Source organism: Aegilops tauschii, unplaced genomic scaffold (genome assembly GCF_002575655.3).
Source record: "Aegilops tauschii subsp. strangulata cultivar AL8/78 unplaced genomic scaffold, Aet v6.0 Super-Scaffold_285, whole genome shotgun sequence".
NCBI lineage: Eukaryota > Viridiplantae > Streptophyta > Magnoliopsida > Poales > Poaceae > Aegilops > Aegilops tauschii.
In genome coordinates, this window is record NW_027332466.1 from 180,066 (window position 1) to 252,154 (window position 72,089).

At 47.3% G+C, this 72,089-nt stretch overlaps 1 protein-coding gene across 1 annotated transcript; it reads right to left on the reverse strand.

Moving 5' to 3' along the window:
- Positions 1 to 37,238: 37,238 nt before the first annotated feature.
- Positions 37,239 to 41,439, reverse strand: LOC109776528 (uncharacterized). Its single transcript, XM_020335169.2, has 4 exons — positions 40,674 to 41,439; positions 40,388 to 40,570; positions 39,811 to 40,108; positions 37,239 to 38,220 (listed from the first exon to the last, which is right to left on the reverse strand). The coding sequence occupies exons 1-4, from the start codon at positions 41,437 to 41,439 to the stop codon at positions 37,239 to 37,241; spliced, it is 2,229 nt and encodes a 742-aa protein (XP_020190758.2).
- Positions 41,440 to 72,089: the final 30,650 nt, after the last annotated feature.

Genomic DNA, 72,089 nt, shown 5'->3' on the forward strand with positions numbered 1-72,089 from the left:
CAACGACCACTTTTGTCATCGCTAATAATGTTATTATGGTGTCCAAAGTATCATTACCGACCACACTTTACACAATTTGGTATCCTTTAGAACCACTTATATTTAGTATAAGTTTTCGTTCAGCGATGATCACTTTATGCAGCATCTAACATTTCAATATTAACATCCACATTAATATAGAAACAAAAGAATCTGAATTGAAAGGATCAAAGTCTCATTTATTAATAGAAATACCAATATTCCGACATACAATTCTGAAACAGAAATATCATTCAAGAAATTTGAGTCAAAAGCACTCCTTATATGACCAATGTACTTGATCATCTCTATCTCGGAAATGAGACAACTAGAAAAGATAATATTTATTAATCTTCAATGCGGGAACGCCATTAGGAACACCATCTTTGTTTCAATGGGTATCATTCTTCATCAACAATTAAAATGCCTTCTTATGCTTCTATATATTATGGTGGACCATGAGTCCTACAAAATGTGGAGTAGTTTATGAAAGTCCGTCCATGTAAATAAATGGTCTCAAAGTATAATGACATATAAAATCAATGTATGAGAACAACTTACTTGATCATGTTAGCTTTCATGAGAACTATTACTTAGAGATCTACCAAACAGAAGACACTTAATTTTTGACACTTCTTGCACCATGCCATGCATGGACCTCTTCGTTCGAGTACTTGTTTCGCTTGCTCAGAAGCTTGAAGTTTAGAAACCAATTCAGCTGAACTATGGTCTTAATTTGTGCTTGAAGTTCCAATAGTAAGTTATTTGCATCAACTTCTATCTCTAAGTAGGAATTGTACACTTGTTGTTCAATATGGAAGTTATCACAGTTAAATTAAGTCTTACATGTTTGGCGGAGGTTGTAGAATCAGCAAAGGATGCACCCTTCTTGTCTGTCTATGAAGATAGTTTATCCATACTCGATGGCTTGTTATCCTTTCCTCCCTGTTCCAACATGGGCAAGCGGCAATTATTATAGTAGAAATAAAATGGCAAGACAAGTCACACTGATCTTATATTATTGGAAATGAAAAACAAGAGAAGTTAAAGCCATGTCCTAGATTATCCATCTAAAGGGTTTACTGCCAGGTCGATGCAGCATTTTGAGGTTCGCTCTGTTTTGGGTGTTTCTCTTGCTCTTTTTCTGTAGTTAGAGGATTATATTGTCAACTGCACAATGGTTGAAAGTTGAGAGGCAACATGAGAACTTACCAAAAACTCCTTGCTGAAGAAATGCTCCTTCACAAGCCATTCCCAATCATCCTTTGGAATATCTTTACGTACCTTTTTCAAAGCCTCCTGCATAGTCTTGTTGGGTTTCACAAAATGCCAATGCAAGTCTCCACACCAGTTGATCCAAAGTTTCTTGACATGGTCTAATATCTCATCTTTGTACACATCTTTTGCAATGTTCTCATCAATACTTTCGAACTAGTGATAAATAGTTGTTCATAAAACAGAGTATCATAAATACAACAACACAGAAATTCAGGTTATAATGTTAGAACTTTTAACCAGACATACCTTAATTGCGTCAAATATATGTTTCTGAGCTGCATCAGTAATATTGGACCATGCCTTTACCCTCATTGCACTGCTCTATTAGTGGCTCAATGTACAAGGGCAGGCTATGTAAATGTAGAATAAATTACAACTGATCATTCACTTCACACTACACTATGCATATAGTCTATATCGATGAACGACTGCATCAAGATAAACAGAGCAAGCTAGTCATAACTGAAATTACAGACGAAAACCAAAGCAATCGTGTAGAGGAGCTACCAAATGTTTACTGAGGAACGCCAAAGCAATGAGTGATTTAAACGCAATGAAGTGATTACCATGAATTTAGCAATCTGTTGTAGGAGGAGCTGCCGACAATGGCAGAACTGAAGTGCGCCGATGTTGAACTGGTGCCCCGATCGCTTTTCTCCATGCTTCGGTCATGGGGGCATGAGAGGGCACCGGGACGGGAGGTGGGGGTTGGTGACAGCGGCACCGGTGGCGTTTGGCGCATCCCCAACAGCGCGCCCGTGACAGTGCAGTCGGTGTCGCTAGCCCGCTCCAGCTCCTCCCATGGGGCGTCCCGGCTGCGAACGGCGTCACTTGCTCGCTAGCCCGCTGTAGCTCCTCCCATGGCGAGTCCCGTCGGCGAACGGTGATGGTGCTCGGTGGTGGATGTCGCGTCTCTCCTCGGCATCTCCTCCCACAGCGAGTCCCGGCGGTGGGTGGTGTCTCTTCCCCACTATAATTCGTCCCATGGCAGTGCTCGGCGGTGGATGCCGTGTCTCCCTTCGCTCCCATCTCGGCGGATTCCTGGATGGCGTCACCACCTACGCACAAAGATCGGATTGGGACGAGGGAGAAAACAAGGGAGGACGAGAGGATAAAGAGGTCCATACATGGAACCGTAACAAACTTATTTATTCCTTCGCATGGTTATCTGATGGACAATCCGCTCTTTTAGTTTTTTTTGAGACACCATCCGCTCTTTTAGATGAGATCGGAAGACAATAGCATAGAGGGCTCAGCAACGTGCAATTTGGTGGTTGTTAAAAGGTAAACCCCGATGTGTGATTCCATCCCGTGGAGTCTTGCCAAGATTTTAACGACCAAAATTTTTTAGCCACCGTCGTTGCAGATAGATTTCGTAGTAGTGATAGTAGTAGCACGGGTTATAAACCCACGCTGCTACCAAGTTGATAGTAGTAGCGCAGGTTATAAACCCCACGCTACTACTAAGTGGTCTCCACCGTGCACCCCGGGACATGCCATAGTAGTAGCGTGGGTATAAACCCAGCGCTACTATTATCAACCTACCGACACATGTATAAACATAGCGCACGGAGGCCCACCCAGACCCACACACTCTCTCAATTTCACTTCTCCCTCCCACCCGCGACGCCCTTCCTCGCCCACCGCAACTGCCGGCCTCACACCTCGACGTCTCCCTCAAATCCGGTGACTTCCTCTTCCACCGTAGCCCCTCCCTCCTCCTCCTCCTCCTCCGCTGCTAGAAGGAGAGGAAGATCCAACAGAGCGCCGCCCATGACCATGGCCGGATCTCTGATGGACACAACCCATGGCGTCATCTAGGGTTTCGGCTCCAACTCCGGCGGCCACCGGTGAGTTGCTGCACCTACTCCTTTCTATCTCTCTCTTCCTCTTCTAATCCTTGTCTGTTTTTTGTAGCAGCAGCAAAGGAGAGGTGTGGAGAAGAGTTGGATGGGGAAGCACCATCACCATGGGCGACTTCATCCCCTCCAAGATCAACATTGACCATGGATGAAGAGGACGATGACGCCTATCTAGCAGCAGCAGCCATGGCTGGAATTTTTTTTAATTCCTAATTAGTTAGCAGTAGCGAGGGTCTAGACCCACGCTACTACTAGTTAGTAGTAGCGCGGTGGTATCCACGCTACTACTAACGGACGAAGTAGTAGCGCGAGTGGCACCCGCGCTACTACTACCAGTTAGTTGTAGCGCCGTATCAATAGCGCGGGCACCCGCGCTACTGATATACCTAAAACCCGCGCTGCTGCTAGGCTTTTCCCTAGTGTGAGTGTATGACCGTAGAAGGTTTTATTCATGTAAATAGAACAACAATTATTCTTTGATTTAAATGAATAACCGTTTTGCAATAAACATGATCCAATCATATTCATGCTGAACGCAAACACCAAATAACATTTATTTCAGGTTCAACACTAATCCTGAAGGTAAAGGGAGTGTGCGATGGTGATCTTATCAACATTGGAATCACTTCCAACACACATCATCACCTCGCCCTTAACTAGTCTCTGTTTATTTTTGCAATTCCCGTTTCGAGTTACTACTCTTAGCAACTGAACCAGTATCAAATACCGAGGGGTTGCTATAAACACTAGTAAAGTACACATCAATAACATGTATATCCAATATACCTTTTGTTCACTTTGCCATCCTTCTTATCCGCCAAGTATCTAGGGCAGTTCCACTTCAAGGGACCATTTCCTTTGCAGTAGAAGCACTCAGTTTCAGGCTTGGGTCTAGCTTTGGGCTTCTTCATGGGAGTGGCAACTATCTTGCCACTCTTCTTGAAGTTCCCTTTCTTTCCCTTGACCTTTTACTTGGAACTAGTGGTCTTGTCAACCATCAACACTTGATGCTTTTCTTGATTTCTACCTTCGTCAATTTCAGCATCACGAAGAGCTCGGGAATCATTTTCGTCATCCCTTGCATAATATAGTTCATCATGAAGTTCCAGTAACTTGGTGATAGTGACTAGAGAACTCTGTCAATCACTATTTTATCTGGAAGATTAACTCCCACTTGATTCAAGCGATTGTAGTACTCAGACAATCCGAGCACATGCTCACTGGTTGAGCTATTCTCCTCCATCTTATAGGGAAAATACTTGTCAGAGGTCTCATACCTCTCGACTAGGGCATGAGTCTGAAATACAAATTTCAACTCTTAGAACATGTTATAAGTTCTGTGGCGCTCAAAACATTTTTGAAGTGTCGGTTCTAAGCCGTAAAGCATGGTGCACTAAACTTTCAAGTAGTCATCATATCAAGCTTTGCCAAACGTTCATAACGTCTGCATCTGCTCCTGCAACAGGTCCGTCACCTAGCGGTGCATCAAGGACATAATTCTTCTGTCCAACAATGAGGATAATCCTCAAATCACGGAGCTAGTCCGCATCATTGCTACTAACATCTTTCATTTTATTTTTCTCCAGGAACATATCAACAATAAAACAGGGGAGCTATACGCGAGCTATTGATCTACAACATAGACATGCAAAATACTATCAGGTACTAAGTTCATGATAAATTAAAGTTTAATTAATCATATTACTTAAGAACTCCCACTTAGATAGACATCTCTCTAATCATCTAAGTGATCATGTGATCCATATCAACTAAACCATGTCCGATCATCACGTGAGATGGAGTAGTTTTCAATGGTGAACATCACTATGTTGATCATATCTACTATATGATTCACGCCCGACCTTTCGGTCTCAGTGTTCCGTGGCCATATCTGCATATGCTAGGCTCGTCAATTATAACCCGAGTATTCCACGTGTGCAAAACTGGCTTGCACCCGTTGTATGTGAACATAGAGCTTATCACACCCGAGCATCACGTGGTGTCTCGGCACGATGAACTGTCACAACGGTGCATACTCAGGGAGAACACTTGTACCTTGAAATTGAGTGAGAGATCATCTTATAATGTTACCGCCGAACTAAGCAAAATGAGATGCATAAAGGATAAACATCACATGCGATCAATATAAGTGATATGATATGGCCATCATCATCTTGTGCCTTTGATCTCCATCTCCAAAACACCGTCATGATCACCATCGTCACCGGCTTGACACCTTGATCTCCATTGAAGCATCGTTGTTGTCTCGCCAACTATTGCTTCTACGACTATCGCTACCGCTTAGTGATAAAGTAAATCAATTACATGGCGATTGCATTTCATATAATAAAGCGACAACCATATGGCTCCTGCCAGTTGCCGATAACTGTTACAAAACATGATCATCTCATACAACAAATTATATATCATCACGTCTTGACCATATCACATCACTGCAAGCCCTGCAAAAACAAGTTAGACGTCCTCTACTTTGTTGTTGCAAATTTTACATGGCTGCTACGAGCTTAGCAAGAACCGTTCTTACCTACGCATCAAAACCACAACGATTTTTCGTCAAGTGTGCTGTTTTAACATTCAACAAGGACCGGGCGTAGTCACACTCGATTCAACTAAAGTAGGAGAAACAGACACCCACTAGCCACCTGTGTGCGAAGCACGTCGGTAGAACCAGTCTCGCGTAAGCGTACGCATAATGTCGGTCTGAGCCGCTTCATCCAACAATACCGCCGAATCAAAGTATGACATGCTGGTAAGCAGTATGACTATTATCGCCCACAACTCTTTGTTTTCTACTCGTGCATATAACATCTACACATAGACCTGGCTCGGATGCCACTGTTGGGGAACGCAGTATTTCAAAAAAATTCCGACGATCACGCAAGATCTATCTAGGAGATACATAGCAACGAGCGGGGAGAGTGTGTCCACGTACCCTCGTAGACCGAAAGCGGAAGCGTTAAGTAACGCGGTTGATGTAGTCGATCGTCTTCGCGATCCAACCGATCAAGTACCGAACGCACGACACCTCCGCGATCTGCACACGTTCAGCTCGGTGACATCCCTTGTACTCTTGATCCAGTTGAGGCCAAGGGAGAGTTTCGTCAGCACGATGGCGTGGTGACGGTGATGATGAAGTTACCGGCGTAGGGCTTCGCCTAAGCACTACGACGATATGACTAAGGTGTAAAACTGTGGAGGGGGGCACCGCACACGGCTAAAGATCAACTTATGTGTCTTTGGGGTGGCCCCCTCCCACGTATATAAAGGAGGGAGGGAGGAGGAGGCCGGCCAAGGGGTGGCGCGCCCGAAGGGGGGAGTCCTACTCCAAGTAGGTTTGGCTCCCCCCCTTTCCTATTCCTATTAGGAGAAGGAGGAAGGAGGAGGAGAGAAGAAGGAAAGGGGGGCGGCCCCCAAACCCTAAACCAATTCGGTTTGGGCCTAGGGGGCGCGCCCCAGCACTTGCCCGCTGCCCCTATCTCCACTAGGCCCATTAAGGCCCACTGACTCCCCGGGGGGTTCCGGTAACCTCCCGGTACTCCGAAAAATATCCGATACACTTCGGAACCCTTCCGGTAAAAGTAGTATTTTCTTGATCCTCTTTTGACACGGGTATTTGAGAGAAACCAGAATAACCATCTAGAAAGAAAAAATGTGTATGTTTGGATAGTCTTTCTAGCATTTGATCAATAAAAGGAAGAGGGTAATGATCTTTTTTAGTAGCTTTATTCAATTTGCGAAAATCTATTACCATTCTATAACCTGTAACAATTCTTTGTGGGATCAATTCATTCTTATCATTTGGAACAACGGTAGTGCCTCCCTTCTTAGGGACACAATGAACAGGACTTACCCACTGACTATCAGCAATAGGATAAATAATACATGCCTCCAGAAGCTTTAGTATTTCATTTCTTACCACCTCTTTCATCTTTGGATTTAATCAACGTTGGTGATCAACAACTGGTTTAGTGTCACGCTCCAACTTAATTTTGTGTTGGCATAAAGTGGGACTAATGCCCTTAAGATCATCAAGAGTATATCCAATAGCAGCATGGTGCTTCTTCAGAGTTTTCAATAATTTTTCTTTTCTTCATGCTCTGAAAGGTTAGCACTAATAATAACAGGATATATCTTCCTTCATCAAGATAAGCATATTTCAAAGTATCGGGAAACGGTTTAAGCTCAAACACAGGATCACCCTTAGGTGGAGGAGGATCCCCAAGGATTTCAACGGGCAAATTGTTTTTCAGAATAGGCCCTTGTTTAAAGAATATTTCATCTATTTCCCTTCTTTCATTCATAAACATATCATTCTCATGGTCTAGCAAATATTGTTCTAAAGGTTCAGTAGGAGGCACGACAATAGAAGCAAGACCAATAATTTCATCCTTACTAGGCAATTCTTTATCACGGGGTTGTCTACAAAATTTAGAGAAATTAAAGTCATGAGACATATCTCCTAGAGCAACAACAATAATATCTTTCTCGCAGTCTATCCTAGCATTAACAGTGTTCAAGAAAGGTCTACCAAATATAATGGGACAAAAGTCATCTTGTGGGGAACCAAAAACAAGAAAATCAGTAGGGTATTTTATTTTCCCACACAAGACTTCAACATCTCTAACAATCCCAAATGGTGATATAGTATCTAGCAAGTTTAATAGTAACATCAATTTCTTCTAACTCAGTAGGTGCAATTTCATTCATAATTTCTTCATATAAAGTAAAAGGAATTGCACTCACACTAGCACCCACATCACATAAGCCATGATAACAATGATCTCCTATTTTAACAAATACAACAGGCATGCCAACAACTAGTCTATTTTTATCTTTAGTATCGGGTTTGGCAATTCTAGCAGCTTCATCGCAGAAATAAATAACATGCCGATCAATTTTATCAGCCAAGAGATCTTTAACCATAGCAATACTAGGTTCCACTTTAATTTGTTCAGGTGGTCTAGGTGCTATAATATTACTTTATTAACCGTAGTTAAAGCTTTAGCATGATCCTTTATTCTAACACAAAAAGGTGGTTTCTCAATATAAGCAGTAGGAATAATAGGATCAACATCATAAGTAATAGTTTCTTCTTCAACTTTAATCGGTTCAACTACTTTAACTTCAATGGGAGGATGACATTTAAACCACTTCTCCTTAGGGAGATCAACATGAGTAGGAAATGATTCACAGAAAGAATCTACTATCTCAGAGTCAAGTCCATATTTAGCGCTAAATTCATGAAAATCATCGGTATCCATAAAAGATTTAACACAATCAAACTTCAGTTTTATACCTGACCCATTACCTTTGTCGAGATCCCAATCTTCAGAATTGCATTTAATTCTTTCCAATAAATCCCATTTGAATTCAATAGTCTTATTCATATAAGAACCAGCACAAGAAGTATCGAGCATGGATCGATCATTATGAGAAAGTCGAGCATAAAAAATTTGAATAATAATTTCTCTTGGGAGCTCATCATTGGGGCATGAATATAACATTGACTTAAGCCTACCCAAGCTTGAGCGATACTTTCTCCTTCACGAGGCCAAAAATTATATATATAATTCCGATCACGATGAACTAGATGCATAGGATAAAACTTCTGGTGAAATTCCAATTTCAATTGGTTGTAGTTCCATGATCCAATATCATCACATAGCCTATACCATGTCAATGCCTTTCCCTTCAAAGATAAAGGGAAGACCTTATTCTTGACAACATTCTCTGGGATACCTGCAAGTTTAAATAATCCACAAACTTCATCCACATAGATTAGGTGTAAATCGGGATGCAATGTTCCATCTGCTGCATAAGGATTAGCTAGCAGTTCCTCTACCATACCCAAAGGAATTTCAAAGTAAATATTTTCAGTATGTGCAGTAGGTTGAGGAGCAACTCTTTGCTCTTCCGGTCAGGGTGAAAATACCCCGAACAAACCCCTCAAAGGATTATTTTCCATAGTAATAAGTGACAGTAAATTTCAGCACACTATATAAATGTTTCCTTACCAAATTCCACTTACCAAAGGCACATCACTCCCTGGCAACGGCGCCAGAAAAGAGTCTTGATGACCCACAAGTGTAGGGGGTCTATCGTTATCCTTTCAATAAGTAAGAGTGTCGAACCCAACGAGGAGCAGAAGGAAATGACAAGCGGTTTTCAGCAAGGTAATCTCTGCAAGCACTAAAATTATCGGTAACAAATAGTTGTGTGATAGTATAATTCATAACGGGTAACAAGTAAAAAAAGTAAACAAGGTGCAGCAAGGTGGCCCAATCCTTTTTGTAGCAAAGGACAAGCCTGGACGTACTCTTATATAAAGCAAAGCGCTCCCGAGGAGACATGGGAATTGTTGTCAAGTTAGTTTTCATCATGCTCATATGATTCGCGTTCGTTACTTTGATAATTTGATATGTGGGTGGACCGGTGCTTGGGTGTTGTCCTTCCTTGGACAAGCCTCCCACTTATGATTAACCACTCTGCCGGAGGGGGAATCAACCACGGAGGGCATCTACATCAACACCAATGCCCCGATGAAGTGTGAGTAGTTTACCACAGACCTATGGGTCCATAGCTAGTAGCTAGATGGCTTCTTCTCTCTCGTTGTTCTTCAATACCATGTTATCCCCGTTGTTCTTGGAGATATATCCGATGTAATTTTCTTTTGCGGTGTGTTTGTCAAGATCCGATGAATTGTGGGTTTATGATCAGATTATCTATGACTAATATTTGAGTTTTCTCTGAAGTCTTATATGCATGATTTGATATCTTAGTTACTCACTTTGAACTATCGGTTTGGTTTGGCAAACTAGATTGGTTTTTCTTGCAATGGAGAAGTGCTTTGCTTTGGGTTCAATCTTGCGATGCTCAATCCCAGTGACAGAAAGGGACATGACACGTATTGTATTGTTGCCATCGAAGATAAAAAAAAGGGGTTTTCATCATATTGCTTGATTTAATTCCTCTACATCATGTCATCTTACTTAATCTGTTTATATGAACTTAATACACTAGATGCATGCTCGACAGCGGTCGATGTGTGGAGTAATAGTAGTAGATGCAGGCAGGAGTCGGTCTGTTTGTCACAGACGTGATGCCTATATTCATGATCATTGCCATAGATATTGTTATAATTATTCGCTTTTCTATCAATTGCTTGACAGTTATTTGTTCACCCACCGTAATACTTGCTATCATGAGAGAAGCCTCTAGTGAAACCTATGGCCCCCGGGTCTCTTTTACATCTTATAAGTTTCCGATCTACTATTCAGCAATCTTTTACTTTTCAATCTATAAACCAAAAACCGAAAAATATTTACTTTACTTGTTTATCTATCTCTATCAGATCTCACTTTTTGCAAATAACCTAGAAGGGATTGACAACCCCTTTATAGTGTTGGGTGCAAGTTGTTTGATTGTTTTGTGCAGGTATTTGGCGACTTGTCTGTGTTCTCCTACTGGATTAATTGATACATTGGTTCTCAAAACTGAGGGAAATACTTACTTCACTCTTGCTGCATCCCCTTTCCTCTTTAAGGGAAAACACCAATACACCTCGGGAAAGTAGCGAGGAAGCATGGACACAACGAGTGTGCGCCATTTGCACGACGGTTAATGGGTTTGATGTACATACGTGTATAGGTCTGGGTTTTGTACGTTGCACCTATCGCGTCTCTCCCCTCTGTAACTAGTTGTATCTTGGGAGACAAGATACCAGGCGCACCCCTTTACCTATATATGTGCCTAGTGCATGATCAATGAGAATTATCGATGCACACAATTGCTTTCTTCCAAACTTAGATGGTATCAGATACCGTATCGATCCCTGCCTAACCTGCTTCCGCAACCCTAGCCGCCGCCCCGGGCCGCCACCGCCACCATCCTTCCACGCCGCTGCTCCTCCCCTCGCAGCTGCCCCACCCACTAGTCGTCGCGCCGCCACCCCTCATTGCGCCGCCGCCTCTCCCTCCCAACCCTAGCTGCCATCTCCCACCCAAGCCGCTGCCCCCTCTCCTTTCCCTCGCATGCCACCACCTCTCCCTCACCATGTCTATCCACTCATCCATCTCCGATGCCTCCAACCCCTTCGTCGGTCCGGACCCTACTGACATTCGCGACATCAACATCCATGACCGCGGTCCCGTGATCCTCGATGCCACCAACTCCACATACTACACGTGGAAGACCTATTTCTCGCTCCTCTTCGGCGAGAACAATCTCGTGGATCACGTCGACGGCACCGTCGACTCTCGTGCCATGGTGGATGACTCTGAGTGGACCGCGATCGACGCTACGCTCACCCAGTGGTTCTTCACCACCATCTCCAAGGACCTATTTCACAAGGTCGTGAGCGATGGTGATGACGCACGCCCCGTGTGGGTCAAACTCAATGGCCTCTTCACCGACAACAAGCTTCAACGTCGCGTTTTTCTGCAGTAAGAATATTTTTAGGATGATCAATCCATCGATGACTACTGCCGCTGCCTCAAGACATTGTCGGATGAGCTCCGTGACATCGGCGCCAAGATTGATGATGATATCCTCCTTAGCACGCTCACCGCCGGCCTCAACAAGGACTTCGGCAACGCCACCGCCAACCTCACCTTGACGCCAGAGCCCTCCTTCCCCAAGTTTATGGCGTACTTGCGGTTGGAGGAGCACCAGATGAAGCATGTGAAGAAGCGCGTGCAGCATCACGCCATTGCCGCCGGCACCTCTGGTGGCACTCCACCACCACCCGCCCTCCTCATGCCGCGGCAGCTGCCGCCCCCACGCCCTCGGGGTACTACCCCCTCCCGCTTGCGGCCCCCGTCCCTCCCGCTGCACCCCAGCATCAGCCGCAAGGCGGCAGGCGGCGCCGCAACTGCCACAGGGGCAGGCGCTCCAAGTAGCAGCAGACACACGGGGGGGGGGGGGGGGCTTCTCAACAGCATCCCACTCCGCCGTGGACTTACGGCACCAACCCATGGACTAGTGTCGTCCAGGCATACTCAATGCCGGTCCCCCGGCCTCCCACCCCGGCCATCCTCGGGTCTCGCCCGGCGAGCCACCAGGCGTACCTCGCCGTCCCCGACGCCGCCCCCTACCCGCCCTTCCTGCACCACCGGTCGCGGCTGGCTATGGAGCCGCTCCAGCGCCCACTTATGGCGTGTTCTACCCACCCCAGGTGCCGCCGCCGTGGGTCCCGCACTCCTCGCCGCCTTGCACTTGGCTCCGTCACCCAGTAACTACGGTGGCGGAGGTGACTGGTACATGGACTCGGGCGCCACTGCTCATATGAAATCTCAGCCCGGTAACCTCACATCTTCCACCCCCGTTCATACTCCCACTCGTATCACTGTTTGTAACGGTTCCTCTTTACCCATTACCCATGTCGTTCATATGTCATTTCCATCTACTTCTACTCCTATTAACATGTCTAATGTTCTTGTCTCTCCTGACTTAGTCACGAACCTTGTATTCGTTCGTTGCCATACTCGTGAGAATCCTATTACTATTGAATTTGACGATGTTGGCTTTTCTGTGAAGGACACCCGTACCCAGATGGTACTCCACCGGTGTGTTAGCCCCGACGAGCTCTACCCGATGCACCCCTCCGCCACCACCGCCACCCGTCCAGCTGCCCTTGCCGCCAGCGTTAATCTATGGCATGCTCGTCTCGGTCATCCCAACTCCACAGTTTTGCGTCAGATTCTTCAGAGTTTTTCTTTCTCATGTAATAAGGTTGACAACCACACTTGTGAGGCTTGCCATCTCGGCAAGCATGTTCGTCTTCCCTTTAGCGTGTCTACTGAAGGAAATATGCCCTAGAGGCAATAATAAAGTTATTATTTATTTCCTTATTTCATGATAAATGTTTATTATTCATGCTAGAATTGTATTAACCGGAAACATAATACTTGTGTGAATACATAGGCAAACAGAGTGTCACTAGTATGCCTCTACTTGACTAGCTCGTTGATCAAAGATGGTTATGTTTCCTAGCCATTGACATGGGTTGTCATTTGATTAACGGGATCACATCATTAGGAGAATGATGTGATTGACTTGACCCATTCCGTTAGCTTAGCACACGATCGTTTAGTATTCTACTATTGCTTTCTTCATGACTTATACATGTTCCTATGACTATGGGATTATGCAGCTCCCGTTTACCGGAGGAACACTTTGTGTGATACCAAACGTCACAACGTAACTGGGTGATTATAAAGGTGCTCTACAGGTGTCTCCGAAGGTACTTGTTGGGTTGGCGTATTTCGAGATTAGGATTTGTCACTCCGATTGTCGGAGAGGTATCTCTGGGCCCACTCGGTAATGCACATCACTATAAGCCTGGCAAGCATTGCAACTAATGAGTTAGTTGCAGGATGATGTATTACGGAACGAGTAAAGAGACTTGCCGGTAACGAGATTGAACTAGGTATTGAGATACCGATGATCGAATCTCGGGCAAGTAACATACCGATGACAAAGGGAACAACGTATGTTGTTATGCGGTCTGACCGATAAAGATCTTCGTAGAATATGTGGGAGCCAATATCAACATCCAGGTTTCGCTATTGGTTATTGACGGAGACGTGTCTCGGTCATGTCTACATAGTTCTCGAACCCGTAGGGTCCGCACGCTTAAAGTTTCGATGACAGTTATATTACGAGTTTATATGTTTTGATGTACCGAAGGTTGTTCGGAGTCCCGGATGTCATTACGGACATGATGAGGAGTCTCGAAATGGTCGAGACGTAAAGATCGATATATTGGACGACTATGTTTGGACACCGGAAAGGTTCCGAACGGTTTCAGACATTTATCGGTGAACCGGGGGTTACCGGAACCCCCCGGGAACTAATGGGCCTTGTTGGGCCCTAGTGGAGAGAAAGAGGGGCCGGCCAGGGCAAGAGGCCCGCCCCCTCCCCTTGAGTTCGAATAGGACAAGGAAGGGGAGGGGGCGGCGCCCCCTTGCCTTTCCCCTCTCCCACTCCTTCCTTCACCCTCCTTCTTGGACTAGGAAAGGGAGGGGCAAACCTACTTGGAGTAGGTTTCCCCCTCCTAGGGAGCGCCACCCCCTTGGCCGGCCCTCTCCTCCTCCCCCCTTTATATATGGGGGAGGGGGCACCCCATAGAGACAACAATTGATCTCTTGATCTCTTAGCCGTGTGCGGTGCCCCCCTCCACCATAATCCACCTCGATAATATCGTAGCAGTGCTTAGGCGAAGCCCTGCGTCGGTAGAATATCATCATCACCACACCGTCGTGCTGACGGAACTCTCCCTCAAAGCTCGGCTGGATCGGAGTTCGAGGGACGTCATCGAGCTGAACGTGTGCTAAACTCAGAGGTGCCGTGCGTTCGGTACTTGTTCGGTCAGATCATGAAGACGTAGGACTACATCAACCGCGTTGTGCTAACGCTTCCGCTTTCGGTCTACGAGGGTACGTGGACAACACTCTCCCCTCTCGTTGCTATGCATCACCATGATCCTGTGTGTGCGTAGGATTTTTTTTGACATTACTACGTTCACCTACAGTGGCATCCGAGCCTGGTTTTATGCGTAGATGTTATATGCACGAGTGGAATACAAGTGAGTTGTGGGCGATATAAGTCATACTGCTTACCAGCATGTCATACTTTGGTTCGGCGGTATTGTTAGATGAAGCGGCCCGGACCGACATTACGCGTACGCTTACGCGATACTGGTTTACCGCCGTGCTATGCACACAAGTGACTAGCGGGTGTCAGTTTCTCCAACTTTAGTTGAACCGAGTGTGGCTACGGCCGGTCCTTGCGAAGGTTAAAACAGCACCAACTTGACAAACTATCGTTGTGGTTTTGATGCGTAGGTAAGAACGGTTCTTGCTCAGCCCTAGCAGCCACGTAAAACTTGCAACAACAAAGTAGAGGACGTCTAACTTGTTTTTGCAGGGCATGTTGTGATGTGATATGGTCAAGGCATGATGCTATATTTTATTGTATGAGATGATCATGTTTTGTAACCGAGTTATCGGCAACTGGCAGGGGCCATATGGTTGTCGCTTTATTGTATGCAATGCAAACGCCCTGTAATGCTTTACTTTATCACTAAGCGGTAGCGATAGTCGTAGAAGCATAAGTTGGCGAGACGACAACGATGCTACGATGGAGATCAAGGTGTCGCGCCGGTGACGATGGTGATCATGACGGTGCTTCGGAGATGGAGATCACAAGCACAGGATGATGATGGCCATATCATATCACTTATATTGATTGCATGTGATGTTTATCTTTTATGCATCTTATCTTGCTTTGATTGACGGTAGCATTATAAGATGATCTCTCACTAAATTATCAAGGTATAAGTGTTCTCCCTGAGTATGCACCGTTGCGAAAGTTCTTCGTGTTGAGACACCACATGATGATCGGGTGTGATAGGCTCTACGTTCAAATACAACGGGTGCAAAACAGTTGCACACGCGGAATACTCAGGTTAAACTTGACGAGCCTAGCATATAACAGATATGGCCTCGGAACAATGAGACCGGAAGGTCGAGCGTGAATCATATAGTAGATATGATCAACATATTGATGTTCACCATTGAAACTACTCCATCTCACGTGATGATCGGACATGGTTTAGTTGATTTGGATCACGTGATCACTTAGAGGATTAGAGGGATGTCTATCTAATTGGGAGTTCTTAAGTAATATGATTAATTGAACTTAAATTTATCATAAATTTAATCCTGGTAGTATTAGCATATCTATGTTGTAGATCAATAGCTCGCGTTTTGCTCCCCTGTTTTATTTTGATATGTTCCTAGAGAAAACTAAGTTGAAAGATGTTAGTAGCAATGATGCGGACTTGGTCCATGATCTGAGAATTAACCTCATTGTTGCATAGAAGTATTATGTCCTTGATGGACCGCTAGGTGACAGACCTATTCCAGGAGCAGATGCCGACGTTATGAACGTTTGACAAAAGCTCGGTATGATGACTACTTGATAGTTTAGTGTACCATGCTTTACGGCTTAGAACCGGGACTTCAAAAATGTTTTGAACGCCACAGAGCATATAAGATGTTCTAAGAGTTGAAACTGGTATTTCATACTCATGCCCGTGTCGAGAGGTATGAGACCTCTAACAGTACTTTGCCTACAAGATGGAGGAGAATTTCTCAGCTAGTGAGCATGTGCTCAGATGTCTGAGTACTACAATCACTTGAATCAAGTGGGAGTTAATCTTCCAGATAAGATAGTGATTGACAGAGTTCTCTAGTCACTATCACCAAGTTAGTAGAACTTCGTGATGAACTATAATATGCAAGGGATAACGAAAATGATTCCCAAGCTCTTCGTGATGCTAAAATCGACGAAGGTAGAAATCAAGAAAAACATCAAGTGTTGATGGTTGACAAGACCACTAGTTTCAAGAAAAGGGCAAAGGGAAGAAGGGGAACTTCAAGAAGAACGGCAAGCGAGTTGCTGCTCAAGTGAAGAAGCCCAAGTCTGGACCTAAGCCTAAGACTGAGTGCTTCTACTGCAAAGGAACTGGTCATTGGAAGCGGAACTGCCCCAAGTATTTGGCGGATAAGAAGGATGGCAAAGTGAACAAAGGTATATTTGATATACATGTTATTGATGTGTACTTTACTAGTGTTTATAGCAACCCCTCAGTATTTGATACTAGTTCAGTTGCTAAGAATAGTAACTCGAAACGGGAGTTGCAGAATAAACAGAGACTAGTTAAGGGTGAAGTGACGATGTGTGTTGGAAGTGGTTCCAAGATTGATATGATCATCATCACAGACTCCCTATACTTTCGGGATTAGTATTGAACCTAAATAAGTGTTATTTGGTATTTGCGTTGAGCATGAATATGATTTGATCATGTTTATTGCAATACGGTTATTCATTTAAGTTAGAGAACAATTGTTGTTCTGTTTACATCAATAAAACCCTCTATGGTCATACACACCAACGAAAATGGTTTGTTGGATCTCGATCGTTGAAGCCAAAAGATGCAAAGTTAATAATGATAGTGCAACTTATTTGTGGCACTGCCGTTTAGGTCATATTGGTGTAAAGCGCATGAAGAAACTCCATGCTGATAGGATTTTGGAATCACTTGATTATGAATCACTTGATGCTTGTGAACCATGCCTTATGGGCAAGATGACTAAAACTCCGTTCTCCGGAACAATGGAGCAAGCAACTGGCTTGTTGGAAATAATACATACTGATGTATGCGATCCGATGAGTGTTGAGGCTCACAGCGGGTATCGTTATTTTCTGACCTTCATAGATGATTTGAGCAGATATGGGTATATCTACTTGATGAAACATAAGTCTGAAACATTTGAAAAGTTCAAAGAATTTCAGAGTGAAGTCGAAAATCATCGTGACAAGAAAATAAAGTTTCTACGATCTGATCGCGGAGACAAATATTTGAGTTACGAGTTTGGTCTTCACTTAAAACAATGTGGAATAGTTTCACAAATTCGTGCCACCTGGAACACCACAGCATAATGGTGTGTCCGACGTCATAACTGTACTTTATTGGATATAGTGCAATCTATGATGTCTCTTACCGATTTACCAGTATCGTTCTGGGGTTATGCATTAGAGACAACTGCATTCACATTAAATAGGGCACCGTCTAATCCGTTGAGACGACACCGTATGAACTATGGTTTGGCAAGAAACATAAGCTGTCGTTTCTTAAAGTTTGGGGTTGCGATGCTTATGTGAAAAAGTTTCATCCTGATAAGCTCGAACCCAAATCGGAAAAGTGCGTCTTCATAGGATACCCAAAAGTTACTGTTGGGTACACCTTCTATCACAGATCCGAAGGCAAGATATTCGTTGCTAAGAATGGATCCTTTCTAGAGAAGGAGTTTCTCTTGAAAGAAGTGAGTGGGAGGAAAGTAGAACTTGATGAGGTAACTGTACCTGCTCCCTTATTGGAAAGTAGTTCATCACAGAAATCTGTTCCTGTGACTCCTACACCAATTAGTGAGGAAGCTAATGATGATGATCATGTAACTTCAGATCAAGTTACTACCAAACCTCATAGGTCAACCAGAGTGAGATCCGCACCAGAGTAGTACGGTAATCCTATTCTGGAGGTCATGTTACTTGACCATGACGAACCTACGAACTATGAGGAAGCGATGATGAGCCCAGATTCCGTGAAATGGTTTGAGGCCATGAAATCTGAGATGGGATCCATGTATGAGAACAAAGTAAGGACTTTGATTGACTTGCCCAAATGATCGGCGAGCCATTGAGATTAAATGGATTTTCAAGAGGAAGACGAACGCTGATAGTAGTGTTACTATCTACAAAGCTAGAATTGTCGCAAAAGGTTTTCGACAAGTTCAAGGTGTTGACTACGATGAGAGTTTCTCACTCGTATCTATGCTTAAGTCTGTCCGAATCATCTTAGCAATTGCTGCATTTTATGAAATCTGGCAAATGGATAAACAAAACTGCATTCCTTAATGGATTTATTAAAGAAGAGTTGTATATGATGCAACCAGAAGGTTTTGTCAATCCTAAAGGTGTTAACAAAATGTGCAAGCTCCAGCGATCCATCTATGGACTGGTGCAAGCATCTCGGAGTTGGAATATACGCTTTGATGAGTTCATCAAAGCATATAGTTTTATACAGACTTGCGGTGAAGCCTGTATTTACAAGAAAGTGAGTGGGAGCACTATAACATTTCTGATAAGTATATGTGAATGACATGTTGTTGATCGGAAATAATGTAGAATTATTCTGCAAAGCATAATGGAGTGTTTGAAAGGAGTTTTTCAAAGAAAGACCTCGGTGAAGCTGCTTACATATTGAGCATCAACATCTATAGAGATAGATCAAAACTCTTGATAAGTTTTTTCAATGAGTACATACCTTAACAAGATTTTGAAGTAGTTCAAAATGGAACAGTCAAAGAAAGAGTTCTTGCCTGTGTTACAAGGTGTGAAATTGAGTAAGACTCAAAGCCCGACCACGGCAGAAGATAGAAAGAGAATGAAAATCATTTCCTATGCCTCAGCCATAGGTTCTATAAAGTATGCCATGCTATGTACCAGATCTATTGTATACCCTACACTGATTTTGGCAAGGGAGTACAATAGTGATCTAGGAGTAGATCACTGGACTGCGGTCAAAATTATCCTTAGTGGAATAAGGATATGTTTCTCGATTATGGAGGTGACAAAAGGTTCATCGTAAAAGGGTTACGTCGATACAAGTTTTGGCACTGATCCAGATGACTCTAAGTCTTCATCTGGATACATATTGAAAGTGGGAGCAATTAGCTAAAGTAGCTCCGTGCAGAGCATTGTGGACATAGAAATTTGCAAAATACATACAAATCTGAATATGGCAGACCCGTTGACTAAACTTCTCTCACAAGCAAAACATGATCACACCTTAGTACCCTTTGGGTGTTGGTCACATGACGATGTGAACTATGGGTGTTAATCACATGGTGATGTGAACTATTGATGTTAAATCACATGGCGATGTGATGTAGATTATTGACTCTAGTGCAAGTGGGAGACTGAAGGAAATATGCCCTAGAGGCAATAATAAAGTTATTATTTATTTCCTTATTTCATGATAAATGTTTATTATTCATGCTAGAATTGTATTAACCGGAAACATAATACTTGTGTGAATACATAGACAAACAGAGTGTCACTAGTATGCCTCTACTTGACTAGCTCGTTGATCAAAGATGGTTATGTTTCCTAGCCATTGACATGGGTTGTCATTTGATTAACGGGATCACATCATTAGGAGAATGATGTGATTGACTTCACCCATTCCGTTAGCTTAGCACTTGATCCATTAGTATGTTGCTATTGCTTTCTTCATGACTTATACATGTTCCTATGACAATGAGATTATGCAACTCCCGTTTACCGGAGGAACACTTTGTGTGCTACCAAACGTCACAACATAAATGGGTGATTATAAAGGTGCTCTACAGGTATCTCTGGGCCCACTCGGTAATGCACATCACTATAAGCCTTGCAAGCATTGCAACTAATGAGTTAGTTGCGGGATGATGTATTACGGAACGAGTAAAGAGACTTGTCGGTAACGAGATTGAACTAGGTATTGAGATACCGACGATCTAATCTCGGGCAAGTAACATACCGATGACAAAGGGAACAACGTATGTTGTTATGCGGTCTGACCAATAAAGATCTTCGTAGAATATGTGGGAGCCAATATGAGCATCCAGGTTTCGCTATTGGTTATTGACCGGAGACGTGTGTCGGTCATGTCTACATAGTTCTCGAACCCGTAGGGTCCGCACGCTTAAAGTTTCGATGAAAGTTATATTATGAGTTTATATGTTTTGATGTACCGAAGGTTGTTCGGAGTCCCGGATGTGATCACGGACATGACGAGGAGTCTCGAAATGGTCGAGACGTAAATATCGATATATTGGACGACTATGTTTGGACACCGGAAAGGTTCCGGAAGGTTTCGGACATTTATCGGAGAACCGGGGGTTACCGGAAACCCCCCGGGAACTAATGGGCCTTGTTAGGCGCTAGTGGAGAGAAAGAGGGGCCGGCCAGGGCAAGAGGCACGCCCCCTCCCCTTGAGTCCGAATAGGACAAGGAAGGGGGGGCTTGCCTTTCCCCTCTCCCACTCCTTCCTCCCCCCTCCTTCTTGGACTAGGAAAGGGAGGGGCAAACCTACTTGGAGTAGGTTTCCCCATCCTAGGGTGCGCCACCCCCTTGGCCGGCCCTCTCCTCCTCCCCCCTTTATATACGGAGGAGGGGGGCACCCCATAGAGACAACAATTGATCTCTTGATCTCTTAGCCGTGTGTGGTGCCCCCCTCCACCATAATCCACCTTGATAATATCGTAGCGGTGCTTAGGCGAAGCCCTGCGTCGGTAGAACATCATCATCGTCACCACACCGTCGTGCTGACGGAACTCTCCCTCAAAGCTCGGCTGGATCGGAGTTCGAGGGACGTCGTCGAGCTGAATGTGTGCTGAACTCGGAGGTGCCGTGCATTCGGTACTTGATCGGTCGGATCGTGAAGACGTATGACTACATCAATCGCGTTGTGCTAATGCTTCCGCTTTCGGTCTACGAGGGTACGTGGACAACACTCTCCCCTCTCGTTGCTATGCATCACCATGATCCTGTGTGTGCGTAGGAATTTTTTTGAAATTACTACGTTCACCTACATCTACAACTATTTCCACTTTTCTGTTTCAGTTATTGCGTAATTATGTTTGGACGTCCCCGGTTGCAAGCAACACTGGCTATCTATAGTATTTGGTGATATTAGATGATTTCTCTCATTATGTGTGGACATTTCCTCTTCGTCGCAAGTCTGACGCCCTTGCCACATGATGACCCACAAGTGTAGGGGATCTATCGTAGTACTGTCAATAAGAGTGTCGAACACAACGAGGAGCAGAAGGAAATGACAAGCGGTCTTCAGCAAGGTAATCTCTGCAAGTACTGAAATTATCGGTAACAGATAGTTATGTGATAGTATAATTCGTAATGGGCAACAAGTAACAAAAGTAAACAAGGTGCAGCAAGGTGGCCCAATCCTTTTTGTGGCAAAGGACAAGCCTGGACGTACTCTTATGTAAAGCAAAGCGCTCCCGAGGATAGATGGGAATTGTTGCCAAGTTAGTTGTCATCATGCTCATATGATTCACGTTCGTTACTTTGATAATTTGATATGTGGGTGGACCGGTGCTTGGGTGTTGTCCTTCCATGGACAAGCCTCACACTTATGATTAACCACTCTCGCAAGCATCCGCAACTACGAAAGAAGTATTAAGATAAATCTAACCATAGCATGAAACATATGGATCCAAATCAGCCCCTTATGAAGCAACACATAAACTAGGGTTTAAGCTTCTGTCACTCTAGCAACCCATCATCTACATATTACTTCCCAATGCCTTCCCCTAGGCCCAAATAATGGTGAAGTGTCATGTAGTCGACGTTCACATAACACCACTAGAGGAAAGACAACATACATCTCATCAAAATATCGAGCAAATACCAAATTCACATGATTACTTATGACAAGACTTCTCCCATGTCGTCAGGAACAAAAGTAACTACTCACAAAGCATGTTCATCTTCATGATCAGAGGGGTATTGAATAGCATTAAGGATCTGAACATATGATCTTCCACCGAATAAACCAACTAGCATCCACTACAAGGAGTAATCAACACTACTAGCAACCCACAGGTACCAATCTGAGGCTTTGGGACAAAGATACAAGAGATGAACTAGGGTTTGAGAGGAGATGGTGCTGGTGAAGATGTTGATGGATATTGACCCCCTCTCGATGAGAGGATCATTGGTGATGACGATGGCTTCAATTTCCCCCTCCCGGGGAGGGAAGTATCCCCGGCAGAACAACCCTACCGGAGCTCTAGATTGGTTTCGCTCAGGTTCTGCCTCGAGACAGCGGCGCTTCGTCCCGAAAACCTCCTTATGATTTTTTTTCCAGGTCAAAACACATCATATAGTAGAAGATGGACGTCGGGGGCCTGAGAGGGGGCCCAAAAGGTAGGGTGGCGTGCCCAGGGGGGTAGGGTGCACCCCCCACCCTTGTGGATGGCTAGTGGCCCCCCTCTGGTGCTTATTTCATCCAATATTTTTTATATATTCCAAAAATATTCTCCGTGAAGTTTCGGGACTTTTGGAGTTGTGCAGAATAGGTATCTCAGATTTGCTCCTTTTCCAGTCCAGAATTTCAGCTGCCGGCATTCTCCCTCTTCATGTAAACCTTGTAAAATAAGAGAGAGAAGGCCTAAATATTGTGATATAATGTGTAATAACAACCCATAATGCAATAAATATAAATATAAAAGCATGATGTAAAATGGACGTATCACCACACTCACCACCTTTTATTCCTACGTCACCACACAGTTCGGTCATCCTATCTTGCATTACAAACTGACAACGGAAAAGAGTATGACAATGTCGCTGTCCGTAACCTCCTCACTTCTCACGGCACCATCTTTCGCCTCACTTGTCCCTACACGTCCCAACAAAATGGTCGTGCCGAGCGTGTCATTCGCACTCTTAACGACTGCGTCCGCACGTTACTCTTCCACTCCAACGTGCCCCCTCAGTTCTGGCCGGATGCTCTCGCCACCGCCAGCCTCCTCATCAACATCAGCCCGTGTTGCCCTCACTGGAACTATGCTCCTCACCAGCTCCTCTTCGGTGCGCCCCCATCGGACAATGGCCTTCGCATTTTCGGGTGTCTCTGTTATCGTAGCACCTGATGGAAATATGCCCTAGAGGCAATAATAAAGTTGTTATTATTTTATATTTCCTTATTCATGATAAAGGTTTATTATTCATGCTAGAATTGTATTGACCAGAAACCTAAATACATGTGTGAATACATAAACAAATATTGTGTCCCTAGTAAGCCTCTACTAGACTAGCTCCTTAATCAAAGATGGTTAAGGTTTCATAACCATGGACATGAGTTGTCATTTGATAACGGGATCACATCATTATGAGAACGATGTGATGGACAAGACCCATCCATCAGCTTAGCATTTTATCGTACAGTTTATTGCTACTACTTTCATGTATGTCAAATACATATTCCTTTGACTATGAGATCATGCAACTCCCGGATACCGCAGGAATACCTTGTGTGCTATCAAACGTCACAACGTAACTGGGTGATTATAAAGATGCTCTACAGGTATCTCCGAAGGTGTTTTGTTGGGTTGGCATGAATCGAGGTTAGGATTTGTCACTCCGAGTATCGGAGAGGTATCTCTGGGCCCTCTCGGTAATACGCATCATAATAAGCCTTGCAAGCAAATGACTAATGAAGTTAGTCTCGGGATGATGTATTACGGAACGAGTAAAGAGACTTGCCGGTAACGAGATTGAACTAGGTATAGAGATACCGACGATCAAATCTCAGGCAAGTAACATACCGACGGGCAAAGGGAATTGTGTATGTTGTCATAATGGTTCGACCGATAAAGATCTTCGTAGAATATGTAGGAGCCAATATGGGCATGCAGGTTCCGCTATTGGTTATTGACCGGAGAGGTGTCTCGGTCATGTCAACATTGTTCTCGAACCCGTAGGGTCCGCACGCTTAACGTTCGTTGGCAATATAGTATTATATGAGTTATGTGATTTGGTGACCGAATGTTGTTCGAAGTCCAGGATGAGATCACGGACATGACGAGGAGTCTCGAAATGGTCGAGAGATAAATATTGATATATAGGACGATGGTATTCGAACACTGGAAGTCTTCTGGAGGGTATCAGGTACTTATCGGGTCACCGAAAGGTGTTTCGGGTACCCCCGACAAAAGTTATGGGCCTTATGGGCCAAGAAAGGGAACGTGATACGTCTCCAACGTATCTACAATTTTTTATTGTTCCATGCTATTATATTATCTGTTTTGGATGTTTTATATGCATTAATATGCTATTTTATATTATTTTTGGGACTAACCTATTAACCCAGAGCCGAGTGCCAGTTTAAGTTTTTTCCATGTTTTGAGTTTCGCGGAAAAGGAATATCAAACGGATTCCAAACAGAACAAAACTTTACGAGGATTTTTCTTGGACCAGAAGACATCCAGAGGACTTTTAGTGCACGTCAGGGGAGCTGCGAGGCAGCCACAAGGACGGAGGGCACGCCCAGGGGGGTAGGGCGCGCCCCCCACCCTTGTGGGCCCCCTTCTGCTCCACCGACCTATTTCTTCCGCCTACATATTCACATATATTCCAAAAACCCTAGAGTAGGCATCGAAACCACTTTTCCACCGCTGTAACCTTCTGTTTCTGTGAGATCCCATCTAGAGGCATTTTCCGGTACTCTGCCGGAGGGGGATTCGACCATGGAGGGCATCTACATCAACCCTATTGCCCTTCCGATGAAGTGTGAGTAGTTTACCACAGACCTACGGGTCCATAGCTAGTAGCTAGATGGCTTCTTCTCTCTCTTTGATTCTCAATACCATGTTCTCCTCGATGTTCTTGGAGATCTATCCGATGTAATCTTCTTTTGCGGTGTGTTTGCCAAGATCCGATGAATTGTGGATTTATGATCAGATTATCCATGAATATTATTTGAGTCTTTTCTGAATTCTTATATGCATGATTTGATATCTTAGTAATTCTCTTTGAACTATCGGTTTGGTTTGGCCAACTAGATTGGTTTTTCTTGCAATGGGAGAAGTGCTTTGCTTTGGGTTCAATCTTGCGGTGCTCAATCCCTGTGACACATAGGGACATGACACGTATTGTATTGTTGCCATCGAGGATAACAAGATGGGGTTTTCATCATATTCCTTGAGTTAATTACGCTACATCATGTCATCTTACTTAATGCGTTACTCTGTTCTTTATGAACTTAATACTCTAGATGTAGAATCGTTTTGGTCGATGTGTGGAGTAATAGTAGTAGATGCAGGCAGGAGTCGGTCTACTTGACATGGACGTGATGCCTATATTCATGATCATTGCCTTAGATATCGTCATAACTTTGCGCTTTTCTATCAATTGCTTGGGAGTAATTTGTTTACCCACCGTAATATTTGCTATCATGAGAGAACGCTCTAGTGAAACCTATGGCCCCCAGGTCTATTTTCCATCTTATAAGTTTCCGATCTACTATTTTGCAATCTTTTACTTTCCAATCTATAAACCAAAGATACCAAAAAATATTTACTTTACAGTTTATCCATCACTATCTGATCTCACTTTTGCAAATTACCATGAAAGGATTGACAACCCCTTTATTGCGTTGGGTGCAAGTTGTTTGATTGTTTGTGCAGGTATTTGGCAATTTGTGCGTTGTCTCCTACTGGATTGATACGTTGGTTCTCAAACTGAGGGAAATACTTACTCTACTTTGCTGCATCACCCTTTCCTCTTCAAGGAAAAACCAACGCAAGCTCAAGAGGTAGCAGGAAGAATTTCTGGCGCCGTTGCCGAGGAGATCTACGCCAAGTCAAGACATACCAAGTACCCTTCATAAATCTCATCTCTTACTCTTACATTATTTCCCATTCGCCTCTCGTTTTTCTCTCCCCCACTTCTAAAACTATTTTTGAAAATGATTTGCCTTATCTTCACCCTTCTTCCGTTCGTCTTGTTCGCTCGCTTTTTGTGTGCTTGTGTGTTGGATTGCTTGCTTTGTCACGATGGCTCAAGAAAATACCAAATTATGTGACTTTTCCAACACCAATAATAGTGATTTTATCAGTACTCCGATTGCTCCCGCTACTAATGCGGAATCTTGTGAAATCAATGCTGCTTTATTGAATCTAGTTATGAAAGATCAATTTTCGGGCCTTCCTAGTGAAGATGCCGCATCCCATCTGAATAATTTCGTTGATTTGTGTGATACGCAAAATAAAAGAGATGTGGATAATGGTCTTGTTAAATTGAAGCTATTTCTGTGATCGAGCTAAAACTTGGTTTTCATCTTTGCCTAAAAATAGTATCGATTCATAGAATAAGTGTAAAGATTCTTTTATTGCCAAGTATTTCCCTCACGCTAAGATCATCTCCCTTAGGAACGATATTATGAATTTTAAACAACTTGATTATGAGCATGTCGCACAATCTTGGGAGAGGATGAAACTTATGATAAGACATTGCCCTACGCATGGTTTGAATTTATGGATGAGTATACAAAATTTTTATGCCGGATTGAACTTTGCTTCTAGAAATCTTTTGGATTCGGCCGCGGGAGGTAATTTTATGGAAATCACTTTAGGGGAATCTACTAAACTCCTACATAATATAATGGTCAACTATTCTCAATGGCATACCAAAAGATCTTCCACTAGTAAAAAATGCATGCAATTGAAGAGATTAATGTTTTGAGTGGAAAGATGGATGAGCTTATGAAATTATTTGCTAGCAAGGGTACTCATGTTGATCCTAATGATATGCCCTTGTCCACTTTGATTGAGCATAATGATGAACCTATGGATGTGAATTTTGTTGGTAGGAACAATTTTGATAACAACACGTATAGAGGAAATTTTAACCCTAGGCCTTTCCCTAGTAATTCATCTAACAATTATGGTAATTCTTACAACAATTCTTATGGAAATTATAATAAGATTCCCTCTTATTCTGAGAATAGTGTTAAAGAATTTATGAGTGCTCAAAAGAATTTTAATACTTTGATTGAAAAAAAATGCTTAAGATTGATGATTTGGCTAGGAACGTGGATAGAATTTATCTTGATGTTGATTATTTGAAACTTAGATCTATTCCACCAAGCATGATATCAGTGAGTCTCTCAAAGCTATGAGAATTTCCATTGATGAGTGCAAATAAAGAACCGCTAAGATGCATGCTAAAAAAGATTGGTTTACAAAAACATGTTCTTCTAGTTTTCGTGAAAATAGTGATGAAGATCTTAAAGTGATTGATGTGACTCCTATTGAATCTTTGTTTTCCAATATGAATCTTGATAAAGATGGGACTGGAGATGAGTCAACTTTAGCTATAAGGTGTCCCAATGATTCGGATTTTTTAGATCTTGATGCAAAAATTGATAGAAGTGGGACTGGTGAGGTTAAAACTTTAAGTAGCAATGAACCCACTATTTTGGATTTCAAGGAATTTAATTATGATAATTGTTCTTTAATAGATTGTATTTCCTTGTTGCAATCCATGTTGAATTCTCCTCATGCTTATAATCAAAATAAAGCTTTTACTAAACATATTGTTGATGCTATGATGCAATCTTTTGAAGAAAAGCTTGAATTGGAAGTTTCTATCCCTAGAAAACTTTATGATGAATGGGAACCTACTATTAAGATCAAGATTAAAAATTATGAGTGCCATGCTTTGTGTGATTTGGGTGCTAGGTTTCCGTGAAAATATTTGGGTGCCATGTTTAAAAATTATGAGAATATTTGGGTTCCATGTTTCTACGATTCCAAAAACTTTATGTGATGTGTTAGGTTTCCGTGAATTTCATGAGTGTTCTTTAAATTTGCATCTTGCGGATTCCACTATTAAGAAACCTATGGGGAGTATTAATGATGTTCTTATTGTTGCAAATATGAATTATGTGCAAGTAGATTTCATTGTTCTTGATATAGATTGCAGTCATACATGTCCTATTATTCTTGGTAGACCTTTCCTTAGAATGATTGGTGCAATTATTGATATGAAACAAGAAAACATTAGATTTAAATTTCCATTAAGGAAGGGCATGGAACACTTTCCAAGAAAGAAAATTAAATTGCCTTATGAATCTATTATGAGAGCTACTTATGGATTGCATACCAAAGATGACAATACCTAGATCTATTCGCATTTTATTCCTAGTTAAGGGCGTTAAACAATAGCGCTTGTTGAAAGGCAACCAATTTTTATTTTTGCTTTTTGGTTCTGTTTTTGAAGTTTCACACATTATTACTTCTGTAGTAATTGTGTTTTGGTGTTTTAATTAGTGTTTGAGCCAAGTAAGACCTTTGGGATGGCTTACGGTGATCGTTGATTTGATTTTGCTGAAAAACAGAAACTTTTGCGCCCAGTGCAGAAAATTCAATAATTTGCTGGAACGTGAAAACCTTCTGAAATTTTTACAAAAAATTGATATACAAATTCCTACTTGTAAGGTCGTCCTACTTGTTCAGAATTTTTAGAGTTACAGAAGTATGCGAAGTTTTTATATTGCTACAGACTGATCTATTTTTGATAGATTTTGTTTTCTATGTGTTGTTGATTATTTTGATGAATCTATGGCTAGTATCGGGGGTATGAACCATGGAAAATTTGGAATACATTAGATATTACACCAATATAAAATAAAAATAAGATCACAACAGTACCTTGAGTGGTTATTAGCTTTGTTTTACTAACGGAGCTCACAAAATTTCGGTTGAGTTTTGTGTTGTGAAGTTTTCAAGTTTTGGGTAAGGATTTGATGGACTATGGAATAAGGAGTGGCAAGAGCCTAACCTTGTGGATGCCCAAAGCACCCCAAGGTAAAATTCAAGGACAGCCAAGAGCCTAAGCTTGGGGATGCCCCGGGAAGGCATCCCCTCTTTCGTCTTCGTCTATCGGTAACATTACTTGAGACTATATTTGTATGCACCACATGATATGTGTTTTGTTTGGAGTGTCTTGTATGATATGAGTATTTGCTTTTTAGTTTGCCACAATCATCCTTACTGTACACACCTTTTGAGAGGGACACACTTCAATCGTGATTTATTAGAATACTTTATGTGCTTCACTTATATCTTTTGAGCTAGGCAATTTTGCTCTAGTGCTTCACTTAAATCTTGCTTGGGTCATGAATTTAGTCCTAATATGATAATTTGCTTGGGTTATTTTGAGAGTCTTTAAACATAGCATGGTAATTTGCTTGGGTTATGAATTTAGTCCTAATAAGATAGTCATCCAAAGGAGATATAATAAAAACTTTCATATATAGAGCATTGAATACTATGAAAAATTTGACTCCTTATAATTGTTTTGAGATGTCGAGTTGGTAATATTAGAGTCATGCTAGTGGTAGTTTGTGAGATTATATTTACAAGTCTGTATTTACCAAGTTATATGATGCATCTTCCACCTTTTTTTCTATTGGCAAGTTCGCAACAGTTTTTGGGCAAACTTAGTGCATGCATCGACCAATTTGATTTATTTCTAGTAGTGATTGTTATGTTGAGAATCTCCCTCTGTATGCGACAGCGGGCGGGATGATCTATGTGTGGACTGCAGTAAGGCCTGAAAACTTAATAAGGTCGAGGCGTGAGCTTGTGTGGACTGGTAGTGATTGTTATGTTTTGTATAAAATTGCAGCCAATATTGTTGCAAACTGATTGAAGCGAGGTCTCCTGATTCTCATCTCCGAGGAGCAAAATGCTTTTGTGCCAGGTAGATTAATTACTGATAACGTCCTTGTCGCTTATGAATGAATTCATTTGATTCGGAAGAAGAAGAGGAAGAAGCCCTTATGTGCAGTTAAATTGGATATGATGAAGGTGTATGGCATAGTTGAATAGAATTTTCTGGATGCTATGATGTGTCAGATGGGTTTCTCTCAATGGTGGATTGATATCATTATGAGGTACATCAAATTAGTCTAAGTTCGCTCTTTGTTTCAACAAGGGTGTGTCCAATATTTTCTCCTCTTCCAAAGCACTACGGCAAGGAGACCCGTTGTCCCCTGACTTATTCCATGTTTTGTTTCGAGGGTTTATCGGCTTGCTTAACAAGGCCCAGCAGGAACAAAGGATCAAAGTGCTGGAGTTTGGGAGGGACGACCCTCACATAACACACCTCCTTTTTGCGCATGACATCATTGTGTTTCTCGAAGCGGAGGCAAAAAATATGGTGTGGTTATAAAATATTATGCAGGTGTAAGAACAAGCCTTTGGCCAAAAGGTGAATTTATAGAAATCGTTGATTTATTTTGGCAATGTTTGTGATGATCAAGCAAAAGAAGTAGTGGAAAAAATCAATGGGTATGTTAGTTATGAGGCTCTTAATAAGAAGTGTTTGGGCTTACCAACGGTGGTGGGCGTTCAAAAGATGGGTGCTTTAAATATGTTAGAAAAAGATCGGGATGGAAGGGTTAAGGGTTGTCTAAGAAGGATGAGAGGTTCTCATCAAGTTAGTTCACCAAGCAATCCCCACGTTTGCCATGAGTTGTTTCCAGTTCTCCAAAAAACTATGCTGGAACCTAACGACTATCTTTTCTAAATTTTGCTGGGGAACAGAAAATGGCAAGTGTAAACTTCACTTGGTCGCTTGGGATAAGATGTGTAAAAGTAAGCGCTTGGGACTTGGGAGGTTTGAGTTTCAGAGATTTTGAAGCGTTAAACAAGACTCTTTTAGCTAAGCAAGCTTGGCGTCTCCTTGCCGCCCCAAAACTCTTTGTGTGTGAGTGTCTTAAAAGCTAGATATTTTCAAAATTCCAAGTGCATGGAAGCTTCATGCCCAAAGAGTGCGTCTAGAGGATCGGTGATGGCCCTAAAATTAAAGGTCTGGTTGACAATTGGATTCCGCATGAGGAAGCAAGAAAGCTGATAGAAGCAAACGATACATGGAATATAAACACCGTTGATGACCTCCTTGATTATTCGGGTAAGGAGTGGGATATCCCAACACTTCTGAGAGCTTTCCATGCTAGCGATGTGAAGGACATTCTTCAAGTTGCAGTCCATGGCGTGGAAAGGAAGATTACCAGGCGTGGAACTACCATAATAGCGGACATTTTATAGTTTGATTGACTTACCATCTTGAGAATTGAGATGTAGCTGAAAGAGCAGATGGCGGACGGACCAGTGAGCGCATCATCTGTGGCAGCTCAGCAAGGCTGGAACGAATTGTGGAGTACAGATATCCCAGGCAAGGCAAAGATTCATGTTTGAAGGCAGGAAGATCAGTGTGAATTTTCGTAGAACATGTTTAAGCTTGTGGCTCCTCGATTGGCTGGGTAGAAAGAAAGAAGCGGGGAGGGTGTTTGTGATGATGATTCTATTGTTAGGAGTAAACCACGGGTTGATGTGATGATTGGTGTGTCAGTTGGCGCAGCATCGTTGTGCTCGCCGAGACTCCACGCATGTAGTTGGGCAGCCGGACGTGCAGCAATCTTTGGGGCGTGTAGAGGCCCGGTCTTGCGGCCGTTGAGAGGCTGCGCAGGTCTTGAGGAGCCATGCATGTAACCAGCGGTAGTTTGTTAGTGCATGCGCGTGTGCATGCATAGTTGGTTAGCCAGGCCGTAGGTTAGTGGCCCGTGTGGCATTCTAGTTAGTTAGTGCGTGGGTGGCCCTGATGTGTGGCCGTGTGCTATATAAGCAGCTAGTAGTCGCCATGAGGTAGTCGGGGGGAGCCGAGTGTAGCCATGTAGCCACTGTAAAGAAGAAAAGGATTGGGGCGTTCGTGTGCCCGTGGCGGCGTTCGTGCGCCGGCCGGAAAATCTTGTGTGCACCGTTCTTTTTCTTCCACCTCTGTTCGAATGAGAGGAGAGGTAGCTAGAGGGTTGTGGTTCCAACATTTGGTATCAGAGCTGGTTCATCTTTGGCGTTGTTCTCCTTGCCGGAGGCGGGCCAACGGTGGCGGAGTTCGTCGGCGGCTGCGCGATGCTCCGGGCCGTGTGTCGGTCTATGGAGGTGCGCGGCGCGGCGAGGAGGCCGCGGTGGCTGCGGCGGCACGGTGAGGAGGCCGCGGAGGACCTGCGTGGTGGCGGCTTCAACGACACACAGCGGCATGGCGGCATGGAGGTGCTGCGTTGCGGTTGAGGCCGCAGCGGTGCAGGGCAATAAGCCGTGGCGGCGAGCCGGGCGTGACCGGTGCGTGTTATGGGTGCGCACTGGACGCGTCGGGACCGTGGGCGCGCGTACGAGCGTGCGGTTGACGTTGGGAGGAGGTGTATGTCGCCGTTGGGCTCGAGTCCGTGCTCGAGTTTGGCTGCATCCTTCGGCGTTTGTCGCTGGCGGCTGCCATGGCGGACGCGGAGGCGGCGTGCGGTGAGCGTCTGGTGCGGTCGGGCTCGTCGGGCACGTCGGGTGCGCGCGGGACGTGCGGGATGCACTGATACGATCGGGCTCGTCGGGCGCGTCGGGTGTGGGCGGGACGTGCGGGGCGCAGAGGGACGCCAGGCGTGTGTCGCCGGCGGAGAAGGAGCTCGGTGTTTGTCGCCGGGGTCGTGACGGATCATGGTGCGACCGGCGTCAGTGCGCCAGGTCAGGTCCATGGCAGTGCGACCAGCATCGGTGCGCCAGGTCAAGTCCGCGGCTGTGACGACAAGGATGGGAGCTGCAACAACTCCGGCGACGGCGACGACGAACCAAGTCGTGGTTTAGGGGGAGTATGTTAGGAGTAAACCACGGGTTGATGTGATGACTGGTGTGTCAGTTGGCGCAGCATCGTTGTACTCGCCGAGATTCCACGCATGTAGTTGGGCAGCCGGACGTGCAGCAATCTTTGGGGCGTGTAGAGGCCCGATCATGCGGCCATTGAGAGGCTGCGCAGGTCTTGAGGAGCCATGCATGTAACCAGCGGTAGTTTGTTAGTGCATGCGCGTGTGCATGCATAGTTGGTTAGCCAGGCCGTGGGTTAGTGGTCTGTGTGGCATTCTAGTTAGTTAGTGCGTGGGTGGCCCTCATGTGTGGCCGTATGCTATATAAGCAGCTAGTAGTCGCCGTGAGGGAGTAAGGGGGAGCCGAGTGTAGCCATATAGCCACTGTAAAGAAGAAAAGGATTGGGACATTCGTGCGCCCGTGGCGGTGTTCGTGCGCCGGCCGGAAAATCTTGTGTCCATTGTTTTTTTTCTTCCACCTCTATTCAAGTGAGAGGAAAGGTAGCTAGAGGGCTGCGGTTCCAACATCTATATCATATGTGGCTGGCTTGAAACATAATGAGTGATGGAAAGCAGATCGAGGGAACTCGCAGGGTAGTCAATAGAGTCTAGGCACTTGTTGAATAGTGGGCTATTGTTCATGCTCTGAAGACTCATATAGCATATCCAGCAAAAAAAAAAGACTCATATAGCAAAACCTGTTGTTGCGGTGCCTTGGGTTCCACCCAAGGTGGACTGGCTGAAGGTCAATGCCGATGGCACCATGACAAAAGGAGGAAGAATCTCTGGCGGAGGAGTGAGCGACCACCATGGCATGTTTCGGGTTGGGGCATGGCATTTTTTCACCAGTGTCACTATTTCGGAAAATGCTGAATTATAGGTGTATAGGCGTGGTGTGCAGCTGACCATTGAATTGGATGCACATAAGCTTAGTCAAGCTCAGTCTCGAGACAGATAACCAGTGTGTGGCGCTGATTATACAATCCAATTATCGTGATCGTTCCAGGTTTGGCCCTCTTATTGAAGAGATAAAGGGAGTTGCTTGTTGGTGTGGACGAGCACCAGGTGGACGTATGCAGGTGCATGTAAGGAGAAGGTTGGGGTGGGGGGGGGGGGGGGGTCGTTTTTATGCCTCGATAACTTAGTGTAAAAAGCTCGGTAGCTTACCTATTGCATGTGCAGTAATTTATGTAGCCCAGTCCTGGTAACTTTTGACCCAAAAAATTCGACGAAACATATATAGGATGTAGTTTTGAAGGTCTCATCGTGTCAGATTTAATGTTGAAAATAAATTTGAATTAGATTGATGGTTTAAGGTATAAGGTATTTTGAATTTAAAAGATGACACTGGTAGAAAAAGGACCTAATGTGAGACACATTAGTCCCGGTTTGATTTTGGCCCGGTACTAATGGTATCATTAGTGCCGGTTCGAACGGCTATGCATTAATGCCGGTTCGTGTTGAACCTTTAGTACCGGGTCGTGCCACGAACCGGTACTAAAGGGGTGGTGGCAGGTTGGCGTCAGACCGGGGCCCCACGATCACCTTTAGTTCCGGTTTGTGGCACAAACCGGTACTAAAGGACCTTTAGTATCGGTTCGTGCCATGAACCGGGACTAAAGGGGTTTGACCTATAGTCCCGGTTGGAGACACAAACCGGGACTATAGGACAATTTTCAAACTCTACCCCCCTGTATCGCCATTTCAGTTTTGAAAAAATCAAAAGAAAATGATAAAAACTTCAAAAAATAAAATCCTTTGAGAGGTAGTCATATTACTACATCTACTAGTTAGGAAAATTTGAAAACTTCAATTTGGACATGTTTTGCAAAAAGTATAGGGAAAATGTAAAACGGCTATAACTTTTGCATACGATGTCAGAAAAAACGTATAATATATCAAAAATTCAGCACAAAAATCCGCATACGATTTTGATAGCCTATGGCCTGTTTGCAATTTTTTAGAATCCTCAAATTCCAAAAGGAAAAAAAGATATGCTCAAATTTCAGTTTTTTTGGTTAAATCTGGTCAAACTATGGTCAAACTACTTATTCAAGAAGTATTAATTTTACTACATAATTATTCAAGAATATTAGTGTTACTAAATAATTATTTCAATTTTTTGAATTTTGGTCAAATCTGGTCAAACTATGGTCAAACTGTGGTCAAACTTATTCAAAAAATATTAGTGTTACTAAATAATTACTGTTTTTTAGAATAATAGTTTCAAACTCAATCGGTGAAACGTGTGACCTAATGCTCAAGCTAAACTGCGGAGGGTTAATAGGATTGTCAGCTTACATTTGTCAGGAAAACAACAAGTGCAGACTTGGAAAGTAGAGGGAATAGAACTCTGAAGTTAAGCGTGCTCAGGCTGGGGGAGTGAGAGGATGGGTGACCGGCCGGGAAGTTAGACGATTTGAAATGAGTGATCCACACTTGAGTAGTTAAGAGGGGTGATTAGAGACTAAATCATCAAATAATTCAGAAAATTGAAAATAAAAAAAATTCAAATTTTTTTTCCAAAATTTTCAGAATTTTTTTTCAAAAAAAAACCTTTAGTACCGGTTGGTAACACCAACCGGTACTAAAGGTCCCCCATAGCACAGCGCGAGCTCACGCCACGTGGTGGGCCTTTAGCGGCGGTTCGTGCCGAACCGGTACTAAAGGGGGGGGGGGGGCTTTTGTCTCCACTCTTTAGTGCCGGTTGCAGAACCGGCACTAAAGGCCCTTACGAACCGATGATAAAGCTTCGTTTTCTATTAGTGTGAGAAGAATGTAGAATGATATCATTTTATTCCTGCAGTATATGCATGCGTTAATGTGCATGTGGGCAGAAGAGGATGAATCATTTATGTCTATCTCTAAAAATATAACACTGCTAGTTAGTGAAATCCTTTAGTAAATGTATGTGATGAATACCTTTAAATACTGGACAAACACTTTTACAGTACATGGTAAATACTTATTATATACACTAGTCCTCAACCCGTGCGTCCGCACGGTCTAGGAAAAGCTCCATCTTAACATTGTTAAACAATTCTATAATTATTTCAATAATACACTTCATTTTTGAATAAGTGCGATGACGATATCTCCACATAAACATTATAGTATAATTTAGGCTATAGTATATTTAATGCAGATGTTAATTATATATACAAATGTCGCCTATATTAATTAAGAAATTGGATTTAAGACAAAGTATGATGCCCTATATATTTTGAAATGAGGACCATTCTCTGCGTTGAAACATTATGGATTTGAGTATACCACCCTAGATAATTTATTGTTTTCTTGTAAATATTTCTATTTGAAATACCATAAAAATTACAGGTTTATGCTCAAATTTGAAAGCTGATAGTGAGAGATGTTTGTATGTTCGTCTTCGCTTTATTTTTCATTGGGCAGATCTTCTTTTCACACGGTAGGAACAAAAAAGTTTCATTCAGGCTTAGACTCTTTTTTTTTAAACATGAGGCTTCGGGAGGATTTATATGTATGTGTTGCCAGAGAGAACAATTGTACGTTTAAAAAAAATCAAGGGAAGATGTACGTGTCCATTGTTTGTTCATAGCGTGGCGCTTGAGGACTTTTCATTTATGCGTATCTTTTTTTTAGGAGAGTGTATCATTTTTTCTTTACGAAAGGGGGAGGCAAGTGTATTTGTATTGGTCCAAACTAAACTTGGGCATTATTTTATTTTATTTTTTGAGGGGAACTTGCATCTTTATTAAAGCTTAATCAAAGTTTGGGATCTCGTACGCTACAACCTGAATAATACAATCAGGAGGAAAATCATAAAAACTAGAAGTCTCATTGCAAACCCCCTCTCTAGCTAAACCATGCGCTGCTGCATTTGCCGAGCGCCGAACCCATGCGACTCTGAACTCTTGATGAGTCCGCAGCATCTTGGCGGCTTGGCTTAAAGAATATGGGATTCTCTTTCCGGTGGAAAACTGCATCTGAAAATGAGACTGAGACCTACTTTTCGAATTGTCTTTTATCTCCTCCACGACTGGACCAAAGGTGGAGAGATTCCTTCGTTCTTCATTGAGCATTGTCACCACCTCTTGATTATCCAGTTCCACATGAAGGCGCTGAACGTCCGTGTCAAGTGCCAACTGCACTGCACTGCACTCCTTGCCGCAAAGATCTCGGCGAGTAAGGGATTAGTGATGCTCTGGAAGAAGACAGAAGTCCCTCCCCTAAAAGCACTGTGGTGATCCCTAAGGACCACTCCTCCTCCCCCTGTCATGCGCCCTAGCCATAGCTCCGTCAGCATTCGCCTTGATCCACCCAGGCTCCGGCGGCTGCCACTTCTCCGGTTTCCTTGGTTCCTTGATCGTGGGCTCCTTCACATGAACCTGGCGCCACTCCTGTATGTGTGGGTGCACTCTCTCGGCCAGCTCGCGGGCTTCTTGTATCCTCTTCCCATCTCTTGTTTCATTTCTTGCACACCATAGACCGTACAGCGCGTGAATCATCGTCTCGCGTTCTGCCGCTCCCGCGTCGGCAAACCAGGACTTGAGCCAGGCAACAAGGCTGTTCAGTGAGCCGTCCATCATCGGCGGCTGCACCACCGGTTCTCCCTTGTCTTCGCACAGGTGTTTCCAAAACAGCACTGAATGCGGGCACGCCCAAAATCGGTGGAACGTGGTCTCCTCGCGACCAAAGGCGCAGCAGAACACGCCCGGCTTTATCCGACGCCTATGCAGCTCATTGCCGCCAGCCAGCCCGTTCTTCATCAGTCGCCATGCATGAATCTTCGCCTTCCCTGGAGCATTAGTGTCCCACAGAGCCAGCCACGCTTTATGGTCCCTGCTTGGCATCGAAGAACCCAGTTGTCCAGTCTTGACGCCACTTAAACTCATGCAAAGGTGATATGCCGACTTGACTGAAAATTGTCCATTGTTGCTGAAGTTCCATGCCATGTAGTCCCTCATGTTCGGTCCACCAATCACAGTCTGCTTTATATCCTCAGCATCCCCGGGAGTAAACATCCTCTCCACTTTGTTCATGTCCCATGCAACACCTGATTCATCGAGGAGGTGGCGCACATGAGTGATACCTGCAATGTACTGCTGCCCAAGTGGCTTAAGGCTACCATGGCGCGGGAGCCAGTTGTCATGGTGGATTTTTATGGATGTGCCATCCCCAATCCTCCACACTACTCCTTCACGCAGTAGCTCACGGCCATGTATAATGCTTCTGAAAGTGAACGAACCACCAGTAGGGCATGTGGCATTCATAATCGATCCCTGGGGGAAATACCGTGCCTTGAGCCAGGGCAGTCGACAAGGGGGGCCAAAGTGGGCGACCGCCCAGGGCCCCCAAATCCCTAGGGGCCCCCAAATCGCAGTTTTATGTCAGGATGAAAAAGGCCCAGCTTACCTGCCTGCTAGATACCCCTCAAAAAAAAAAAAAACCTGCCTGCTAGATCATCCCTGATGTACGACCTAGCGCAACCCCAATCCAGCAGTTCACCTCGGGCCGCCGGACGACGACAGCGCGGAAGCGTAGTGCAACCCCAATTCAGGAATTTGGCTCGCGCCGTCGGATGACAACATCGCCGTGCAACACTTCTCTCTAATCTGCGGCTTCTTTGGCCGCCCCAAGTTTAGGCCTCTCGATGATGCATGTGTCACCGTAGGTAACTTCCTGTAGTTCCTACTCTGCTCCTATCAATAATTAATTAGTTATCCATGATTGAATTGCTTGTCTTGTTCATACCACACTAAACTTAAACTGCAACGTGGTCTTAAATTTTGGTTTTCAGAATTGTTTCCCCGCTGAACATGTACTAGTAATACTGTAGTTACGCTATCAGGTCGTCAGGTGGACAGTCCTGACTTTGTGCATCAAACCTCCATTGAATCATCGTTCTATTCATTATCCATCAACCGATCATGTATTGTAGCTCGTCTAGGTGTTGTTGGCAGTGCGTGTTTTTGTTCTCCTTGTGTAATTACCGTGATGACATTTGTCCATCTATCAGGTATTTGTTCTCAAATCATCAACCGACCATGCGTTTCTTTGATTGTTTCAGATAGAACTATTTTGAGGATAGATGCTCATACAAGATTTCAAAGTTGTTCATCCAAGTTTCAAGGTTTGGCATTCTTTTGTTCCCTTATATATTTTGATAAGCCTAGAATTCATGTACCGATGCTTTTCAGTAGAGCACTATGTTAGTTTATTGCTTTAGCAGTACCTTTGGTGCTTTAAATTTCATAATTGATGTATTTTAAAATTGTACAAAATAACACATAAACAAGAATTTGAATTAAGTGAAATTATACTTTAGTGTTATTAGCTATATATTTTTAATGTTAGAGCCTCATTTTGCGTTTCGTCCCGGGGCCCCAAATGTCTGGAGACGGCCCTGCCTTGAGCACCCTAGCACACAATGAATCTGGGCACTGCAGCACTCGCCAAGCTTGGTTGGCCAGCAAGGCTTGGTTAAATGCCTATGGATCCCGAAAGCCCATTCCTCCTTCTCGCTTCTCCCTACACATCTTTTTCCATGCAAGCCAGTGCACCCTCCTCTCCCCATTAGCTTCTCCCCACCAGAAGTTAGATGAAATAGAAGTCAGGTTCCGGCACATTTTCTTGGTGAGTTGGAAGCAGCTCATGGTGAGAGTTGGCGTAGCTTGGAGTCCCGACTTGACGAGGACCTCTCGTGCCGCCTTTGACAGCCCTTGACCCTTCGATCCAGTAACTTTTCCAGCTGAACTCTCTTTGACATATTTAAAAGTCCCCTCTTTGGACCTACCGACCAGTGTCGGCAGTCCTAAGTACCTTTCACTCAAAGCTTCAGAGTTGATCCCAATCACTCCAAGTAATTCAACCTTACTCGCATCTCTACACCCTTTCCCAAAGAAAACCGATGACTTTTGCAAGTTGACCTTCTGTCCTGAGGCTTCCTCATAAACCCGAAGTATGTCCCTTAGTGCCTCAAAACTGCCACGGTTCCCCTCCAGGAAGACAATGCTGTCGTCTGCAAAGAGAAGGTGAGTGAGGTGGGGGCCAGTGCTCCCAAACGACACCCCCTTGAGTTTATTCTCATGTTGAGCAGCTCTTAGTAACGCAGAAAAACCTTCAACGCAAAACAAGAACAGGTATGGAGAGAGCAGATCTCCCTGGCGTAGTCCCCTGGAGGGAAGGAATGATCTCGAGAAACCACCATTAAGTTTGACGGAGAAACGTGCTGAGGTTACACATCTCATAACCATCTGGATCCACCTGTGATCAAAACCAAATCGATCTAGCATCTGTTCTAAGAAAATCCATTCGGTGCGATCATACGCCTTCATCATATCTAGCTTAACTGCACACAACGGTGTCTTCCTCTTCCTCGTTCTAATGGCATGAGTACATTCATAGGCCACTAAAACATTATCTGTCATGAGCCTCCCTGGTACGAAAGCGCTCTGCTCCTCAGATATCAACACAGGTAAGATCACCTTGAGCCTGTTAGCCAAAACTTTAGTAGCAATCTTATAGAGCACATTACACAAACTTATTGACCTAAACTGAGACATCAGCTCCGGTGTGCTAACTTTAGGTATCATCACAATTACAGTGTCATTAAACGAATCAGGAGTAGCCTCCCCCGACAGAAAGCCCCTCACCGCCGCACACACATCCTCCTTAACAGTGACCAGTGTCTCTGATAAAACAAGGCGGCAGGCCATCCGGGCCGGGTGCTTTCATAGGCCCCATCTGAAACAGAGCACGCTCAATCTCCCCATCCGATATAGGAGCCGTCAACCTGGCATTCATATCCTCAGAAATGACAGGGTCAAAAAGATCTAGGAGTCTCTTTGTCTGGACAGATCCCTCCGACGCAAAAAGCTTCTCATAGAACGTAGCCGCCAACTCCCGTATGCCCTCATCATCCGTACATCTCGTACCATTCTCCCACCTCAACTCCTTCACCGTGTTCTTCCTCTTTCGATGGGAGGCCCGGTTCTGAAAATATTGGGTGTTCCGGTCCCCCGCCTTGAGCCAGTCTACACGAGAACGTTGTTTTTGCATAATCTCCTCTCTCTCATAAACTTCATTTAGCTGACTCTCTATATCACGCACTTCCGTCGTTAATCCAGTGACTAACGCGCGCTCTTTGGCATCCAACAACTCTTTCTCCAGCCTTTGAATCTGTCGCCGAACCGACCCAAACACCGTGCGTCCCCATCCTCGCAGCGACTTCGTTATTTCATGTAACCTGTCGCATACTGCTCCGGGGGACTTGTTCTGCCCCTGCACTTGCTCCCAAGCATGCTGCATCATCGCCTCATAGCCCTCATGCCGCAGCCACATCTCTTCACACCGAACGGGGTGGTCCCCCCTCGGCTGCGTTGTCTCCATGTCTCGAACATGCACCAGGATTGCCATATGATCCGATTCCTCTGTAAGAATGTTCTCCATAGTCGTACCTGGAAACAAACCCATAAAGTCACCGGTGCATGTTGCCCTGTCTAGCCTCACTTGTACGTTGTCCTGGTTCGCTTGCTTGTTGTCCCATGTATATTGGTAGCCCGAGAAACCCAAGTCCGCCAAACCGCAGTCAGTTAGGCAATCATTAAAGGCTTGCATTTGCGAGAAGCTCCTAGGGTTGCCACCACTCTATTCTGATCTCACAAGAATCTCATTGAAGTCCCCTACACATAGCCATGGCAGCTCATCTTGGGCCCTTAGATACCTTATCGCATCCCAAGTCTTCTTTCTCAACTCCGTTCTGGGCTCCCCGTAGATTCTAGTGAATCTCCAAGAATGCCCATCTGAAATAATCTCTCCGTCAATACAGTACTGGCACTATGGCCTAACAGTAACCTGTATGTGCTCTCTCCACCATAGTGCAAGACCTCCACTTTTCCCATTGCAATCCACAGCCACACCGCTTCTGAAACCAAGTCTCCACTTCATCCTCTCCATTGCCTTTGCACTCTTTTTTGTTTCCGACAGAAAAACCACCGCTGGGTTGTGTGACCATATGAGGTCCCGAAGTTCGCCTCCTGTCGAGTCCAAACCCAGTCCTCGACAGTTCCAGGCCAAGCAATTCATTGGTCCCGGCGGCCCCGCCCTGCGAGGTCCGCCGATGCATTAGTGTCCTCTATACGGTCGAAAACAGAAGCTGTCTTCTGCCTCATCTCGCGAATGAACGTATCGTGATGAACTTGTTTGTCGGGGTCACCTTTAGCTACCCACACCTGCTTTGGAGGCCACTTTTTTCTGAACTCCTTCTCTCTATAAATCTCGTACGAGCCCCTCTCCATCTCACCTTGGTATCTTGGCCTCCGAATATATCTGCTCTTTGTTCGATCCCGCTGGCCTGGTGCACCATGGCTGAAGAAATCTCTCCGGCCAGACCGGTCGTTCCGCTCATCAAAGTGGGAAGCCAAACGGTGCCTCTCCTCCACCTCACGATCTGCATGGCGATCGGCCTCGCGATACGCGCCTGCATGGCGCCATCCCCCGTCCGGAGCAGAGGCGTGTTGCCGTGGGTCGGGTTTAGATGTTGCATGGCACTGTTCCCACTACAAAAAAAGACACATCCGTGACATTTTGGGCCGAACGAAATTTTTTCTGTCATACTTATGACACTTCTATGACAATAATTGTGACAAAACACGGTATCATCATGGATGTGGTGGGGTCCTACTTCTATGACAAAAAATCATAACAGAAAATGGGCTTTTCGTCATGGGCGGGCCGGAGACGCAGCTGCATGACATTCTTTGGGCCGTCCATGACGGAAAAAACCGTGGTAGAAGCGAGGGCGAGGAAAATATCGGGGTGTTCCCGGTTACAGTGGGTGGTCGGGGCCGAGCGATGCGCGTTTCTCTCATACACGCACGCGCGTGGGTGCAAGGCGTTGGGCTCTAACTGAACCCGAGCGATTGCACTGCAGGCTACGCATTACTGAAGCCGAGCGATCAATCGATGGCTGTTAACTGAACCCGATCGAGCGATTCCTTCGCTACTGCTGCTAACAGAAGCCGATCGATGCTGCCTCTGGATGAACAGTGAGCGTTGCTGGGGGGTTTGGATGAGCAGTTCCCGGTGGGGGTGGATGAACAGGACCCCGTGGTGTTGCCTCTGGATGAACAGGACCCTGATCGATCGAGCCGGTTGGGGCTGCATGAACAGGACCCCGTGGAGGGCTGGATGAACAGGACCAGATGAACAGTAGACGGTGGAGGGCTGGAGGGCTGGATGAACAGTAGACGATGGAGGGGTGGTTGAAGAGTAGCCCGTGGAGAGGGCTGGTTGAACAGTAGCTGGTGGAGTAGCGCGCGGTGGAGGCTGTATGAACAGGAGCCCGTGGATGAACAGTCGCAGGTGGAGGCTGGAGGAGGTCGACGGTGGATGAACAGTAGCCCGTGGGGGCTGGAGGGGGTCGACGGTGGAGATGAACAGTATCCCGTGGAGTCCCGTTTTGCGGTACGCCACACCCCTCCCGATGAACAGGACGCCCATTTCGACCGTAGCGCTCCAACACAAGTCCGTTTCCGCCATTTTGCAGTACGCCACACCCCTCCCGATCAACAAGACCCCCGTTTCAACCGTAGGAGGTCCGTTTCATCCGTTTTGCGGTACGCCAGACCCCTCCCGATGAACATGATCCCGTTTCGACCGTGGCCAGTCAAACACAAGGCCGTTTCCTCCGTTCTATGGTCCGCCAGGCCTCGTTTCCATCGGCTGTTCCGTCCAAGCCGGTTGGCTCCCACGCGTTCCGTTGCCCCCCGATGAACACAACGCATTCCGTTGCCTCCCCATGAACACGACGACGACGCAGTTTCTCCATTCCCGACCCAGCCATGTACACGAGCCATGGCCGTACGTATGCGCGACTAGGCGTTCAAGACCCTGCCCGTATGTACGTACGTGGCCGTATTTTGTTTCTTGCACACTGCTATTGTACGTACGTGTACATGCTACATGCGCGCCTCAACTATGACACGTGCGCGCTCTACATCGACCAGTATGTACGTACACGTTCGCGACCAGAATGACAACGCTACGTACGCTTCGACCAGGTGGGTCCCGACTGTCAGGCACTTCCTTGCGTGCGAAGATTTAGCTGGTGGGTCCCAGCAGTCAGGGGGGAATCATTTTTTTTGCCCAGACGCACTTCCTTGCGTGCGAAGATGTAGCTGGTGGGTCCCAGCAGTCAGGGGAAAACGTTTTTTTCGCGAAATACGGTGGCCCGTCCGGTGGGTCCCCACTGTCAGGTGCAGGAATAATTATTTTGGGCGTAATAAGGAGGCACTTTCTTGCGGCTGCCGTGGACCCAGCTGTCAGCCTCTTCACGTACAGTACTCTTCCGATGGAAGTTGGTCGTTGACCACATTGACCACGCCGCACCGAGAGCACCAAGGCGGTGGACGACGGTGAGGCCTAGGAAGGGGACGACACGGAGCCAGGGAAGACGCGGCAGTGGATGCCCACACATAGAGGAGTATCAGGGTTCACTGGTTCGCGGCGGTGTGAGGCTGCCGTTGCCGCAAAATAACAGGGTGTGTGGGTGAGTAGTGGGATAGCTTGGCCAGCGGCGGAAAAAAAAGTAGTAGGGGGCGGTGAGGCCTCCGCCGCATCGCAGCCGGCTACGGGAGGCAGGAGCACGAGGCACGACCGGCGCTGGTTTGGGCGGCTGGAGCAAGAAGACCAGAGGTTGAAGAAGCACTACGGCCGTTGGATGGACTGGAGCTAGAATCGTGCATATTGACTAAGTTGACAAAGCCCTCCGTCCCCGTCAACTTAGTAGGCCCACAAGCTAGCCTGCCACTATACTGGGTCCCAGCTAGCAGGGGGAGTATTCTTTTTTTGTGCGTAATAAGGAGGCACTTCCTTGCGTGCGAAGATATAGCTGGTGGGTCCGAGCTTTCAGCGGCGGTAACATTTTTTTGTGAAATACAGAGGCCCTTCCGGTGGGTCCCAGATGTCAGGTGGAGGAATCATTATTTTGCGCATAATAAGGAGACATTTCCTTGCGTGCGACCGTGGACCCAGCTGTCAGCCTCTCCACGTACAGTCCACTTCAGATGCATGTCGGTCGTTGACCACGTTGACCAGGCTGCGCCGAGAGCACCAGGGCGGTGGACGACGACGAGGCCTAGGAAGGGGACGACACGGAGCCAGGGAAGACTCGGCAATTGTTTCCCACGCGGAGAGGAGTACGACTGTACGAGGGTTAACTGGTTCGTCTGCCGTAGCCAGAGAATAACAGCAGGTGTGGATGAGTAGAGGGATGGCTAGGCCAGCGATGTGAGTACGGTGGGGCGGTGAGGCCTGCGCGGCAGCACAGCCGGCCGCGGGAAGGAGGGAGCAGGCAGTCCCGCCGGCGCTTGTTTGAGCGGCTGGAGCAGGAAGAGCAGAGATTGAAGAAGCACGACGGCCGTTGGATGGAAATCCAACAGTCACTGCTTGTGCGTCAACCTTTTTTTAGGAAAGCCTCAAATCTGTGGAAAACAGCATACGGGCCATCTGCCATTATTTCTAATAATTTACAGCCCATTTGCTAATTCTTAAGGTTTTTTTGGAGCCCATATTCTTTTTGTTAGCATTACAGCTCATATTGTGGCCACAGTTAAAAATTATACGAAATTTTGCATATTTCGGTGCGGTCCGAACTTTTTTTAATCCTGAAATTTCGAGTCAAATTCAAACTGATTTTAAAAATAAATGTATATCAATATAAAATCCAACAAATTGTCCATGCATAAAAATCAATGCAATTTAAAATCTCAAAATGAAAAAAAAGAAATTTGAAACTAATTGCCGGTTTGATGTGTTTTAAAAATGTACAACCCATTTCTCATTACTGATAGGCCATTTTATCAGCCAGCCGAATGAAGCTCTCCTCGTCTTGAAAGATTTGCAGCCCAACAGGCCTGACAAAGCGACTTACTTGGCAAATCACAAAAAAACTAGGTTGTGGCCGTGGACCCAATTGTGGCCGTGGACCCAGCTGTCAGCCTCTCCACGTACAGTACTCTTCCGATGGCAGTCGGTCGTTGACCACATTGACCATGCTGCGCCGAGAGCACCAAGGCGGTGGACGACGGCGAGGCCTAGGAAGGGGACGATGCGACAGTGGATGCCCACGCGGAGAGGAGTACGAGAGTTCACTGGTTCGGCTGCGTTGTGAGGCTGCCGACGCTGCAGAATAACAGGGGGTGTGGGTGAGTGGAGGGATGGCCTGGCCAGTGGTGGGAGTAGTATGGGGGCAGTGAGGCCTCCGCGGCAGCACAGCCGACCACGGGAGGCAGGAGCAGGCGGCACGACCAGCGCTGCTTTGGGCGGCTGGAGCAAGAAGACCAGAGGTTGAAGAAGCACTATGGCCGTTGGATGGACATCGTACGGTCATTGGAGCTAGAATCGTTCATATTGACTAAGTTGACAAAGCCCTCTGTCCCCGTCAACTTAGTAGGCCCACAAGTCAGCCACCCACTATGGTGGGTCCCAGATAGCAGGGGGTATTCATTTTTTTGTGCGTCATAAGGACGCACTTCCTTGCGTGCGAAGATATAGCTGGTGGGTCCGACCTGTCAGCGGGAGAACATTTTTTTCACCAAATACAGAAGCCCTTCCCGTGGGTCCTAGCTGTCAGGTGGAGGAATCATTATTTTGCGCGTAATAAGGAGGCATTTCCTTGCGTGCGGCCGTGGACCCAGCTGTCAGCCTCTCCACGTACAGTCCACTTCCGATGGATGTCGTTCATTGACCACGTTGACCAGGCCACGCCGAGAGCACCAGGGCGGTGGACGACGGCGAGGCCTAGGAAGGGAACGACACGGAGCCTGGGAAGACTCGGCAGTTGTTTCCCACGCGGAGGAGTATGAGGGTTTACTGGTTCGTCTGCCGTCCCCGGAGAATAACAGCAGGTGTGGGTGAGTAGAGGGATGGCTAGGCCAGCGATGGGAGTACGGTGGGGCGGTGAGGCCTCCGCGGCAGCATAGCCGGTCGCGGGAGGAGGGAGCAGGCAGTCCCGCCAGCGCTTGTTTGAGCGGCTGGAGCAGGAAAAGCAGAGATTGAAGAAGCACGACAGCCGTTGGATGGACATCCAATAGTCACTGCTCTCGTGTGCATTATTTCTAATAATGTACGGCCCATTTGCTAATTCTTAAGAATTTTTTTGGAGCCCATCTTCTTTTTGTTAGCATTACACCCCATATTGTGGCCACGGTTAAAAAGTATACAAATTTTTGCATATTTCGGTGCAGTCAACTATTTTTAATCCCGAAATATCGATTCACATTCAAACTATTTTGAAAAATAATTTATATAAATATAAAATCCAAATAATTGTCCACGCATAAAAATCAATGGAATTTAAAATCTTGTAATGATAAAAAATTGAAACTAATTCCCAATTTGATGTGTTTTAAAAATGTACAGCCCATTTCTGGGCAAACCAAATGAAACTCTCCTCAACTTGAAAGATTTGCAGCCCAGCAGAGCTGATAAAGCAAGTAGGCCTCGTTTGGGTATTTCTTTTAAAAAATAGAACTGGGCTAGCCATTTTCAGCAAGAAAAAAACACAACTGGGCTCATGATGTGGTAAACTTAAATAAAACCCTGGCTAGACGGGCCACAGCCCCCGCACAGCCCCGTTGTTACCCTGATCGATTGCTAAAACTAGTATAAATAACAACTGCTTGTTCCTCAAAAAAAATAAACTGCGCATCCTTCTGGGTCCCTCGTGTCAGCCACTCGTAGTGTAATTCTCTCGTTTATTGACTACGTTGACAATGGCATGAGCCCCAGATGTCCAACCATTAGGAGGAACCATATGTTTGGGCTTGTAATATAGAGGCACTTGCTTGCGTACTGCCATGATGCTGGTGGGTCCCCACTGTCATCCTCTCCACGTACAGTCATCTCCTTGTTCCTCTCGGTAGTTGACGATGTTGACAACGCAAGAGGGCGGTGCACCGCGCGCGGTGAGCGAACGAAGGCCGCAAGGCGGAGGACGACGGCGAGACCTCGGACGGAACAAACAGGAGCCATGGAAGATGCGCCGGTCCAGTCGCAGGCAGAGGGGAGTACGAGGGTTGACTGGTTCGGGTGCGGGTACGTGTTGGGGCTGACGTCGCCGGAGAATAACAGGACGTGTGGGGGAATAGAGTGAGGGACTGGCCAACGTTGGAGGGTACATACGGTAGGGCGGCGGAGGCCCAGCCAGCCATGGGAGGCGGGAGCAGGCGGAGCCGACGGGGTGGTTTGGTTTGGGTGGCTGGAGGAAGAAGAAGACAAGAGATAGAAGATACATGACAGATGTTGGATGTCAATCCAACGGCTGGTAGGCAGAATCGTTTGTTGACTAGCTAGTAAGTCGACACCACCTTGGATAGGCTATTTCCTCGCGGGTCCCAAATGTCAGAATCCAAATCTGTCACGGTCATGCAGCCTTTCCTATGAAAATATACAGCCCATTTGATTTGCTAGTTCGAAATAAGTTTGTGGGTGCTGGTGGGGGCTAATCACTTTGCTTCTGTAATGCACAGTGAGCTCAAGCAGCCGGCGAGAGTGATGTTATTTCCCTTGGTTGGGATTTGTTAGTTGTTACAATATTTCACTCTAAATTAAACGACTCGCAAGCCATTTGCCTTGCTTCAAAGAAAATATGACAGTCACAGCCGAGTTGGAAAGGGCAAGAACATCTAACTCCATCTTACAAACTGTACAAAAGCACGAGGGTTAATTGTTCATCAGGTTTACAAAAAAACCCAGGTTGAAAAGGGCAACAATATCTAACTCCAGCACTGTTTTCGGCAGTCACATTCAAATGGATCGGTCAGGTCCATAGAATGAACATCCTGGGTCATAAAATTTACTGGATTATGACCACAATATGTTGTAAATAGAAGCCCGGCACGTTCAGAAGCTCTTTTGCCCACCTGAAACTCCTTTTTTTGCTCTTCTATATACCCATCCGTCAAAACCATGCTGCTGATAAACTTAAGCCTGATGGACAATAATAACCTCGCATTCAGCAGGAAGAATGTGACAAATCTAGTGTTTGCACGGTTGGCTACATATCGTTCTAGCGTTATTGTCTTCAATCGAATCTCATGAGAAGTGAGAAAATCCCGATGCTTATGAATCCACCGATTGGTTATAACTTTCTTACCCCGTCCTGTTGCTTAAATAGACATGAAGATTGAAAATAGTTAAGGTCTAAAAAAAGAGTGTCGAAAGAGCAACAGCTGAACGGTTAATTCTAGTACACTATATGCGGGCTTCCAATGTGCGTGAAATTATCACCTTTATATACAACTTCTCTAGATATGGAAAGCATTGCATCAAGCCAATAATCTTGTTCAGATCAAAACTATTCATTTGGATATATAAGATCTTGACAGAATCCAGCACCATTGATAGGCCATCCATGGAGAAACTCTTCATTGAGCATAGGACATAATATTAGTACAAAATGTGTACTCCAAGATGACATATAACTTATGCACAGAAATTTAAAATGCAGCTTATGGCTACAAGTGTAGATGATAATGTAAAACACCTGAAGAACTGTGGAGCCAAACACCATATTGAAATGAGCACAGAGATCATGTATTACACCCAAGGTCTCCAGTTTAGGCGCAGAGAGGACGGTTATTTGCAACAGTGAATAACTAGAATCAAGGATCAACCTTTGAAGTAAAGGGGCATCTTGGATGATGAGCTGCCTTCCGTCAAAACAAATTCCAATTCTTACAAGGTTAGGCGACTTTATTTGGAGGCAACCGATTCTAACTGTGATAACAAGCACCAAGCACTCCAGGGCAGGGCAACTGGAGTGGATGATGCTGTGCAATGAGGCCTCCGATATACGAACCCGCACAAGTGAAAGTTTCTTGAGAAATGGGAGTCGAAGGTTTAGTACCAGATTGTCTGGTAGGTCGCACAGCGCAAAGATGGTGGTGTGGAGAGAGGAGGAAAACTGCGAGATGGACATCGGTGCTGAGGGCACAGGTAGATGGCATTCGGTATCTGGTAGGTGATTTCTAGGGGAATAGTAGAACTCAAGCAGCTGTAGTTCTGTGAATTCAGGGGACTTCAGCCAGGCGTCCACCATGCAGGGCATGGTATGCTTGCTTAGGTAGCATGACGAGATGCAGAGGCTTTGAACGGAGCCCTGGTGGGAGGAGATGATGGCTCTGGGGATTTCAAAATCATTGAAGAGAGATAGCTGACGAGAGTCGAGATTAAGGGGCACGGCGCGCCATAGAGGGCGCCACCGAATTGAGAGGACTTGGGTGTAGCAGCAATCCTTGGTGGGGAGAAGCGAGATGATCTCCCCAAGGACGGCGTCCGGGAAATCACTGATGCGGTCCACCCGAGATTCTACGGGTTCCTGGGATCCGGTGGAGGCGGGGTCGCCGTTTCTCCCCGCGCTGCCGCGTGCGGGATCTACAACAGGCGTCGCCGCTGGCGGGAGCCTCATCTTCTTGGCGCTGGGCTCAGCCGACTCCATTTTCCTCGAGGGCGTCGCGTCGCGCTCATGGATTTGAGCAGAGTAACGAATGACGAGCCTAGTTGTAGTGCGAGTGAAGAAGAAGGGGAGCTGGGGTTTTTCTGTAGTAGTGAGGAAGAAGGGGAGCTGGGGTTTTCTGTAGGAGTGAGGTGAGGAATTTGGGGGTACGAGTGGAGCGAGCTGAAGTGAGGTGGGTGGGAGTGAGGAGGAAGAAGAACGCCCAGGTTTTTTTGGGGGGCGGTGTGCTGGGTGTGGGTAGTGCCTCTCATTCAGTAAATATATGGACTTTTGAATTGATTTTACTATTTACTAGGGTGGATGGGCTGTTTTGTCTTGGGCCCAGAGAAATAATTACTACTAGTACAGTGGAGACACTCTACAGCTACCCAGAAAAACAATTACTACTAGTACAGTGGATACAATACCGCTTCTGGCTCCTCCTAGGTCATCCAAACATCTCCCTCTACTGAATGCCGTTATACTTTTGTTCACGGACATGCGGGCCATGCAGCACGCGGGCCCAAATGCCATCCACCAAATTAGAAGGCAGTATGCAGGCGGAGAGTCACCTCGGTCGTCGCACGGCAATAACGAGCCGTCATATCACAAAACCCCACCTCCCCGCAGTCTAAGTTTGACGGACGAAGCAACCATCATTTCACTCTTCGCTGAATCCCCTTCTCCCTCACCGTCTTCAAGAAAGTCAACCCTCGCATCTGCCACTGTTCTTCTCTCCCAATGAAGGGAAGGTAAGCGGATCCGTGATGTTGGTATACTTTCGTTCAGAGAAAACAAAAGAACTTTTGCAAAGCAGTAACCGATCCTCACTCTCTTTTTTGTTTCATTGTCATTGTGATTGTGTTTTCCTTTCAGTGGTCTCCTAGTATTCGTCAGTTTCATAATGGACCAAGGAGAACCAGGCAAAGATCTGCCGATATTGGAGCAGACGCGGGAGGCTGATCCCCACGAGACAGAGAGCTCCAAGAAGATGGAGGCAGCCACCGAGCCGACCCCAGATACGCTCACGGCCACTACTGAGATGGTCAACGCCCCGTTTGAGGTTACAGCCCCCGTGGCACTGCAGGAGCAGTTTTCCCCCTTTGAGGATGTGTCCCCCCCCCCCCCCCCCCCCCGTTAAGCTGCCCAAGGTGATTTTCTTCTTTGCCGATCTCGATTGTGGTTTTTCATCTAAGTATGTGATAACCCACAAGTATAGGGGATCAATTGTAGCCTCTTTCGATAAGTAAGAGTGTCAAACCCAACGAGGAGCTAAAGGTAGAACAAATATTCGCTCAAGTTCTATCGACCACCGATACAACTCTACGCATGCTTAGCGTTTGCTTTACCTAGAAGAAGTATGAAACTAGAAGTACTTTGTAGGTGTTGTTGGATAGGTTTGCAAGATAATAAAGAGCATGTAAATAAAAACTAGGGGTTGTTTAGATAAAGAAGCAATAAAGTAAATATAGCGAGTGTGGAAAAGTGGTGATAGGAGTTGCGAAATTGTCCCTAAGCAATTGACTACTTTACTAGACCGATAGCAAGTTTTATGTGGGACAGGCCACTGCTAGCATGTCATCCCTGACTTGGAATTCTATGCACTTATGATTGGAACTATTAGCAAGCATCCGCAACTACTAACGTTCATTAAGGTAAAACCCAACCATAGCATTAAGATATATTGGCCCCCCTTCAATCCCGTATGCATCAATTTCTATGCTAGGTTGAAGCTTCTATCACTCTTGCCCTCCAATACATAGTCCTATCAACATACGACTAACCCTATGGTGTGATCCACACGCGCGCTCATATGATGGGCACCAAAGGACAGCAACATAACCACAAGCAAACTAAATCAATCATAGCAATTCATCAACCACCGATAGGACAACGAAAATCTACTCAGACATCATAGGATGGCAACACATCATTGGATAATAATATGAAGCATAAAGCACCATGTTCAAGTAGAGGGTACAACGGGTTGCGGGAGAGTGGACCGCTGTAGATAGATGGGGGAAGTTGATGGAGATGTTGGTGAAGATGACGGAGGTGTTGGTGATGATCGTGGTGATGATGATGGCCCCCGGCGGCGTTCCGGCGCCATCGGAAGCGAGGGGGGAGAGCCCCCCTCCTTCTTCTTCTTCCTTGACCTTCTCCCTAGATGGGAGAAGGGTTTCCCCTCTGGTCCTTGGCCTCCATGGCAAGGGAGGGGTGAGAGCCCCTCCGAGATTGGATTTGTCTCTCTTTCTCTCTCTGTTTCTGCGTTCCGGTATTCTGCCCTTTTGTCGTTTCTTATATATCCAGAGATCCGTAACTCTGATTGGATTGAAACCTTCGCCAAGATTTTTTTCGAATTGCGGCCAAAGAAGAGTAGCAACCGCCTTACGATGGGCCCACGAGGGTCAGGGGCGTGCCCAGGGGGCAGGCGCGCCCCCTGCCTCGTGGCCACCTCGGGCATCGTCTCATGTTGATTCTTCTTCCCATATTTTCCAAATATTCCTAAAATATTCTTCGTCCGTTTTTATTCCGTTTGGATTCCGTTTGATATGGGGTTTCTGCGAAACATAAAACATGCAACAAACAGGAACTGGCACTGGGCACTGGATCAATATGTTAGTCCCAAAAATAGTATAAAAAGTTGCCAAAAGTATATGAAAGTTGTAGAATATTGGCATGGAACAATCAAAAATTATAGATACGACGGAGACGTATCAGTATGTGGTGATGAATAATGCAAAATTTTATTAGCTTCGATGCCATGCTATACATAGTGGTTTAAATAACTTGTGTTTCTTATACTGGAAAGTAATTCAGAATTTGTTTCTGTTTCAATTAGAGCCCTGATACAGACAAGGATTGTGCGGTTGTACATGTCACTCGCTATGGGGCGGGTGACCTGAATATACGCACTAGGAAAACAGAGTTTTTAGGCTGTTGGATCCTGGAAGCCATTTGCGCTTATACCAATGAAGAGTTGTATTCCAGCCTCACTGTTGTCAGACGTGTTGTCCAGGGTGTACTGAAGCACAAGAAGTTCAAAGCTACTCCTTCGTTTGTGAGGCATACTGTTCTTGTCAAGCTTACGAAGGAAGATGACGTGGCATGCCTCCACAAACAAGTTTATGAGTGGCAAGGCCACAAGGTTGTCTTCATGAAGGTTCACAGGATTGAGCTGCTGCCGGACGTCCTCGATGATGTTCATGGCAAGGTCCGTCTTGTGTCCAGCCCAAATTAAATCGAGGCATGAAATAGTTGCCCCGGCTAGTGTTTAATAGTAGTTTGGATTGTGTCTAATTATCCGAACCTTGCCTGTTATCGAGCCCTCTGGGGCTAGTACTCTGTTTGAATCCGTCTATGGGAACTGCTACTACTTTTGTGTGCCCGTGAATCATCGTAATTGTTGTTGAAACAGATGCGTCCTCACTAGTTTTATCATACGAGCAGTGTGTGATTTGATGAAATAGAGTACTCGTTCGAGAACAGTGCGCCAACGTATACATAAGTACTTGTAAACAATGTTGGTGCTACCCCACTTGTAAGCAGTTGTGCAAAACACGGCACATTGTCTCAGCTCGCTTCAACACTAGGCTATCGACCAGCTAACAATCAACAATCTGCTGTCTGGCATATAAGCAACTATGTATCTTGTTACAGTGGTTCATGCAGTTAACTAAGGCCACAATGTAAATTCCAAACATTCACACGCTAGTCCAGCGTTCATGTGGAACACTCACATTAAACTCGGCTTCATAAAAAACTTGAAAAGCATAAGTTAAGCAATTTTATACATCTCAATGATTCATAGAACATCACAAACATATACTAGTTCACAGCAAAAGACCAAGTTGTGAGAAGGTTTACAAATCAGGAAAAAACAAGCAAGGCTTCTCTGAGCAAAGGGCCTCCCGGCAGGCTTAAATTTCCTGGAGTTCACTCTGGTTTTTTCTTGTTGCCACCATCCAGGGTTAGGTTCTCTCATTCCAGAATAACCAATTATAATTGTGTTCTCAGCTGGAATGCTGAACTGAACCATGTAGTGTACTGACTAGCTGAAATTCTTGTGCATTCCACTAAATTTAAGCACCGCTATTTGCAGAAATAAGCAGACCACAAGGCCTCTTGTCCGCACACCTGTCCAAAAAACCGCTGTGCAGCCGTGCCAGCTAGTCCTTGGTCCATGGATGAACTGGTAGAAAGTGCATTCCGGACTAGGATGCAGTTGTTTTCGCTCGTCCCTACACTGCAATCAGGAAGTAAAACATACGACTCAACTTCTTTTATATTGCGTTGGTCATTCTACCTAGTAACTACCAATGTAGGAATACCTGGAAGACGGGTGGTTAGACGACGGCAACGAGGGATAGCCATCTCATTTTGCATAGTTCTACTAAAACTGAGGTGTGTGCTTTTGATTGCGCGGATAGAAACGATACGGAGACAGACATCCCAAAACGATACGGAGACAGACATCCATGTTTGCGCAAATACGAAATACGGTTATTTAAACAGTGATAGATATTTGCAGTGGCGTATGATTAACAGCAGCATCTATTGTGTTATAATTGGCACTAGATTGACAGTATGAAAGTGTCCTTAAGTATGTAGCATCACATCACATCAACACTGCCACTAGATTAACATGCAGAACAATAGCATTAGTATTACTGTCATGAGAGTAGCACATGGTCAGTAAATGTGCAATCAAATTTGTGCAGTTCCACTAGGATGAAGCAATGTTAGTGGTGTGAAATTTAGGTGTAACAGCAAAAACACAATTCATGGGAAATAAAGCAAGACGGAAGCACTTCATAAAATGGCGGTGGCATTGCTTCAATTTATCGACGGCACAAGACCATTATTTATAGTGACATTAGGTGGTATTGCTTAATGCTTCATGTGATTTTACATTAACGGTAGCGATATGGGCGTAGAGACAGCAGGGGCATAAAGTGGTGAGGCAGATGTGGTTGCCGAGAGCGGCAAACACTCAGGCAGCATGTCTGCATTTATTTTTTATCTCCTCGACGACATTTTTCCTATGTGAGCACAGGAAATCTAGACCTGCTCATTCTCATTTGCGTTGTCCCCCAACACCCGTCACTTTCTTTCCTTTTTCAACCAAGAGATAGACCAACTTCCCCCCACCCTTCGCCATCCACCATGCTTTCTTCGTCTTTTCAACCACTTTCCCCCGTTTCCTCTTAGAACCAAGAGATAGACCGGTTGGGTAGCCTGTATCTACTACTTTCCCCCATTTCCTCTTAGAACCAAGTCCTAGATTCATGCTACAGCTTTCCCACTTTCTTCCCTGTTTGAACCAACTCTTAGAGTCGACTGTATGAACTAGCTTTACCTCTAATAATAGTAAAAGTCTAGGTGGTTTGGAACAGCGGACAGAAGTAGAAAAAGATCCACACGAAGCCAAGTGGGGAGCTGGGGCAGTAGAGCGAGGCAGGTTTCGAAGGAATATATACCTGAGGGTCATCGGCATGTGGCAAAGACGGCGTCGGGAGGCCTCATCTTGGCCACAATACCGCGGGGAGGAAGAAGGGGTCGGAGGCCCTCCGGAGCCGGCGCTCTCTCAGAGAGAACGGCACGGCTGCCGATCAGGACGCGCGGGCAGCCGTTGGTCTCCTCCCTCACCGCCGACGACAGCGTGAACAATGCACCTACACCCCTGCCCCGGTCGAGGTTGTCCGGCCGGATTTGTGACCAGCCGTGAGCTGAGAGAAAGTGTGGCCACCTATGTCTTGCTTAGATCTGGAGAGCATGAGAGAGTGAACGAGAGGAACCCTAGTAAAGCAAGCGCTAAGGCTCCTGCTTATATATATAGTGGAGTGATTTTGTTGTACCAGCTTCAAACAAATGCGCTCCTACGTGTACCCGCGACTGTGTGTGAGAGAACTATTGCGTGCGTGCACCGCTTCTCTTCGTGAGAGTACAATATACTATGCCCAAAGAACGTTCGCCACAAGAGTAATAGTATAAGTGGGTGACGTGTGAGCTAAAATAAAATGTGTGCGACGTCTTTTGTTTTTTAGAAGTTCTGAGGGTAGGGTGTGAAGAGCACATATGTGTGTGACGTCTACCTGCAGATAGACGGTGGGTGCAAGAGGACTCGGGAGGGTGCGTGTGCGTGAGAGAGAGGGGGCACGTATCAATGCAATGCATGTGTCCGTAAATCATTATCTGACAAACGTTCACCACAAGCCTTTTCCTGACGAACGCCATAAGAACTGTTAGATCAGCATCCGACAGTGCCAGTTTTGCCATGTCATTTAACAGAACAGCCACTCCTCCTACACACAAATCTTCCACGTGAGTGTTAGCAACTGTCGTATGCTCCCTCCGTTCCAAAATGCAGTGCATATAGCTTTATTGAAAATTCGAACCTCGCAAACTTTTACCGAGTTTTCATGTACCAAATTGCACATGTAGAATACCCTGTATATATCATTTCATTCATCTTCGAGAGGTAACTATAAAGATGGGGGAGGAGTCTACAAAGAAAGACCATCGTATCACCTGCAGCAATTTCAACCATCCTTTGGTGTGGGGGAATATCATAGGAACTCTATATGATATGATTTTTATAGGATTTTTTCCTTTAGAGCCAATTGGTTCATAGGAATAGATTCATATACTCCACATTTCAAAGGAAATAAACATGATATCATTTCTATAGCTTTAGAGCCACTTGGTTCATATGAATGGATTCCTATACTCCCATAATTTCAAAGGAAAATAAACATTAGCGTATATTCAATAGAAAAGTTCCTATGATATGAACCAAATTACATCTCTTTTCTAATCCCTCCTCAAAGGAATTGAGATACACGGCATCTCTAGATTCAATAGAAAAGTTCCTATGATGTCAACCAAATGACATCGCTTTTCCAATCCCTACTCATAGGAATTGAGATACTCCATGTCATCTCTTTCCCTACAACTTCCATGTATACATCTTCTATTCCTAAATAGCTAGTACAACCCACTAGTAGCTTTTTTCCAAGACATGCAACTATGGCACAAGAACTATATAGTGTGTGAATAACTTGAAAGATGGTCGCTGGATGAAGCTAATCCGACAGTGCAGAGATGGCAAATCCGAGCACTACTGGCCGTTGGATATCATCAACATTCCACCAGATCTGCCACATGTACAATTTAGAAGACTCCATGGTTGAACTTAAGCATAATACACAAACCTCAAAACACAAGCACTTCTCCTTTGTTCTAAAATCTTCCATATCATAATTGATTTTTTTCTAAATGAATTGCCATTATTTGTTTTTTACTTTATGCTTTACAATGCACAACCCCATGAATCTTAACATTTTTATAAAACTAATTGATTTTGAATGAGATGAACTATAAGAACTAAACGAACATCTACATCATGCATATATGACTCAAAGCTTTACATGCTATAGTGTGTATTTATTCATAATTTGGTTTCGAAATCTCATGCGTTCAATGCATGTGTACCTTACTAGTTTTGAGTACAGTAGCAAATTTCACGTGACCCCGGGTATATCTAAATGCAGGGCCCATGCATCATTGCCTTTCGGTCGAACCTACGTCCACAATTTTTTGTACGTACTATATCTCCACTGGTCCCTGAACCCAAAATGCTGCCTCGTTCCCCTAAAACCAAGCGACCCACACATATTTAAGGCGTCGACTCGAACTCAATCCCTCTCCCGTTTACTACGACGTGGCCCCGCACGCCCTAGTAGTACTCCTACAAACCCTACCACTGCACGCATCCTCGGTTTTCTTCAAGAGGACGAGGGAGAAGCCGATTTGTAGTGGAGGCGCTTTCAAAAAAATGATCTGTAGTGGAGACCCCTACCCTAGGGTGCCCTAGGTAGCTGCTGCACACATCATTGGTTTTCTCTTTTCTTTATGCTCTTGCGCCCTAGAGTGAAATGATGGTTGCTTCGTCCGTCCAGCTTAATGCGGGAAAGGTGGGGCTTTGTGATTTGACCCCTCATCGCTCATTTTCTACTACTACGGAGCTATGACCGGGGTGCCTCCAATTCCAACCGCTGCTCCGAATTGTAATTTGGTGCATCGCACGTAGAACAAGACGGTGGATGAGCCACATGTCGGCCAAAGGGGTCCTGTTAAGTGTGTCGCCATTTCGTGTGCGGACTGACCCTGCTTGAGTCACTACGCCAACACGACAGGTGCAGCCTACCACTTGGTTTTGCTCTTTGGTGAATCCCGACTATATTGATCTAAAAAGATACGTACTGAACTACCCTCTCCGTCTCATTTTTTTAGACGTCTCGGTTTATAGGGCGTGCACATAGTTCTAGGTCATCCATTTGACTAATTAAATCTGAGTTACTATGTCACAAAAAGTATATCATTGGATCATTAAGCGGATGTAGTTTCTAAACATATACTGTTCATCACATATATAGCCAGTTAAATTCTCAACCTAGAACGACATGCATGCCATGTAAACCGATACGGAGGAAGTATAGTAGTAAAAATGAGGTGATTTTACCGAGCGATCGGCGGGGGAGCATGGCCTGTCATGCGGTCCCACGTGTCATGATGTACCAAGGCGATGCGCGTGTCCCTCTTGAGGCAGAAGCAATACTACATGGTTTGAGATGATGGCGAACCGAAGTGTGAAATAATAGTTGCTTCGTCCGTCTGGGAAGGTGCAGCATTGTGATTTGACATCTCATTGCTCATTACTTCTACTACTGGGGCGGTACGACTGGGGTGCGTCCCTCCTGTTGTTCTGCACTGTTATTTGGTGCTTGACACGTCGACCCGGTTGTTATATGTCACACATGTCGGTGACAGGAAGTACAGAATTCATGAAAGCGAGCGTCGACGGAGGAGTACAAGACACGGCTTGGGTTTTTGCCGCTTCACGCTATCCATCGATACAAACCCAGACTAAAAAAGGCGAGAACGGGTCTTTTCCCGCGCGGCAGGCAGGGGAGTTTGGCATAGTCTGTTCGAGGCAAGGAGGCAGGAAGGGAAACAAGCAAATAAATGTTGAGCGACTTAGTTTTGGGAAAATCTGATTTTACGGAGTATGTACCCACTAGGGTTTATAGGGCTCATCTAAAAAACATTCGTTTTTTCATTTTATAAGTCTCAATTCTACTACTAGTAGTAGTACCATCACGTGTTGGATTTCGAGGTGCGTTAGATCACCCGATGCAAGCAGTGTCAAGAGAAAACTCACCAATGCATGTAGAAGTTCATGGAAATTTAGTGGTCATTCATGCATTCCTTCTAATTAATGCCTCGGTAAACATAACTTCTTGAGGAAAATGAGCGTATTAATTACTTGTGCAAACTAGGAGTATGAAATTAATTCGACCACTCATCGTCTACCTTGGTTGGAGAGATTTTGAAATTGAGCCATAAACTGGAAAGGAGGGAGTAGTAACTTTTGTCTCGATTACTATTTGTGGCCTTGTATAGATGCAAAATGTATTTTTTTATAGTGGCCTTGTATAAGTAAATGGAGGGAGTACTAAAGGACATATATATATATTCCCAACAATATGATAATCTCTCTAACCAAGGTAGTAGGGAGTAGTAAAATTTTCTCCTCGTCCTGCGAGCCACCGTGCACGTGGGCGAGGGAGCGGGCGTAAGGCGTACAATAGTACTACTAGAAAGCAAGCTTCACCTCATCCTGCGAGCCACCGCGCCCGTGGGCGGGGGAGACTGCGTACTAAGCAAGCTTCTCCTCGTTCTGCAAGTTGACAGGACACATCAAAAGTACTCCAGAGTATAGAGCCTTGCCTCTAAGGTAGGCCCCACATGGTTTGCCTCTTTTTTTAACATAACGCGTCAGGTCGCAATTTGTTTGTTCACCCGTGGTAGACGATCCTCCCTCCACCAAGTGGACAACCAGTACACGGTCAAATTACCACGTGGGCTGCCTTTTCGTACAGAAATGAGCTCCACCGTGTACCCGCCCGGGTGTGGTTGGGAAAGAGACGGGAGTACGTGCGTCGTGCGTGCACCTCTTCTCTTCGTGCACGTCCCCCACCTACGTGGGTGTGTGTGAGAGATACAAACCTAGACAAATGGCTTGTGTAGAATAACTACTCTTCGTAAGCCATTGTAAGAGTGGACAAAATGGTGAAGGAGGAGATAGGGGAGCGGCAGAGGCGTGCGATTCTTGGCCGTCCTTTGGCCTCGTTTAAATAGGAGATTAAATAGACGGCGGACGGGAGGAGCTCGGCCGGTGTTGCGTTTAATGTCGGCCCGGTCATGAACGGACATGTGTCCAGAGTGGGTTTCTCGGCTTCCACACAGGCGGGTTTCATGGAGGCGTTTGAATGCGGTAAGGAGGCGTGTTCTGCCGGGCGTGCAGCGAGTGGCGCCCTCGACTCTGACGTAGGACACCGCGTCATTCTTCCACTGACGTGTGGGCTCTTTGGGTACATGGCCTGCATGTCAGTGACCCAACGCAAGCAGCGCACAACAGAGGAACCTTTGGTGGGCCAGGGCAGTCAGAAGTGGGCATTTCATAAACCGATGATTGTTCATTGAGTGTGACGTCATCCTTTTCATGTAGATAAGCCTACTATGTTGATAGCCCGTTCGATACGTTGTGATTCATAAAGACCGCTGCAAACATCAATGTTCTGCTTATCACAGATAAGATTGATTAATACCCGTAACAATTCATGTCCTTAACAAAGGGTGCATGCACGTATAGGTTGAGCGTGTGTCTTGCGTTGTGTGTTGTGTGCATGCAGGCGTGTGAGTGTTGCGTGCGTGCAAGGGTACGTTTCAGTGTTGCATGCATGTGTGCATACGTGCGTGTGTTCGTGCGTGCATGTGTACGTGTCAGTGTTGCACGCCTGCATGTGTGTGTGTGTTCGTGCGTGCATGTGTACGTGTCAGTGTTGCACGCCTGCATGCGTGCGTGTGTTCGTTATGTGTACGTGTCAGTGTTGCACGCCTGCATGCGTGCATGTCTTGCGTGCGTGCATGTGTACGTGCGGGGTGAGGCTACACGTCAGTCGACTGACTTTTTCATCTCTGGTCATTAGATTTTCCAGCCGTTGGATACGAAATCAAGGGGTTGCAGTTTATCATCAGACTCCACCCCCCCTGAGCCGCCAGCCACCACCGGCCGAACCGCCGGGCCCCACCGCCCTCAACCGGCCCACGCCGCGACACTGCCCCGCCCGCCCCGAAACCACTCCCCACTGCCGGTCCGCCGCCGCACCGGCCATCCCTCTAGCCCCCCCCCCCCCCCCCGTGCGCCGAGCTTTTTCTCCGGTGATCCCCACCCAACCGCCCAATCAACGCCCCCCCCCCACACCGCCGGCGACTGCCAACCAGAGGTCTCACGACTTCGAATACCCACCGAACACTAATTTATTACCATTTCTGTCCTTCATATACGCGCTGACGGGTGGGCCCTATGGTAATGTGCACTGCTGAATATGGACCGTTTAACTGGTCAATTGATCGTGTCATCAATAAATTACGGAGCTGTATGGCGAACCAGTGACCGTATGATCACCCTAAAATGTATTTTATTAACACAGTACAGACTCAAACTACCATTTCTTTCTTTCATATACGGGCTGACAGGTGGGCCCCACGGTTACGCGCCCCGATGGTGCAACACTAGTTGTGCCACGTGGAACGTTTCACTGGTCAATTGATTGTGTCATCAACAAAATACGGAGTTGTACGGATGAGCCAGTGACCGTATAATCATGACATGTATTTTTTAACACGGTACAGATGCAAGGGCTCATATATACGCGCAAGCACTCACCGCTATAAGCGCACACACGCAGACCCTACCCCTATGAGCACCTTCGAGAGAGTGAGCCAGCATATGATCTTGAGATTTTATGAAGTCACCATAGGTGCCTCGTAGTCGAGTGGAATGTCTCCTCCCACTGAACGCACATCGCCAGAAAATACTGAAATTAACCCAGGATAAATGCGAGCACCGGGACTTTAACCCTGGTAGCCTCGAGAAACCACTTTCCTCCTAACCATCCAACCACATGTTGGTTAGCACGACAAAATGTATGTGGTGACCGTGATGAGCTTATTCTGAAGTCCAGTGACCATATCGTGCTTTCGCCTCAAATACAATGACTGTAAGTGTCGTCAACAAAATACGGAGCACGCATCAAATACAAAGTCCATCAGTATCATCAAGAAAATACGGAGACGTATCATGAGCTAGATACCGTATGACACCACGAGAATGTATATGGTGAACGTAATGAGCATATTCTGAACTCCAATGACCGTATAGTGCTTTAGCTTGAAATACAGTGACTGTCGGAGTAAATGGCCACGGGTAGCCTAACCGACTGCCCCTGGTTCTTCTGAAAAAATTATCAGGCCTTCGGGCCTCCAAGCATTCCAAGCATTGGGCCGCCTCACTCCGCCGCCTATCACACACCCGATTCTTGGCGACCGACTCGGCCGCCGAGAAGGAGTCGGCGAGAACGACGCCCGCCACAGGATCGACCGCCTTGCTCGATCCTTGGCGTTAGAAGAAGAAGACGATGTTGGCCCGCCATGCTTTGGCCCCCGCATCCGCGACGAGCCCTTCCCCAAAGGGTTCTCGCTCCCCAGAGACACGCCCAAGTACAACGGCTCAGTGAAGCCGGAAGATTGGCTCATCGACTACTCCACGGCCGTCAGCATAGCCAACGGCAATCGGCGCGTCGCCGTAAAGTACGTCCCTCTCATGCTGCAAGGCACGGCGCACCTGGCTCAACAGCCTCAAGCCCTACAGCATCAACAGTTGACTGGACTTCACCGAAGTCTTCGTCCGCAACTTCACCAGCACCTACAAGCGGCCTCCCAAGCCTCGCCAGCTCTCCCTCTGCGTCCAAGGGCCCAACGAGTCGACCCGCGACTACCTCACGCGATGGGCCGAGCTCCGCAACTCCTGCGAGGGGGTGCACGAGGTCTAGGCCATCGAGTACTTCACCGCCGGGTGCCGAGAGGGCACCCTCCTCAAGCACCGACTCCTCTGCGACGAGCCGGCCACCCTCGACGAGTTACTAGTCATCGCCGACAAGTACGCCACAGCCGACTCCTCAATGAAGACCGAGCTCCGAGTGGACGCCTCGGGGAAAGTGATTGCACCGGCTCCCAAGACGCCGGCTGGCGACCCTAATCGGCGCCCCTACCAGAACGACCACAAGCGCAAGGGCCCCATGCCGACTTCCTCCAGTCGGCAGGTGGCCACAGTTGAAGACGAGCAGCCCGAAGAACGGCCCGCTCCCAAGAAGAAGAGTGGAAGGCCGGCTTGGCAGCCGTCTTTCTCCTACGAGCAAGCCCTCGACGCCCCCTGCAAATTCCACAGCGGCGCGAAGCCGTCCAACCACACAACCCGGAAATGCCACTGGCTCACCCGCATCACCAAGGGCGAGGGGATGTTGCCGCCTCCGCCTCCCGGCCCGCCGCCTCCAACCCCCCAGCAACCGGCGGCTCGGCCGGCAATCGGCGCCATCCAAGACGAATTCCCCGAAGAGCATGCCGCCTACGTCGTCTTCACCAGTCAAGCCGACGACAAGCGCAGCCGACGCCGGCAGCATCAAGAAGTGAATGCAGTCGCCACCAGCACCCCCGAGTTCATGCACTGGTCGGAGAAGCCGATCAGCTGGAGCCAGGCCGACCACCCAGAGGTGATGCCTTTGCCCGGCTCCTATGCAATGGTCTTGGACATCACCCTCGCGACGGAGAGGCGAGCTGCCAGATTTTCCCGCGTCCTGATAGACGGCGGAAGCAGTATCAACATACTATACCGCGATACCATGGAGAAGCTGAACATCAAAGCAAAGCAGCTCATGCCGAGCGGCACCGTTTCCATGGTATCGTCCCCGGCCTGTCTTGCTCCCCAATCGGCAAGATCAAAATGGATGTTCTCTTCGGAGACAAAGATCATTTCCGCCGAGAAGCAATATGGTTCGAGGTAGTGGATTTGGAGAGCCCCTATCATGCACTGCTTGGCCGACCTGCTTTGGCCAAGTTCATGGCTGTGCCCCACTACGCCTACCTGAAGATGAAGATGCCGAGCTCGAAGGGGATCATCACGGTAGCCGGCGACTACAAGAAGTCCATCGAGTGCGCCATGGCCAGTAGCCGGCTGGCCGAGTCCCTCGTGGTGGCGGAAGAGAAGAAGATGTTGGAACGGGTTGTGGCCATGGCCGGCAAGCAGCCGGCCCTGTCCCCCAACCCCAAGGATTGTGATGCGCAGGGCTCCTTCCAGCCTGCCAAAGAGACAAAGAAGATACCTCTGGACCCGGAGAACCCGGAGAGGTTCGCCGTCATCGGGGCGAACTTGGACAGTAAATAGGAAGGCAAGCTCGTCGACTTCCTCCGTGAGAATCGAGACATCTTTGCATGGTCCCCAAAGGACATGCCGGGTGTCCCGAAGGATTTCGCCGAGCACAAATTACACGTCCGAGCTGATGCGAAGCCGGTCAAGCAACCCCTCCGCCGACTGTCAGAAGAGAAGCGGAGAATTGTGGGAGAAGAGATAGCCTGGCTCCTTGCCGCTGGCTTTATCATGGAAGTGTTCTTTCCAGAGTGGCTTGCCAACCCAGTTCTGGTTCTGAAGAAGAATAACAAGTGGCGTATGTGTATAGACTACACCAGTCTGAACAAGGCCTGCCCAAAGGATCCGTTTGCTCCGCCACGGATTGACCAAGTGATAGACTCCACAGCCGGATGCGAGCTGTTAAGTTTTTTGGATGCATACTCAGGGTATCATCAGATCAAGTTGGACCCGGCTGACCGCCTGAAGACTGCCTTCATCACACCCTTTGGAGCTTTCTGCTACCTGACAATGACATTCGGCTTGAGAAATGCCGGTGCCACTTTTCAGCGTTGCATGCAGAAATGCCTCTTGAAACAACTCGGCAGAAATGTCCACGTCTATGTAGACGACATTGTGGTGAAGACAGAGAAGCGCGGTACCATGCTGGAAGACCTGAAAGAAACATTCGCCAACTTGCGCCGATTCCAAATCAAGCTCAATCCTGAGAAGTGCGTGTTCGGAGTGCCAGCCGGCCAGCTGTTGGGCTTCCTGGTCTCCGAGCGCGGCATCGAATGCAACCCCGTCAAGATCAAGGCCATCGAGAGGATGGAGATTCCCACCAAGCTGCGAGATGTGCAGAAGTTCACTGGCTGCTTAGCCTCCCTGAATCGTTTTATCAGCCGACTAGGAGAAAAGGCTCTCCCCTTGTACCGACTCATGAAGAAGTCCACTCACTTCGAGTGGAACGACCAAGCCGACCAAGCCTTCCATGAGTTGAAGAAAATGCTGACCACTCCGCCTGTCCTGGCTGCGCCGACTGAGAAGGAGCCCATGCTCCTCTACATCGCCGCGACTAGCCGAGTCGTCAGCACTGTTGTTGTGGTCCAGCGCCCGGAGGAAGGCCGAGCCCAGATAGTCCAGAGGCCGGTGTACTATCTCAGCGAAGTGCTATCCAGCTCAAAGCAAAACTACCTGCACTACCAGAAGATGTGCTATGGGGTGTACTTCGCTGCCAAGAAACTGAAGCCCTACTTCCAAGAGCACCCCATCACAGTCGTGTGCACTGCCCCGCTCGCCGAGATCATAGGCAGCCGGGATGCATCCGGCCGGGTGGCAAAATGGGCCATTGCATTGGCGCCTTACACAATCTTCTACCAACCCCGCACCGCCATCAAGTCACAAGCATTGGTCGACTTCCTCGTCGACTGGGCCGAGACCCAGTACCTACCGCCGGCTCCCGACTCTACCCATTGGCGGATGCACTTTGACGGGTCCAAGATGCGCACCGGCTTGGGAGCCGGCATCGTCCTCACCTCTCCCAAAGGCGACAAGCTCAAGTACACGCTGCAGATCCACTTCGCCGCCTCCAACAATGTGGCCGAGTACGAGGCGCTCGTACATGGGCTCCGGCTAGCCAAAGAACTCGGCATACGCCGGATCCTGTGCTACGGCGACTCAGACTTGGTGGTCCAGCAATCGTCTGGCGACTGGGACGCCAAGGACGCGAACATGGCGAGCTATCGTTTCCTCGTCCAGCAGATAAGCGGATACTTCGAAGGGTGCGAGTTCCTTCACGTGCCAAGGGTCGACAACGACCAAGCAGATGCCCTAGCACGGATCGGCTCCACCCGACAAGCCATACCGACTGGCGTCTCCCTCCAGCGCCTCCTCAAGCCGTCCATCAAGCCGTCTCTAGAGTCGGATTCCATCTTCGTACCGCCTGCGCCACATACAGTCGGATCCGACTGGGGAAATCCCGCAGGCGGCATGGGCACTTCGACAACTGGCCCGGGGACTGCCGTAGTTGCACCCGGCCCGGGGACTTCAGAACCCGGCCCGGGGACTACAGCAGTCGGCCCGGGGACTACAACGACACAAGAAGCGATGGCCAACTCCAATTCAACGCCACCCAACCCACCCACCCGAGTCATGGTGGCCACATTAACAGAAGAAGAAGTCACAGCTCCCTCATGGGCCCAGCCCATCCTCAAGTTCCTAGTCAGCAGAGAGCTGCCGGCTGATGAGATCTCAGCAAGACTAGTGCAACGACGAGCCGCAGCATATACAATAATCAACAGAGAGCTTGTGAAGCGCAGCGTCACTGGAGTCTTTCAGCGTTGTGTCGAGCCAGCAAAAGGAGTGGCAATCCTGAAAGACATCCACCAAGGCGAATGCGGCCACCACGCAGCCTCAAGATCCGTCGTGGCCAAGGCTTTCCGCCATGGTTTCTTCTGGCCGACTGCCTTGGAGGATGCTAAAGCAATAGTCAAGAGCTGCAGAGGATGCCAAGTTTTTAGTTCCAAGCAACATCTGCCGGCCTCTGCACTCAAGACCATTCCCCTCACCTGGCCTTTTGCCGTCTGGGGACTGGACATGGTGGGCCCTTTCAAGACAGCCCGCGGCAGCTTGACACATCTACTGGTCGCTGTGGACAAGTTCACAAAGTGGATCGAAGCAAAGCCGATTAAGAAGCTGAACGGGCCGACTGCCGTGACATTCATCACCGACATCACTACTCGGTACGGCGTGCCGCACAGCATCATCACCGACAACGGCACGAACTTCGCCAAAGGAGCACTGGCACGTTTCTGCGCGACGCAGGGCATCCGACTGGACTTAGCGTCTGTTGCCCACCCACAGTCAAACGGCCAGGTCGAGCGAGCAAATGGACTCATCCTCTCCGGCATCAAGCCCCGACTGGTTGTACCACTGGAACGATCGGCCGGCTGCTGGCTCGATGAGCTGCCGACTGTCCTTTGGAGTCTGTGCACTACACCCAACAAGTCAACCGGCTTCACTCCATTCTTCCTTGTGTACGGTGCCGAGGCCGTCATCCCAACAGACATCGAGTTCGACTCGCCTCGGATCACCATGTACACGGAGGAGGAGGCCAAGGAAGCACGAGAAGACGGCGTCGACCTACTGGAAGAAGGCCGGCTGTTAGCACTCAGCCGGTCCGCCATCTACCAGCAAGGGCTGCGTCGCTACTACAACCGCAAGGTCAAGCCAAGATCCTTCCAAGAGGGCGACCTTGTGCTCCGGCTGATCCAGCGAACAGCCGGCCAGCACAAGCTCTCGGCCCCTTGGGAAGGCCCCTTCGTCGTCAGCAAGGCACTCGGCAACGACTCCTACTACTTGATCGACGCGCAAAAACCAAGAGCACGCAAGAGAGACGACTCCGGCAAGGAGTCGGAGCGACCATGGAATGCAAACCTCCTAAGACGATTTTACAGCTGAAAAGCAGTATGTATCACGCTACCCTTTTATATTAAGTACAAACCAACAGGCCCCCCGAACAGTACTCGGGGACTGCCTTTTATTTATCTATGAATGACGACTGTCATATCCATGAATGTATCGTTACATTTGATTTTTTGGTCCGGCACCGGGTTCGACTCGTCGGCCCGGGGACTGGCCGCCTTGAGCTATATTGAAGGTTTTCCCTAAAGTCGGAAAAGTAGTGCGCCGGCTCCCGAGTCCTCTCTTGTTGAAAGTTGCAGCTCAAAGAACTGACTGTCCGACTAGCAAGAGGCAAGACAGAAAGGACGCCCACACGAAAAATGGCTAAGGAACAACGAACCTATATAGCAAAGAGACGGCCTCCAAACATGCCTGCCGGCTGCCAGAACAGCCGGCTTCCTGAAAAACTTAGCTTTAGTCCAGCAGAGCTAGAGTACTTCCCCCCCCCCCAATCGGCTAGGCACTCCTCCGGCTACAGATTGCAGAGCAACTGTTTGACTGGGGAGGCGGCAACCAAGGGAGGGCGGCAAAGGAAAGAGCAGAAGGACAAAAAGCAAAAGTACAAGGAAAGGCCAAATGCATAAGTTATATATAAACATAAAGCCCCCAACAGGCTGGCAACAGACATAAGTTTGAATACACCCAGTGGGTGGAATTGTGCAGACTTAACCAAACATTGTTCCTAAAGTAACAAGACAGGAAAACAAAGACGACAGACTAAGGCGCGGTGCGGAGGCCGAGCTGGTCGGTGAAGGCGGCCTCGCCGGCTGAAGGAGTGGCCGCCTAGCGGGTCTCGGCTTGATCACCACCTATGGCAGGCGACGCACTCGTGCGCGACGTGGTGCTGGAGGTGCGGTCAGGCTGAGGCTGGCCGGCTGCTCCACCAGTCGGCTCGGCGTCTTCACCCTCCTCCTCCTCTTCTTCACCCTCGTCGCTGGAGTCGATCTCCTCCGCCGAGTCTTCGCCGTCCGCCGGGTTTAGACCGAACCACTCCTCCGGCTGGGCGACACCGTTGTCGTCCACCTCGGGGGCGAAGACGCTGGTGTCGGTGTAGTCGGCGATTGCCGAAGCCCGCCGGATGATGGCCGGCCGCGCCGGCTCCAGCTCCGTGTCGGCTTGCTGCCGCCAGGTAGCCAGCTGGTCCAGGCTCAGGCCGGGATACCAGGCCTTGACGAACTCCAGCGCCCGCCTGGCGCCGGAGCGAGCCACCGAGGCCTTCCAAGCCTCGAAGCGGCCGACTGCCACCTCCAGCCAGTCGGCAGTCCGACTGGGGGTGCGAGGAACCACTTGGCCGGGCCAGAGGGCGGCCAAGACTTGCGCCCCGGCACGCTGAAGCCGACGGAGCAGTCGGTGAGCCGGCTGGATGCGGGCCTGGATCGCCAGGAGCTGTTCCTCCAGCGAGCGGCCTGCGGTTGGCGAGATCTCAAAGCCAGCCTGCCTTCACGCTTGGCGACGGGCCTCGATGGTCTGGTTGGCGGCAGTAGAATAGCCAGGGAAATACTCTGCGCAAGAAAGAAGAAGAAAGGAAGAAAAGAACACCAAAATCAATAAAAGAGCCAAAGTGGCAGATGGCAAGAGAGGACGAAGAGGTAGGCGGCTTACCGTCAACCAGATCTTCGATCTGGCCATAGCCAGAGACCAGAGTCTGCCTGGCCTCAGCCCAGCCAGCCGCCTCCGTCTCGAACTCGGCCTGGAGAGTGGCTTCGCGATCCTGCGCGGCCTTCAGGGCCGCCTTGTGGCCTTCCTCCTGGTCGGCCAGCTTCTTGACCAGGCGGTCTCGCTCCTGCACCAAGGCGGTGAGCTCGGCATCCTTGGCACGAAGGGCAGTCTGAGACTCTCCCAGTTGTGCCCTCAGACTGGCGTTGGCCGCTGCAGAGACGGCAGGAAAAGAAGAACAGTAAGAAGTCGTTAAGGAAGATCCGATCCGACTGCTCAGCAGTCGGCCCGAATCTCAGGGACTACACCCAGTGGGTGCACTGACGCGCCCCCACATGAGATAAAGAACAAAGCACGTACCTCGGCTCTCAGTAAGGTCGGCGGTCTTCTGAGTCAGCTCCCGAGCCTGGGAGTTGAAGGCGGCCGCTCGAAGGTTGTGGTAGTCCTGCAAGATGGACAGAAGACCGAAGTAAGAACAAAAATAGCAAAGGCAAATCCACCAAGAAGTTCCAAGCCGCCTGCTCAGCAGCCGACTCGGAACTCGGGGACTACACCCAGTGGGTGCGCTGACGCGCCCCCATGGAAGAAATCAAGATCAAGAAGAAATCAAGATCAAGAAGAAATCAAGATCAAGAAGAAGCAAGATGGGAATACTAACCCGGATGGCCGCCCGCGTCGCGAGGAACTCGTCGGTGAACTGCCTCAGTGCCGCAGCTTGACCCTGGAGCCGGGCCCGGACGTCCTGGGCAGCCACGTTCACCACGGCCGTCCCTCCGCCTGGCGTCCACCCCGAGGTAGCGCTGGCCGCCTCCGCATCCCGGGCCGACGAGCTGGAGCCCACGGCCGGCTGTGGCTCCGACGCGGCCTTCTGTGGCTCCGACGCGGCCTTCCCCGCACGCCGGCTCGACGGAATCCGGACCGCCGTCTCAGCCCTCGCGGCCGGCTCGCCACCCGCCGACTGTGCAGGCGGCGGATCAGGCCGGCCGCCTTGAGTCGCCCCAGTTGGCGGGGTCGGCACCGGCGCCCTCTCCAAGATGATGACGTCGTCGCTTCCCCCAAGCCCTGGCTGGTCGCCGCTGGCTCCCTCTGGCGAGGGCTCCATGTCCCCAGGCGCCATGACGCGCAGCGGGGTGACCATCAAGACCTCCCCCGCCGCCGCCGCGGCCTCAGCCTCTGCTTGGGCCCTGGCTGCGGCATCGGCGAGTGCCTTCGCCGCCTCCTCCTCCCGCGCCTCTCGCTCCACCCGCGCCTCCTGCGCGTTCCTTTCTGTCGCCTCTTGAGGGTCAGCACGGGGGTCCACGCGGCGGGTGGTGCTCCCAGAGCCCCTCGGCGACTCGACGACGGAGCCGGCAGCCGCCCACTCAAGCGACAACGGAGCTCTGATCATTTGGAGAAAAAAGACAAGGTTTCAGGAACCACCAAAGAAAAGAAAGAAAGAGAGTACGCAAAGAAAAATTCGGACTTACGCCGACACGGTCTGCGGTTGCTTCACCACCTTGCGGAAGCGAGCCGCCTTCGCGGCCGCCACTTCCCGCCTAGTGGCTGCCGCCCCGCCTCTGGGCTTCTTCGTTCGGCTGCCAAACAGACCCTGGGCGGCGCGACGCTTCTGCCCTCCGCCCCGAGCAGGCGGTGCAGCGGAGGAGCCCGTGCCACGCCCAGAAGCCGGCTGGCAGCGCGGGGCGACCTCAACTTCGTCGTCGTCCGGCCAGTCGTCGAAGGTGACTCCGAGCCCGGAGCCGCCTGCTTCGCCGCCGGCTTGGCCGCCACCCGGCTCGATGTTGTCGTCCATGCCGGCCGCCCCCAGGTCGGGGTCCTCCAGATCATGTCCCGTCCGGTCGGGGACGAACCGACGCTCCGTGTCTGACCCGCCGGCCGGCCGAAGAAGAGGACTCTGTCAAAGAACAAGCCGACTAAGTTAGAGTCGGCCCAGAGGTACTCGGCAACGAAGTTGAGAGAAAAAGAAGACACAGGGAGAGCATACCGTGGGCGGTGGATTGGCTCGGCTGTATGGCTCCTTGCCGAATTGCCACTCTTCGGAGAGCTTGCAATTCGCAAGGTAGTTCACCATATAGGCGACCTCCTCGCGCGGCATGTCCTTGGTGCACATCTGGCTCGGATCGAGCTGGCCGCTCATCTGAAAGATCAGATGAGGCCGGCTCTGGAGCGGAAGAACCC

What these genes read in the sequence shown, in the direction of transcription:
- LOC109776528 (XM_020335169.2), bottom strand. Translation starts at nt 41,439, where the DNA reads ATGGAGAACATTCTTACAGAGGAATCGGATCATATGGCAATCCTGGTG. An exon ending in TTGTTTTATCAGAGACACTG is followed by an intron (nt 40,571 to 40,673) that starts GTCACTGTTAAG and finishes TGATACCTAAAG; the next exon opens with TTAGCACACCGGAGCTGATG. An exon ending in TGTTTTAGTGGCCTATGAAT is followed by an intron (nt 40,109 to 40,387) that starts GTACTCATGCCA and finishes TTTGCGTTGAAG; the next exon opens with GTTTTTCTGCGTTACTAAGA.